The 72,089-nt window shown below is 37.9% G+C and overlaps 2 protein-coding genes across 3 annotated transcripts; both read left to right on the plus strand.

The window, feature by feature from the left end:
• Positions 1-14,414: 14,414 nt before the first annotated feature.
• Epyc (epiphycan) lies at positions 14,415-48,127 on the plus strand. 2 transcript variants are annotated; one of them, XM_035451528.1, is made up of 7 exons: positions 14,415-14,534; positions 16,756-16,932; positions 32,420-32,594; positions 38,994-39,152; positions 39,270-39,472; positions 40,616-40,711; positions 47,414-48,126. In XM_035451528.1, the coding sequence occupies exons 2-7, from the start codon at positions 16,768-16,770 to the stop codon at positions 47,582-47,584; spliced, it is 969 nt and encodes a 322-aa protein (XP_035307419.1). In that variant the 5' UTR covers positions 14,415-14,534; positions 16,756-16,767; the 3' UTR covers positions 47,585-48,126. The 2 variants fall into 2 exon arrangements, with proteins under 2 accessions (XP_035307419.1, XP_027249914.1); XM_027394113.2 differs by lacking the exon at positions 14,415-14,534 and having other exon boundaries at positions 47,414-48,127.
• A 16,740-nt stretch (positions 48,128-64,867) lies between these two features.
• Ccer1 (coiled-coil glutamate rich protein 1) lies at positions 64,868-66,061 on the plus strand. The gene has a single exon (XM_027394114.1). It carries the CDS (start codon positions 64,868-64,870, stop codon positions 66,059-66,061), a length of 1,194 nt encoding a protein of 397 aa, XP_027249915.1.
• The last annotated feature ends 6,028 nt before the right edge of the window (positions 66,062-72,089 follow it).

A 72,089-nucleotide genomic window follows, 5' to 3' on the forward strand; every position in this document is an offset into this window, starting at 1 on the left:
TTAGTAATCATGGCAGTAATACATGCCTTAAAGACAGCATATCTGGAAATTAAAATAAAGTTACTTACAAATTTTGAAGAAAACACAGTAATGAATTTTAAACTTGTGATGTATGCCACCCTTTGCTGCCAAGAGCAGGACAACATTAAGATCTGAGGCAAAGGAGTGAACTTTGGAAAATGTTTTGAGCTCTGAATCAAAAGCCTATTCATATATAACATCCATGAAAGCCAAGGTGCAAAGTATACCATTTGGTAAATAAGCCCATGAATTAACTTATTTTATTTCAGGTCAACGGAGTTAAACAAGTTAGACAAGCATAGAGCAGTTTCAGCCAGAAGAAGACTCGGTATGAATCATCATTAACCTCACAGTGTAGAATCCAGGAGCCAAGTATTAAGACTGCTCGAATAGCAGGCTTGTGCAGTCCTTAATGTGTGCAAGTCAGAGATTTGTACTGAAAGCCCCATAAATGTACTGTGTTTAGTTTTCTTACTCTAGTAAAAGCATCCATTGATTTCAAATGTTTTCCAAAGTAAGATATATTTACTAGAGAAGACAAAACTTCTTGAGTTTATGTATAATTTACATGGTGTGTGGTTACCTTGCTGATGGCTAAAGAGTCCAGCCCATACTAGAAGTCATTCATCCCAGGTGAGAGGGACTTAGGAATAAATATTTCATTTTAAGACATGGTCTATCCTGGATCCAATGTTCAGGCAGACTATGTGTTCTCACTAGTCCCTAGGGCACAGTCCCCAAACATACTGCAATGATATAATATCTTTAAAAATTGGAATAATCAGTGAATAAACACATGTGTTATTCGATGTCATTGGTACCAAAGGACAATGCTGCAAATTTAGAGTCCAGATTAGATTATTTAGAAAACCTAAATTGACAGTGCAGCAATCCACACAATATACTCTACCACACATTTCCTCTGTTGGGGGTGGGGGGGAGGTTGGGAGGGAGGAAGGGAGAGGGAAATGGGAAGAAGAGGGACAGGAAGAGGGAAAGAGAGGGAGAGATTCATTTCCTATGGAAAAAGGCATATCTGAAAAGGTGAAAGTGGTGAGGGATAGGCTAAAGTAGATTGCTTAATTGCTACCCAGGACCATGGTCACATCTGGGTCTGAGGTGCCACCCCTCACCAGGTGCAACACTCAGGAGAGTGGCCTGTGCACCTAGTCTGGGCAACATAGTAAAGTTGGCAGACATTGAGGGTGTGAAATCAGGATAACTGACTCTACCCATTGCTCATCTCTGCAAGGGTTGAACTAGCCAGGGCAATGCTGGAGAGATCACCCTGATGGGGAGACCAGAGGAGAACCTAACTAACCCAATGGCTGACCAGACATAGAACGAGAGTTACGAGTTGGCCAACCCCAACATTCATCCCTTCTATGATTAGCTGGAGCAAGTGAAGGGGCCAATCTTGCAGCAGACCCAACGTCTCAGCATCTCATGACACAGGCAAACAACAGGTTATGCAATAGGAGTCCCAGTGAGGGGCCAGCATTGACAGCATAGCAGAAACCAGAGGCCTCACTGACTCTTGGCAATAGTGGCAAGCAAAGATACATTAATAAAAGGGTTTACTTTGTGACTCACTATGTCACCCACCCCCAGCTTCCATGATGATATTTTCCCTTTTTCCTCTTAAATTTTATTTTATTTTGGGAGAATACAAAGGAAGGGCTAAATGAATGGGATCTAGATGTCTGATTTGAAAGACAAAGAATAAATAAAAAGAAAATTTAACTTAAAAAGAATAAGCAACAAGTATTCTCAATATGTGAGCAATTTCTTAGGCTCTGCAGTAATTTTTTAAAAGAATTGCAGGAATTACAATATAAACGAGACATGTGAAAAGGAACAACTTGAAGTCACATCATAATAACACAAAGAACGTCGATGGTGTCAGATGAGAGTTACTTCATCTATTGTTATCTATCTGACTTCCATTCCTTCTTCCCTTCCTTCCTTCCTCCCTTCCTTTCTATCATCTATCTTTATATCTATTATCTATCTATCTATCTATCTATCTATCTATCTATCTATCTATGTGGTTGTTTTTAGTGCTAAGGACTGAGCCTAGGTTTTACAAATACTGAACAGGCACTCTACTGTTGAGCTACTTATCCAGTCATTTTTTTCATTATCATGTTGAGGAAAGGTCTTCCCAAATTAATAGATGTGGACTTGTGCTCCCTTTGCAGTCGAGGCTGTCCTCAAATTTCTGATCTTTCTGCCTCAGCCTCTCAACTACCTGGAATTACAGGTGTGTGACAAGATATCTAATGTCATATTTTAATTATTAGTTAAGCATGAGAAATTTGAATAACTATTTGGAAATTTTAATGCATAAAAGCTAGACACAAAACTGAACATTGTAAACACTCTGCCCAGCACTCTTGGCATCTTCCATTTGTTTTGCTTAGAAGACAGATGAGAATCATAACTTCAGAGAATGAAATGCAAAACCAGCCCACAAAAATGCTTTCGGAATATGTCTCCCTTAAGGTGTTGAAACTTCTGTTCAAGATGCCTTCCTTTTTCTTTCACATGTCTTTAGTGACCACCATCCTTCATTTCCCTTTCAGGCCACCGAAGATTTTAAGGGAAAGCTTATGTACCAAGGTCTAACTTAGCTCATGAGTTGGTTGGATATTGGACATTTATCAAATACCAACAAATATACCAACAGAAGTGAGTCACTTAAATAACATCTTTATGAAAATACCATCCTGGAAAAGGTAATACATAAACTAATAATTTACACTACACAATCATATTGTTTTAAGTATTATGGGGAAATTGTTATTATTTTAAATGGAATAGTCAGAGGATGAATAACTGAGGACACATTTGAGCAGTGCTTGGAGTAATGTCAGTAGACAGCCAATATGAAATTCTCTCAAACATTTAAAAAACTTTTGAGTGACAGGTATTAATTGGTTTGATTATAACTAGAAACACAAAAGAAAATATGTTTGTGATATCTTTTATCTGTGGTGATTTAAACCAGAAAGGTAAAAGATATGGAACAGATAATACCACCTCCTCAATTTTAAGGCTTAAAGAAGAATCCTGGAAAGAGTAACCTGATGGGAGAAGTACTTCTGTGTATGTTTATCTTATTGATTGTTTAATAAAGTTCTGCTTGACCAATGAAACAGCAAGTTAGGCAGGACTAGGAGTCAAAGAGGATTCTGGGAAATGTAGTAGAGAAGTGACGATCCAGGCAGGAAGTGAGATAGCAAGGAGACTCATATTTAAAGAAGGAGAAAGAGGAAGCATCCCTCTTTTCCCCTCTGCTCCTGCTCCAGTGGCACAATGTGATCCACCGGCAAGGAGGGACACCAATAAGGCGTCTGATAAGATAAGTCTTATAAAATATATAGGTTTATGATAATTAAGACTAAGCTAGCAGATGAGGAATCCTAGTCATTGACCAAGCAGCTTTGAACCTAATACAAGTTTCTGTGTATTCATTTGGAGCTAACTTGGGCGGGCAGCTGGCATAAAGCTCACACGTGGTGGTGGAGCTCAGGCAGCTTTTGGCAGAAAGATTTATGATAACAGTAACCTATTCTTCTCTGTTAGTTAATACAATGTACAACTTCCTATCCTGGGCCACTTTGATGTTTTGTGTTCTACACTTTTATCCAGAAGGAAAACTAAATGGTAGATAAACTCAGTTTCAGCATAAGTCCATACCATATCTTTCTATATATAATAGTACACTGACTTATCCATGAATAAAAGTAAAGCCTACTTCAAGAAACCTGTAGGTCCAGTAGCACAGACACTGAGGTCAACAATTGATAAATGGGACCTCCTGAAACTGATAAGTTTCTGTAAGGCAAAGGAGACAGTCAGCAAGACAAAACAGCAGCCCACAGACTGGGAAAAGATATTCACCAACCCCACATCTGACAGAGGGATGATTTCCAAAATATACAAAGAACTCAAGAAGCTAGTCTCCAAAACATCAAACAACACAATTAAAACGTGGGGTACAGAACTAAATAGACAATTCTCAATAGAGGAATCTAAAATGGCTGAAAGACACATAAGAAAGTGTTCGACATCCTTAGCCATCAGGGAAATGCAAATCAAAACAACTCTGAGACACCATCTTACTCCTGTCAGAATGGCCAAAATAAAAAACACCAATGACAGTTCATGTTGGAGAGGATGTGGAGAAAGGAGGAACACTTCTCCACTGCTGGTGGGAGTGCCAACTTGTACAGCCACTTTGGAAATCAGTATGGCGACTCTTCAAAAAAGATTGAATGAGTCTACCACAAGATCCAGCAATTCCACTCTTAGGCATATACCCAAAAGAAGCACAATCATACAACAAGGACATATGTTCAATGATGTGCATAGCAACACTATTTGTAATAGCCAGAGACTGGAAGCAGCCTAGATGCCCCTCAACCGAAGAATGGACAGAGAAAATGTGGTACATTTACACAATGGAGTACTACTCAACGGGAAAAAACAATGGAATCTTGAAAATTGCAGGAAAATGGATGGATCTAGAAAATACCATTCTAAGCTAGGTAACCCAATGGCAAAAAGACAAACATGGTACGTACTCACTCATAAGAGGATTTTAGACATAGAGTAAGGATTACCATTCTACAATCCATATTGTCAAAGAAGCTAATAAACATGGGGGTCCCTAAGAGAGACATACATGGTCCCCTGGAGAAGGGGAGAGGTTCAAGATCTACTGAGCAAATTGGGAGCATGGGAAGAGGGGGAGGGAGCTAGGAGAAAGAGAAGGGGAGAGGAAGAGGGATGGTGAGGACATGAGGGAGCAGAAAATATGAGTCAGGGGAAGAATACACGATAACAAGAATGGAGATATCATAATAGAGGGAGACATTTTTGGTTTACAGAGAAATCAGGCACTAGGGAAATGATTGGTGATCTACAAAGATGACACCAGCTAACTATCTCAGCAACAGAGGAGAGGCTACCTTAAATGCCCTCCCATGATTATGAGACTGATGACTGACTTATATGCCTTCATCCAGCAGCTGGTGGAAGTAGAGCAGACACCCATAACTAATCACCAATCAGAACTGGAACCCAGATGCAGAGAAGGACCAGTGAAGAGCACAGAAGTCCAGACCACGCTGGTGAAACACACAGAAACAGCTGACCTGAACATCTGGGAATTCTTACTCCCCAGTCTGATAGCTGGAATACCAGCATGGGACTTATCCAGACCCCAGGAACATGGGTTTCTGTGAGGAAGCCTCGGAAATCTACAGTACCTCCTGTAGAAGTTCAGTACTTATCCCTAGCATAGGTGTGGACTTTGGGAGCCCAGTCAATATAGAGGAAACTCCCTGAGCCAAGACACACAGGGGTGGGCCTAGGCCCTACCCCAAAGGAAAGGAAAGACTCTGATGACACCCTATGGAAGGCCTCACCATCCAGGGGGAGCAGAAAAGCTATGTGACAGATAAAGTTTGGGGGGGGGCGGGTAGGGGAGGATGGGTGGGAGAAGGGAAATGGGATTGTCATGTAAAACAATCCTGTTTCTAATTCAAATAAAAGAGTTGGAAAAAGAAAAAAGAAACCTGTAGGCAACAGTTTAGAAAGTGTCTTTGGATGGAATTTTGTGTAGCCACATGGCAAAGGGAATAAAAATAATAGAATAAGTAATTAATTTGTGGACTCTGCCGAGAATAAGTTATTGTCATCAGTGTAAGCGGCCCTGTATCTACTAGAATAACCCAAAGAAATCTTGGCAGGTCTTAAGTGATGATTTAATATTTCAAGAAATCATTTAATTAATTCATTAAAAGAACAACATGGGGCGGGGGAGGTAGGAAGATAGCTCAATTACTGAAGTGCTTGCCACTAAAGCGTAAGGACAAGTTTAGATCCCTACCAATATTGTAAAAAGCTAAGTGTGGTGGCATGAGTCTGTAACCCCAACTCTTGGGAAACAGACAGATTGGCCTGACATTAATTGGCCAATGAGATTAGCTGAGAGGATGAGCTCCAAGCTCAATGAGATGCTCTGTCTCAAAAATTAAGATAGAAAGCAAAAGAGGATGATGACACATGATAAACATGCATTTTCTTACACAGGTATACATCCATATGGACATTACTATATTATAAAGATCCACACACACACACACACACAAAAATGAACACTGAGTGTGGATTGTGGATCAAGACAGTTTAGACAGTGAGGATATAATTGTGATTCTGATGCTGTGTTATTTCTTGTCTTTTTATAATATAGGTATATATTATATAAAATCTGTAATTTTTAAGGACAGAATAGAGCAGGTAGGCACATAGGAATACTCATAATCTCAGAAGTAAGGAAAATGGGTGAAAGAATCTCAGACTTGAGGCCAGCCTGGGACACATGTATATAATCAGATGGGTAAAAGAATCGAGCAGTAACACAGAACAGGATGAGAAAGAACAAGTGTGCAGGAATCAGGAAACCCTCCTATGGTAACATGGAGATGCTTAAGCAATATTAAAAGTTATAGTAGGAGACGCTGAGAAGAGATAAGTGAGCAAATGTGGACCACAAGAAAATGAAAAAGAACAAAATGCCAGGCACTGTGTAGAGAACATACTTATAAATTCTTGCACAGACACAGAAGTCAAAGATTTATCAGAAATGCAGGTGGATCTGAGGGCAGAAAGCTAATCCCTCAATGTTTATCCCTATTAAGTAATGAGATGAAGAGTACAGGACAATGGTTCTCAACCTTCCTAATGCTGGACCCTTTAATACAGTTCTTCATGTTGTGGTGATTCCCAACCACAAAATTATTTTTTAGTTACTTCATAACTGTAATTTTGCTACTATTATGAATCACAAAACATCTGTGTTTTCTGATGGTCTTAGGAGACCTCTTTGAACGGGTTCATTGAACTCTCAAAGGGATTTAAGAAATGCAGGTGTAGGAAATGTTGTGATGAGTGAATCTTATAACATATCCCTCTTTAGTGTTAATAACAAAGTCAACATAAAACCACTGAAGCTTATCTTTGAGGCTTTAAAATCAAAACAGCCATCACTTTTGAAGCTTCTCCTGATAGATGAAGGAGAGTGGAAAAAAGCTGTATTCAAGTGTAGAGAATTATGATAATTGATTATCTTCCATAATTGTTGGAAGAAAATGAAAATAGCAAAAAGATAAAGGAACTTGTAACACACATCTCTCAGAAGGCAAGAGACAAGTATATTCAAAAGAACCCTAGAAAGATGATGGAGTAACTAGGGTTAACAGTTGGAGGATGTAACAATGATAGTGGGTTACTGGTTAGGAAAGTAACCTTGTTATACATGAAAAGACAACTCAGCAACAAGCCACCAAGAAAAATGAAGCATGCATATGGAGAATCATGTCACTGGGAGCGATGACATGGATCTATGTGAAAGGTAGACACAGAAACAAAGTTGAGTACTAAACGCTGACTAGAAGGTCAAGGAGGAGCCAGGTGGTGGTGGCACACACATTTAATCCCAGCACTTGGGAGGCAGAGGCAGGTGGATCTCTGTGAGTTCGACACCAGCCTGGTAACAAGAGCAAGTTCCAGGACAGCTTCCAAAGCCACAGAAAAACCCTGTCTGGAAAAACCAAAAAAAAAAAAAAAAAAAAAAAAAAAAAAAAAAAAAGGTCAAGGAGGGAAGCTGTAAGCAAGGTATAATAAAGTCACAATAGATGTGACTGTTAACAGGACAAAGAGAAGAAATCTCTTGGAATATAAAATGTTGGGAAACATAGCCACACACAAAAACACCTAAAAAGAGAATTAAATACCAATATCCCTCATGAACATCGATGCAAAAATATTTAACAAATACTGGCAAATCAAATCCAAGAACACATCAGAGAAATCATCCACTATGATCAAATAGGCTTCATCCCAGGAATGCAGGGATGGTTCAACATATGAAAATCTGTCAAAGTAATCCACCATATAAACAAACTGAAAAAGTAAAACCAAATGATCAACTCACTAGATGCTGAAAAAGCCTTGGACAAAATCAAACATCCCTTCATAATAAGGTCTTGGAGAGATCAGGAATAACAGGAATATACCTACACATGATAAAAACAATATACAGCAAACCAACAGTCAACATCAAACTAAATGGAGAGAAACTCAAAGTGATTCCTCTAAAATCAGGAACAAGACAAAGCTGTCCAGTATCTCCATATCTCTTCAATATTATACTTGAAGTGCTAGCTAGAGCAATAAGACAACTAAAGGAGATCAAAGGGATACAAATTGGAAAACAAGTCAAACTTTCAATATTTGCAGATGATATGATAGTCTACATAAATGACCTGAAAAAATCTACCAGAGAACTACTACAGCTGATAAACACCTTCAGCATAGTGGCAGGATACAATATTGACAAAAAAAAAAAAAAAAAAAAAAAAAAAAACAGTAGCCCTACTATACAGATGATAAACGGACTGACAAAGAAGTCAGAGAAACATCACCATTTATGATAGCCACAAACAACATAAAATATCTCGGGGTAACACTAACCAAACAGGAGAAAGACCTGTAAAGTAAGAACTTTGAGTCTTTAAAGAAATAAATTAAATAAGATACCAGAAAATGGAAAGATCTCCCATGCTCTTGGATAGGTAGGATCATCATAGTAAAAATTGCAATCTTGCCAAAAGCAATCTACAGATTCAATGGAATTTCCATCAAAGTCCCAACACAATTCTTCACAGACCTAGAAAGAACAGTGCTCAAATTCATATGGAAAAACAAAAGACACAGGATAGCCAAAACAACACTGTACAATAAACAAACTTTCAGAGGCATCATCTTTCCTGACTTTAAGCTCTGTTATAGTCATAGTCCTGAAAAAAGTTGGTATTGTCACAAAAGTAGACAGGTTGACCAATGGAATCAAATTGAAAACTCTGATCTTAACGCACACACCTATGAACATCTGATTTTTGACAAAGAATCCAAAGTTATACAATGGAAAAAAAGAAATCATCTTCAACAAATGGTGCTGGCATAACTGGATTCAGATATTTAGAAAATTGCAGATATATCCATGCATAAAACTTAAGTCCAAATGGATCAGAAGCTTCAACATAAATTCAGCCACACATAACCTCCTAGAAGATAAAGTAGGTGGTACCCTCAAATGAATTGGTACAGGAGCCCACTTTCTGAATATAACACCAGTAGCACAGACACTGAGATCAACAATTAATAAATGAGACCTCCTAAAACTGAGAAGCCTCTGTAAGGCAAAGGACACAGTCAACAAGACAAAAACGGCAGCCCACAGAATTGGAAAAGATCTTCACCAACCCCACATCTGACAGAGCACTGATTTCCAAAATATCCAATGAAGTCAAGAAGCTAGCCACTAAAACACTAAACAATGTAATTAAAAAGTGGAGTGCAGAACTTAATAGAGAATTCTCAACAGAGAAATCTAAAATGGCTGAAAGACACTTGAGAAAGTGCTCAATGTCCTTAGCCATCAAGGAAGTACAACTCAAAACAACTCTGAGATACCATCCTTCTCCTGTCAGAATGGCTAAAATCAAAAACACCAATGACATTATATGCTGGAGAAGATGTGGAAAAAGGGGAACACTCCTCCATTGCGGGTGGGAGTGCAAATTTGTACAACCACTTTGGAAATCAGTATGGCACTCTCTCAGGAAAATGGGAATCAGTTTTCCACAAGATCCAGCAATTCCTCTCTTGGGCATATACCCAACTAATGCACATTCATAAAATAAGGACATATGTTCAACTTTGTTCATAGCAGCATTATTTGTAATAGCCAGAACCTGGAAGCAACCTACATGCTCCTCAACTAAAGAATGGATAGAGAAAACATGGTACATTTACACAATGGAGTACTACTCAGCAGGAAAAAAACAATGGGATCTTGAAATACACAGGCAAATAGATGGAACTAGAAGAAACCGCCCTGAGTGAGGTAACCCAGTCTCAAAAAGACAAACATGGTATGTACTCATTCATGTATGTTTTTTAGACATAGAGCATATGATTACCAGCCTACAATCCAGAGAAGCTAGGTAACTAGGAGGACCTCAAGAGAAGATTGCATACTCCCTGGAAGAAGGGGAGGGAGACAAGAACCCCTAAGCAAATTGGTAGCATGGGGGGAGAGAGGAAGGAGGTGGAAGGAGAGAAGAGGAGAAGGGGAGGGGGAGGAGAGCAAGATGACTGAGACAGGGAAAGAATAGAGGAGGGCAAGAATAGAGGGAGACGGACACTACAGGTTTGGAGAGAGGTCTGACACAGGGGAAGTGTTAGGGGATCCTTAGGGATGACCTAAACTAGAAATCTAGGCAGTGGTGGAGAACCTGCCTTTGATGCCCTTCCCCTATAATGAGACTGATGACTTCCTTGTTTACCATTTCTACAGACTTCATCCAGTAGCTGATTAAAGTAGAATCAGGCATCCACAGCCAAGCACTGAACCATACTCCTGGAATCCAGTTGTGGAAAGGGAAGAGGAATGAGCAAAGGAGCCAAGATGGTGCTGGAGAAACCCCACAGAAACAGTTGAGCTGTCCTAGTGAGAGCACGGAGACCCTAGTCATAAATCTAGGGAACCAGTACTGGACTGAACCAAGTCCTCTGAATGTGGGTGCCAGCTAGGATGCCAAGACAGTCTATGGGACCTCTAACATTGGAGCCAGTGTTTATCCTTAGTACACAAATGGACTTTGGGAGCCCATTCCCTATGGAGGGGTACTATTACAGCCCAGATACAGCAAGGAGGGCCTAGGCCCTCCCCCAAATTATATGACAGACTTTGACGGTACCCCGTGGAGGGTCTCACTATTATCCCTGGGGCGTAAGTGGGGGTTAGTTGGGGGGCTCTTTGTGGGGAACATGGGAGGATTGGAGAGCAAGGGAATTGGGGAATGGATATGTAAATAAAATAAAGTAAAAGTGTCCCGCACGATCATCTTGCCGGCAAGAACAACACAGGACACTCGGATCCTTCTGCAGTAAAGCTTTTATGCATCTTGAGAGAGAGAGCATAAGCTTACAAAAGCGGAGACCCCGAGCCAAGAATCCCGTCCCCTAATAAAGGCTGGCAACCGCCGCCTGGGACGTGTCACCCTATGATTGGCTGCAGCTCATCGGACCAAATGACGCCACGGAAGAGGCAGAGATCAAGGAATGGAAAGTTACCCAGCGCCTGGGCGCATTAACTTTACATTCAATGCCTGCCGGATGCAGGCGCCATCTTGTAATGGAGAATGCAGGGACGGCTCCCTACATAAAAGAAAAAACTCCCTGCATCCTTGAGTTATGTGAGTAAAACAGAAGTGAAAAATGACTGCCACAGAAAATCTTTCTCAGAAGCTATAGTTTTCAAGATAAAGGAAAGGAAAATCTTCCCCAAGAAACTGAAGACAGATGTGCTTATAGATGGAGATAAGGCTTGAATGATCCTAAGAGGGAACTGTGTAAGATTGTGGGTGCAGGCAACATGGGGCATATGGGTTTAGGGTAACAGTGGTAGAACTGGGTTTTGCACCCCACCAGTGTGTAGAAAGCCTCCAAGGTAATGGAGGATTCATGTTAGTAGGTCCTTATGAGAAGATAATTGAAGATTGGAAGCAATGGCTTCATTGATTGACATCAGTGGGTGCCATATACATGTCCTCACTTGTACCACTTTGATGTAGCCTTTCAGAAGCAGTGCCAAGGGAAGGCCACATACATTATCCTCAGAGTTACAGCTGTTCTTGGATCTCTACTTTTACAGAATAGAAAGAAGGCAATCATTAGAAGTCTTTTTATTTTTTTCCAGCACTAATGCTGTTAAAGCAATCAGCCTAGTTTTAATTCTGTAAAGAGTTGTAGCCAAAAACATTTTGTGAAATGTTTTGGAGTTTGAAAGGAGAAAAGGCTCCATAAAACCTCAGTTATGAGCTAATGCAACTGTCATAATAACTGATTCCCCGGGGTTTCTGATAAACAAGCTTAGTGTCCATTAGGAAAATTATCAGGAGACTAAAAGATGTTTACTAAGGATAAAACAGACTGGAACTGGTAATTAATCCTTCCTCTCTGCTTGGTGGAGATTAGGTCCCCAGGAGGTTATTACAAATTTGAGAACTAATGGTTCAAAATAGATTTTGAAACTGCAAAAATCCAGAATAAAACCAAGGGAAATGATTCAAGAAATTATCAATTTTTATAAGAAGAAATGGAAGTGTGATTAATTTGAAAATATTGAGGAATTACAATTGTTGCTTAAGTTTTGTACTATGACAAGCAACTTGTCTATTTTGTTTTGTTTTGTTTTGTTTTAACAGAGGCTCCTGTATCCCAGCCATGTCTCAAATTCATGTATCAGAGGATGGCCTTAAACTTCTGATTCTCCTTCCTGACTATCCAAGTACTGAGATTCTAGGCATGCATCACTGTGCTCTGGTTGGGACGTCCTAGAGTTGTAACCAAGAGTTTTGCAAAAGCTATGCAAGAACTCTACCAACATCCACTGCTAGTATTGGCTTTTAAATTTTGATAAAAATGAGGTTTCTACTACTTTGGTAGATGTGTTCTGAAATTGAAGGAAGACATCACCCTAACACCAGTTTACCATAGGACATTAGAGAAATATTATTTCTGGAACTAATCCTGAAAATTCAGCCAGGACTCTGAAGGAATCCCTATGTCTATTTAATGCTTCATTCCTTGGCAATATGTTCAGAGAACTTAAATAATAAGAGAAGAAAAAGAAATGTTAGTTATTACATAGATTCTTACCAACCTACTTATTCTAAAGAACCCAATGGCCCTTAAAAAAAGGAGCAAAGAAAATAAATGCTTTAAAAAAAAAAAAACTACTGACAGGTAAACAGGTCTAAAACAGAACCTAAGGAGCTGAGAGCTATCATTGCCTTCATCTCCAACCCCCTTAGCCATCAGATAAGTTCAGCATCATCTAAGACAGAGGGTCGTGAAACAGGGAAAATGGAATTGGTTTTCTCTTTCTTGTGCCTAGTGTAATGTTGGTTCATTAACATCTACATTTGAATGTCCCTGTCTGTGAGTAGTGATAATCAGATTATACCACCTAAGATTGCACTGGAAGAACTAAGAGTTTGTGAATTGTCTGACACAGTGCAGGGCTTTGCTGCTAAACAGAGCTGGTACAGGAACCAAGATTTGGCTTTTCACCCACAATCTAAGAGTTTCTTCCACATGAAGGATGAGGAAAAATGCCCTGCTGCAAGGTAGTCTCTATTTTTGGGGTGATCTTCACAGGCTTCCTACCACAGTCCACCATCACTATTTCCATTCTAAATAAAGTTGGTCCCAACAAAAGGTAGATACCACAAACTAAACCAATCAGTTAGAAGCAAGTATGGGTGGTGGGAATGATAGAATAGAGACTTCTCACCAGAGTGAGTGGAGAAAGATGTTTTGAGTGCATAGAAGTTTGGGAAAGTGTTATAAAGAAAAGAGGTAGATCCTGAGAATAGACATTTATATTCCACATGAGTTTCCCAAGAACCAACCTGGCTTTCACAATCCAACTATTTACATTGGCCATATAGGAAAGATTCTTGATGCAAAGGAGTTGTGCTTCTAAAAGTCTTAAAAAATGTATCAGAATAGAAGATGCCATTTGTCTCATTCTCTTAGACGTCTGTAGTTTTGTAAGGAAGGCACGGGAAGGTAACACATATTCTTTTACTCTCCCTGTCTATATTGAAACTCAACTTTACAGACCATTACCTGTAAGAAAAGTTTAAAACAATTTTTTTTTGTTTGTAGGGGATTTTTTCTTAGGTAATTTGAGTTGTTGAGCTCTGTTAGATAAAAGAGGAACCTTTCTAGAACACTCAGATCATATTTATGCATTATTTCTAGAAATAAGGCTGTACAATTTTCATGCAAAAGGTTCATTGTTCGCTGTTATCAAAGTAGTCCAGGCAATCAGAATAATTTTGGATATCTTTTCTTACACAAAGTGAAATGGGTAAGGGTTTTGCAACATTTGAGATTTCAGTTAACAGTAGTGAAAAGTGAAGAATGTAATTCAAGACATGCAAAGTGTGGGGAAATTATTTATTAGACTATTTGCTTAAGAAACCTCATCTACAATAACCTCATGCTTATTCCCTTCCTTTCATAGTTGGTGAATTTCTTATAGATGAGGCATATTAAAACTAACATTTTTCTACTTAAATATTTTTTATGTGACATGTTGGCAATGATAACTCTAATTAACACTATTGCAAGCTTTGTGTACTGTGTAATTGGGATTATGCAACTTAGCTTGTGTGACTATAAAATAATGTGTGGTTTTTAAAGACAGAGAAGCATTCTCCAGGTTAGATTTTTCTAAACAGAAAGTTGAGTGTTATAAATTCCACCTCCCACAGACCAGAATTCATATTCATTGGTCAGGGGCAAATACCAAGGGCTCTGCGTCTTCAGTCACTTTGTGCCACTTCATCAAGTCGGAGCCAAAGGTAAGTTTTTATACTTGTTTTCTTCATTTTACCCCTAGTATAACAACCTTTAAAAAAATAATTCAACTTGCTTTAAGAACTCCTGCTGGACTTTAATCCGGTGGGCTTGGTTTAATTTGAATGATGATTGTATATTGATATTATTCTTGGAAAATCCAAAATTGTGGATTATCTTAGGAATTAATAACACTGGGCAAATAGTTAATCTTAATATTTATAACAGATGTGAATAAAATCGTAGTGGTTTCCAATATATGCTTTAAATCAATAGCTCTGACACTGACCACAGCCTTTGGCAGTAGAGACAGACAGTATTGATTGATATTAACTGAATTTTTTATAAAGAGGTAGAAGGCTAACGATGCTTCAGATGTTTTAAATGTACTGATAATTTTATGGTGCTTTCCTTTTAGAATGTCTTTTTGTGATAGATATTTTATAGTTTAAAACAAGCTTGTATTTTTGGAATATTTTAATATGATATAAAGTGAATAACAACCTGAAAAAGTTTAACTAATAACTACATTAAATACAATTATAACTTCTAGGAGGAAGATAAATATTAGTAGCAAAATATACATAGATAGCCTCATCAATTTTATTTCATACAAGCTGCTTGTCCTGGTCACTTTACTGGGAAAACCAAATGATAGTGACCTTTCATATGCAGACATTTGTAATGACAGAGAAAATAAGAAATGAGAAGCAGAATTAGCAAGTGCATGTTTTCTTTGAATGATGGAATTTGCTACAAATATACAAGGAAACTTACTTTTCAATTATATCTCTTCTAATACTTATCACTTGACTGTGGGAGCATGGTTCATGGAGGATTTGTGAACCATGCTGTCCTACTAAGTAAGACCCTTGGCTATTTCTAGCAATTCTAAATCCACAACTTGGAAGGGTATTTCCAAAGGTAACTAAAATAGAGTCAAGTTAATTCTGTGTGAAAAAGATTGAATTAGCATAGGAAAGGATAGGAAGGAACTCTGTCCTGTTCTTATTCTCAGAGGAATCCCTGATCTCTGTTTTCATCAGCTTCACAAAAGGCTTGTTTCAAGTAACTGAAGCTGCATTTAAGTAAAAAAGTTAGGAATTCCGTTCTCTGTTTGTTCAGAGACACTAATACTACAGATACTGTCCTTAAACTTAAAAAGAATGTCCAAAACATAAAATCTTTTTATATTACACATTAAGCAAGAGACTATATTATTCTGCACAGTGAACAATTGATTACTAATTTATATTCTTGATACTGCCATTGTGAACACTTAAAATTAAGAATGAGATTTTTGTTCTTAAGCTAAACTATAGTCAAAGAAGTACACACAGAACTAAAGTCTGTGAGATGATAAGGACAAGACAGTGTTGCAAAGCCTTTCATTATAACCGAAAACAAATTATGCTTCCTAACAATTACAGAGCAAAAGATTGCACCGTTCCTATGTGTATTCAAACCCCATCCTAATCATGCAAATATTGCCTTTCTGGTGTATATTCTTGTTGCTTTTTGAGACTAAGTCTCAGTTATTAATAATTAAAATACTAAGGAATAAAAGTTAATTTTATATTCTGCTAAAATACTAGAAAATACTGCATTAAATATTAATTTACAAATAATTTGAATTATGTATGCAATCAGGTTCCCAGAGTCAGCAAAGGACAGATAAGAACAATGACTTTCACTAATTTGTTTTGGGGACTTGGATACACAAGAAAGACTTATGAGTGTCAAATGTATCAGTAATGAACTCTGACTTAGTCTTCTCATGTATAAAATAGCAAGATAATCAATTGCTATCTTCATCATCATCATCAATATATCTCTACAACCCAAAGTTAATGAAAGTCCTAGGGTTCATTAAGTGGTATTGGGAGATGTGATGCTCATAATTACCTGATGGCAAAAGGCTTTGTGAATCAATATATCACAAACACTTTACAACCAAATACTTTCCTATCTGTGAATAATATGAAATGCATTTCACTGTAGCTTACACTATAAAATATGAAGTTACATGTGGATGGAACATTTGACTCCACCGGTCCTTTGAAATTTCGAATTTGCATACGCTACGGTTTTAAATTATTGCTGTAAACAAAGCTACCAGCTTGAATTTGTTGATGCTGACATTGATCAATCACTTCTATGTAATGCAAACTATATCTGAGTTATTATCAATTACATGTTTGCAAAATTTTTATATTTCGTGATTAGGAAAGTTGAAAGATGAAAATGCTAGCAAGAATTGTCCTGGTGCTCATCATCTTTGATGCTACATTGACTGCCCCAACTACGGAGCTCTTTAACTATGACTCAGAAGTCTACGATGCCATCTTGGAAGATGTGGGAACCTTTTATAACTATGAACAGATACCTATCAACCAAGTAGAGGTAATGTCTTGTTCCCTCTCTTGAGTCTTTTAAAAGCATTCAATGATGATTGATAAGAGCTTATTTGTTTTGGCAAAAGAATTTGCTTACTTACAAAGCAAAGGTTGGATCTCAATTTCCTATAAACATCTGGCTACACGATGTACAACTTTTTCAATGTGAATGCTGAGACAGTCTTTTTGTTCCTAACAGGAAAAACAAAAATAATAGCAATTTCATTGCGTGTGTGTGTGTGTGTGTGTGTGTGTGTGTGTGTGTGTGTGTGTGTGTCTGTGTGCACGCGCGTGCACGTACATGCATATTCATATATATTTGTACACCATGACACATGTGGAGATGAAAGGAAAATTTGAGAGAGTTGGTTGTCTACTTGCGTTTACCCATTAACACACCTCACTAACCTGAAAAAAGCAGCAACAATATTTTCTATTAAGGTACAACACATACATTTTTAAAGCAAGAAAGAGTTAAAGCACTCATTATGTAATGCTGAGAAAAGCATTTGAGGTTAAAACAGACAAGAAGATAAACGAAAGCATGTAGAGGGAGCACACTGATTCAGAATTGTGCTGTGTACCAGGAGTAAATGTGCATTTGTGAATGGTTGATTTCTCTCCCCAGCAGTAAAGGAGGCATTGGCAAGGTTACAGCCCATTACATAAATCTGATATGACATGTTTCTAATTAAATGCTGGGGTTCTTACACTTTCACATAACTAAAGGATACAGGGTAATTCTCTTGAGTCAGAGCACAAACAGACCTTGAAGCATGATTTATATACAACATTGGCAAAAAGTAGATATAAATAAATAAGGAAGAAAATCAGTTTAGCTTTAAAACATCATTGCAAATTCTGCACCCTCTTTCAAATGTAAATCTTAGAATTACTGTTTTCTATGGCCTTGACTACTAAGTATCTAGATAATACATTTAATTTGTATGAAATACAAGATGACACAATGTTCTATATCATTCTTGCTGCCTAATGAAATGAGAATCAGATTTCATAACAGAAAAATTTTCACACTTCTTTCCTTCTCTCTCAGCCTGACTCTTTCCTCATATTTTATCTCATTTTCTTCTGTTTTTAATAAAGTCTTGGTCTTTTACCTGTTGTCTGCCAAGATAAATACTTTACTTCAGACTTATTTTATTTATTCCACATTGAAAATAAAAAAGAATAAGAATTCAGGGGTTAAACATTTAATGTTTATCTCCAAAGAATTCTGTTTAAGCATGGTTGAGGAGTGGGCTAAGGGTTTTGTTCATTTCCTAAAGAAGAACCCAAGGAACAGTTTAAGAAATACTGATTAATTCTGAGCCTTTTCCAGGCAATATTGTAAAGGAAATAAGACCATCTACATAAAAGGTAAAACCCACCCATCTCTGTCAGAATCCTGCACATTGACCAAACTGTCCCAGATATTCTTGTAAATGAGTGGAATTCCTCCTGCCATCAAGCAATTTGATGATTTTTAACCTTCCCTCTGGGTTTGCATGTTCTAAACCAGTGCTTCTCGACCTGTAGGTCACGGCCCCTTTGGGGAACACATATCAAATGTCCTGCATATGAGATATTTATGATTCATAAAAATAGCAAAATTATAGTTATGAAGTAGCAGCAAATTAATTTCTTAGTTGGGGTCACCACAAGTTACTGTAATGAAGATTCCAGCATCAGGAAGAATTCCTATTCTAAATGAATACACTCCTGTGTTCCCACTATATGGTATATGTCTCAGCTCTTACCTCATGCTAATATCCCTCATTCGTGACAAGATTTTTATTTTAAGGCACAGTTCATGCTCACTTTATTCCTTGAACAAAATTTTTGAAGAGCTAGTACTATTTCCATCAAACAGATATTACTATAAATACAAAGCTTTTAAATAACTTGCCTAGGATTTCATGATAAGGCTATATATAACAATACTATCTCATAACAGAGAATGACTTCCAACAGAGGACTAAGAGATTGCATACTCCTTTTTTTTTGCTTCCTACACTTTTCCAAATTATCCTTTTGACTAGATGTCATTCTTTTTATTTTAAACATAATTCTTTATTGATTCGTTGGAAATTTGATGTCATGCACCCCAATCCCATTCAATTCCTAGTCCCTTCATATCTGCTCCTCCACTTTCAGTATGCCCCTCAAATTAATTAAAAACAAAACAAAACAAACAAGAAACTCACATCTTTCCAACACCTGTTCATCCATCCTAGTGACATTGGAAGCTGCAGTGTCTCACACAGTATACATCTTTTGTCCAATCAGCACCACCTGCACCATGTTCATTGCAATGAGTCATTGGTCTGGTACAAGGCCTCTGGTTTCTGGTATGCCATCATCACTGGGCCATAATCAAAACTCCTCCTGGGATTGAATTTCAAATGTTCTAACATCTTACAAGGGAAAGAAAAACATCCAGCAATGCTGGTGTTAATATAAACTAGAAGTAAGCTTTTAAATAGTTCTGTCTGCAATCTGATTTTTCTACAAAAGATGGCTTAAGGCTATAAAGAATAATTGTACCTGGACAATCTGTAATATATGTCTCATTTCTTTACTACAGCCTACACACATATATGTACACAAATATATTACAGATTTACATGCTATATCATATATTATGCACATACCATATGTATATGACATATGCCCTATATTTAGTGGTTAGGAGAAATCATTTTGTACTTTCTTGGACTATTCATCAAAACTTCGGTTTTCAGGGGCTGGTATTCTTTGTTGTGTGGTTTAACAGTTTCTGACGCATGTTGTTAATTGCTGCTTTTTTTTCATCTTCATGATTCAATTTTTAGGTTATGAATAGTCAATTTCTCCTAGGTTAAAAGGGACCACAAACTTCTCTACAAATATTGGACCACCTGTGAGTATTACATCACCATAGAAAATGATCAATGACAATTATGGTCCTGATATGCTTCCATTCTCCTATTGCAGTCTCCAAGGCTCCCCCTAATTAGACTTCTCCCCACATAAATTTCAACTTATTTCTATGCATTTAACTTTTTCTTATTTTGACCTGTGTTGACCCCATGTCTTCACCAAACAGAAGCATTGTACTAGAGAATTCAATGGAATTTGACACTATGGTTGCTGTGAGGTAGTGTGTCGAGTGTAAAATAGTGACACACAATATTCCTTATGAAGATGTACAGCGAAATTGTCACTCCTGTACCAGTCATAGCAGTGCAAATGCTTAGGGACTTTGCTCCTGTTTAAATCATATGCTATACAAATGAGAGTTCCTGTTAGCGTGTTTTGCCAGCTCACAATTCAGGAAATTTTTTTGCCTCCTCCTTCTTAGTTTCTTGTAAATTCTTCTGCCTTTATTTTTCAGTCACCCTAAGACTGTGTGGAGATTTTTTAAAAATTGCTATATGTTGTCTTAAAACTTCTTTTTTAATGTCTGAAATAAGATAGATTACATATCTGTAAGTAAATAGCAAGAAAACAAGATATGTTGGCAAAACTTCCTTCATAGACTGATTTTCTTGCTTTACCCCTTCAAGGCTGAAGACCATCTTTCTCATCATGAGTTTTTAGATGTTCATCTCATTTTCTTTAATGAACTTTTTTTTGGTTTTTTGAGACAGGGTTTCTCTGTGTAGCTAAGGAGCCTATCCTGGCTCTCGCTCTGAACATCAGGCTGGCCTCAAACTCATAGAGATCTACCTGCCTCTGCTTCCTGAGTGCTGGGATTAAAGGTGTATGCCACCAATGCCCGGCCTTTAATGAATATTTTATCTTTGTTTGGGGTATGTATTTAAAATTAGCAATAAATCCATTATTCATAAAAATAAGTTGCACATTTTTATGAAAAGACAGTCTTTTTCCAAGAAAAGAAATTGTCTGTTGGTAACAATGACACTGTTTTGTGTTTTTGCAAATCCCATCTGTTCATGGCCCAGTGGAGCTCAGATTTTATGTATATGCTCTAGTCTTCAGTAAGTTGTTTGGTTGGATTCTAAAGAAATCCCACCTCATGTTGATATGTGGCTCAATTTGCAGAAGTAATTTGGTAACTATTTAAAAGAGTTACAGATAGTTTCTATTGCTAATCTAGACCCTGGTAGTTTCTCTGACCTTGGAGATTAATTGTACTGTAGAGTCTAAAGCCTCATCCTCATTGATGAATTCTCTTATGCTATTCCTTTCAGATCCATTGCTCTGTCTTCAGTTTAAATGAGTGACTTACTTGTGTGTAGTTTAGCACTGCCATACATTAGGTATTTGAAAAATTGTTGATTTACTGAGTTAGGAAGATCTTTCAAATGTTCATTTATCTCATTATATCCAATCCCAACACAGCTGATATCCTAACTATACATCCCAGAAATGCAGACAGTCAATAAAAAAATAAAAGAAGAGTGTGATTCTGGATGATTTGCTCTTACAAAAACTGTTTCAAAATTGAAATAAAGTTTGACAATGGCATTTAAAGATGGTGAAGCAATAATATTCTTTTAGGGTGATATTACTTCAGTGACTATGTAGGGATGGTTTAAAGCTGTGGAAAATGGCTTTTTCTCCTGTCATTATTATAGTATATCATTAAGTGACATAATCACAGATGTTCATACATGTACAGCTTTTAGAAGAGTTGAAATGATTCTGGGATATTTGTTGAAAACAAATTCCATTTTAGATAGCAAAAATACATTCAGTTGTCAAAAAGTAAAAATTGATCAGGAATATTTCTTTCTTATAATATACTTTAACTATAATTTAATTACATGATTACCTCTTCCTTGTCATTTCTCCAGTAACTCCTGAGTGTCTATTCCCCAAAATCACCTCAAATTATTCTTTTTATTTTATTACTATTGTTACAAATGGATACATAAATGTGCAAATGCAACCTGTTAAGTCCATATTCATTCTGTACATATGATTTCTATGCATATGATTTCAGGGCTGACCACTAAGTATTGGATAATGAATTGGGTGACTCAAACCTGAGAAAGATGAATTGCTCCCTCTCAGCATTTTACTCTTTGTATAGGGAATTAGTTTATATTAAAATATTCCTTTTTTTCCAGGGAAAAAAAATGCTTAAATTAGTAAGATTGTTAACACCTAGCCTGTTATGTGCCATGAGGAAGGAGAGAGATGACACTTACAGGTTCCAAATATTTTAATAATTCACCATATAAGCAGGTCATTGATTGATCAGAGCTGCAGGACAAGGACTTGAGAGCCTTGTTTCTCCTGACAGCCCTGAACAGAGGCAGAAGTGGGGTTTATAAGCACAAAAATTACAAACAATTTTTTGCCAACTTACAGTTACAATTTTCAACAATCAGTATTTATGGGATAGGGCTTCCTTGAATGTTTCTTCATTGTCAACTGACATACAATGCAAGTCTTTCAGTCCCACCAGTCAGATTCATTTGTTCCTTTTGTGGTTAGGATCAACCATAATTTTTTAGAGAACTAAAGATGAATAACAACTATTTCTATGGTTTGGGAAGGAGGTTGATCAGCCATTGGAAATTTCTCAGCACCCATAGGGATTGGGAACCTGAACTTCATTTCACTCTACAGGTAAAATGGAGTCTGAAGTCAAAATGGCAGTGCTTAGGCCAAGGTGCCTCTGCCTGCTCCCTTCAGTACCACTGTTATTTATTTCTTTGAATAACAAAATATAAGCTATGATTTGATCTTCATATTTTAATATTACTGCCTCATTTGAACCAATTTTACAGTGCATGTTAAGGTTTCCAACATGAGAATTGCATATGAAATGTATTTCTATTAAAAGAAAGATCCTAACTCATCAACCTTAGTTAAGCATTCTTTTCTAGGGTTGATGAAAACTAAAGTGTACCTCCCTCTTCACTGAAAGCCTCTAGTTGAAGGCGGAGGGGAGAGTTTTACTTACTTCTAAATAATGTGATTCTCACTTTCAGCTCTTTTAAAACTGTAAAACTGGAACACCAAGAAATACACAATCATCGTGTCTCACTGGGAAGACATATTTATTGATAATCTTGTCAATCACTCACTTGTGTTTGTCTTACATTTTTATGAGGCCATACTAATAAATTGATTCAGACTACACTTGAAAATAAAATATCACTGTATCCATTTAATAATAGCAACTGAGAACTCGAAATTTTGCTCAAGTTTATTTGCCCAATAAATTGCAGAGTGAAATTTAAGCAAGATTCTTTTAATGCCAAAGAAAGAAGCCTTTGGCACTAACAGCCTCTGTTATTTTTCTGCTTGATCTCTAATCTTGAATTCTTTTAACTACATCCAAATAGTTTTATTTTCTATGAAATTAAGTCATTAGAAAAATAGCAGCTTTCAAATGACTATAATTGGCAAGATTTGCAATATGAGTCTTAGCTGTCAATGTTGTTAAAGGCTCAACAGAGGAAAAATAGATCCTGCTAACCTGAAAGCAGCACATAGAAATGTGAGGAGGGTACCAGCTGCCAAAAACACTTCTCCCTGATGCAGTTTCAAGGAACAGAGAGGAAAGCATGGTTTTTACTGTCAGGTGTTTGGAATCACTACTTTTAAATAATTAATACAGATTACTTCAATACATCTGAGCACCAGGCTCAGGTTTAAAGTAGGAGTCCACATTGCCAAATATGTCTATGTGCCAGTGTGTCAAATTCATTAGAATGCATCATTAGCAATAGAGGCTGAATAGCTCAGAGCCTTTTAACATCCTGGAATCCACTTGTTGACATCATAGTTATCGAGTAGTGCCAAAATTTATTTGCTCAGTTATGAGATATATTTGGAGAGACAACTAAATTCAGAGATCCATTTTAATCAATATAATCTTTATTTTCTGTTTGAATAAATATCTAAATGGCATGCATTTCCAAACACTTTTTATAAGAATGAGCAGAAGGGGAATTTATAAGGTAAAAATGACCTACTGAAGACCAAGGATTACTGGTTAGGAATTGGGTGGCACAGTGGTATTATAAAGTAAAAAAATACAGTTAAGTGGGTTTGCTTCTGAATCTCCTTTTCCCTGGGTTTGCAGACTAAGCATGGATACTTTTGAGGTGGCAGGGGAATGTTATGCATTATAAACCCATTTTTGTATCAGAATGCAGTTTGTCACCATGTACAATAAATGAATTGCCTTGAAATGGGCTACATGGTTACACTCTTGTCATACAATTGTATGACCTTAGGCAAGTCTTTAAATCCCTCTCAATCTCAGATTCCTTGTATATTTCGAAGATTGGGTAAGATAAGCATGTTAACTGCTTAATGGAAAGCCTGGGGCACAGAGAAAATCTAATAATTGCAGGTAGTTTTATAATGGGCTCATTCAAATAAAATCTACTGCAGCTTATATTCTGGTAATGTAGATTCCTTCACGGAAAGGAAGGTCTTTGAGCAGTAATGAGTGCTAACTTCCACTGTGCTTGGATAGATATTTGCAGGGGAACTAATCAGACTACTTTTCTCTGTTTTTCGAGACTTCCAATCTAGTAGACTTATAAATACAGAGGAAAGAAAACTATACATACATACATACATACATACATATATATCAATGTAAATTTATATTATTCTACTCACAAAATGCACATGCTAATAGAATGTCCATTAATTTATGATCATCAAGAATCTGTTAGCTAATGTAATGTGAAAATATTTTACCTGTGTATTATTCTACCATCTTTTCTGATCAGTGTTTAATGTCACTTGCATAAATAAATGTCATGAAAGATAGCTCACAGTGAAGAGTGTATATTGATCTTTTAGAGCTGAAAGTTCAATTCCCAGCACCCACTTCAGGAAGCTTATAACCGCCTGTAGCTCCAGTTCCAGAGGGATAGGATGCCTCTGGTTTACATGAGCACCAGCATTCATATGAAAATATCCACAAGACACACAGAGAAACATGGATATGAAGGATTTCTCTATGCCAAAGTATCAGAAACTGCAGTCAAGTTCCTAGAAACCTTCACTCATCATCATTTTGATTTACTTTGGAGAATCTCATATCCCAACCAAAGCAATTTCCCTCCTCTCACTGCTTAGGAGCACACTGTCTGGCAACCTCAAGCACCAGAAGTTGACTGAAGTTCATGTTACTTTATGCATAATCATTGAATTGCCATTCCCATTTTTCCATACAAACCCTGTATTTGTGATACTTCATGTGGCATTGAGTGTGTGCTCTGTCAGCTAAAAAACTATTGGGTGAAATCAAGGAGTTTGCTAATAGGACTCTCAAGGATAGACAACACATGCCTAGTTTCTTCGCCTCTTGCATCCTTCCATGAAATTTCAACAGTGTCTTCTAGAGAATTTGTCTACGACTCAAACTTCTTTCAGTTTTAGTTGAGGAATCCACCTCAGCATATTCTTCAGTGGAAGATGCTATAGATATTTATAAAACTTTTGTTGAGTAGTGAAAAACAACCTCTCTCCCTCAGATTTTCAGCTGTCCAGAATGAAACTAGACTTCCTGTCGGCTACACCCCATGTTCTAAGTGAGAAAACACTTCCCTAGCTCAGGCATCTTAACTCAGGGATTCTCTGACTTGGTCAAATATATGTGGTGTGTGTGTGTCTCTCTCTCTCTCTTTCTCTCTCTCTCCCTCTCTCTCTCTCTCTCTCTCTCTCTCTCTCTCTCTCTCTCTCTCTCTCTCTCTCTCTCTCTCTCTCGCTGTGTGTGTGTGTGTGTGTGTGTGTGTGTGTGTGTGTGTGTGTGTGTAAACATGGGTGCACACACATGAAGTTCAGAGGAATCTAGGGTATCAGCCCTCACCTCCTACTTTGGTAAAGACAAGATCTCCTTTTTTTTTTCTTTTACTTCAGATAGGGGCTTACCTGTCTTCTGACCATCTCCCAAATTACAGATGTTCCCAATGTACAGTTTTCATGTGGGATCTTGGAATTCAAATTCATGTCCCATGTATGTATTCTAAGTGCTTTACTAACTGACCCCCTGGTAAGAACTAATTTACTTCTATAGCTTTAAAATCTCTAATTGTTGAAGATACACTCACAACACTAAAATCAGTGTGCTGATCAGTGCGATTCAGGTTCCATTTTGAGGCATTTTTTACTGTTTTATTCAGGGAAACTTATGTTGTATTCTTAAGTTATTTTCCTTTTTTATTTAGAAACAAGAATTTACATATCAATCTCCCCATTCCCTCTCCCTTCCATCCTCCCAATACCCCTACAACTCCCACCAACCCACCTCTCCCCATTCCCAAGGACAGTGAGTCCTTCCATGGGGAACATTCAAAGTCTGTTACATCATTTGAGGGGAGGGCCGAGGCCCTCCTCCGTGTATCTGGGCTGAAATAGTATCCCTCCTTAGGGAATGGGAACCCAAAGTCCATTTGGGCACTAAGGATAAATGCTGGTTCCGCTGTTAGAGGTCCCATAACCTGCCCAGGCTTCCTAACTGGCACCTACATTCAGAGGGTTTGATTCAGTCCAATGCTGGTTCCCCAGTTTTATGACTGGGGTCCCCGTGCCCTCTATAGATCAGGTCAGCTGGTTCTGTAGGTTTCTCCAGCATGGTCTTGATTGCATCGCGCATCCCTCCTACCTCTCAACTGTATTCCAGGAGTTCAGTGTTTAGCCGTGGGTACCTGCTTCTGCTGGACGAAGGCAGTTCAGGTGGCCTGGTTTGGTCCTACGTTGGTTCCTCAGCTGTCAAACTGGGAACAATGAGTTCCCACTTTCTCAGGTCAGCTGTTTCTGTGGGTTTTCCCAGTATGGTCTTGACCCTTTTTTTGGTAAATTCTCCCTCTCTGAAGCTGGATTCCGGGAGTTGGGCTCAGTTCTTAGCTGTGGATCTCTGCTTCTGCTTCCATCAGCTACTGGATGAAGGCTCTAGGATGGGATTTAATGTAGTTAACATTCTCATTATAGGGGAAGGGCATTTAAGGTAACCTCTCCACTATTGTTTAGAATCCTAATTGGGGTCACCCTTGTGGATCTCTGCACAATTCCATAGTGCCAGATTTCTCTTTAAACCTATAATGGCTCCCTGTTTGATATGTCTCTTTTCTTGCTCTCCTCTATTCCTCTCTCGACCCAATCTTCCTGATCCTTCATAATCTCTTCCCCCCTCCTTTTTCTCCTTCCTCCCTCCCCTCCCACCCTTTGTTCAGGAGCTCTTGTTCCTTTACCCTTCACAATGGGACCATGTTTGTCATTTTTATGGTCTTCCTTATTTCCTAGCTTCTCTGGAGGTATAGATTGTAGTCTGGTAATCCTTTGTTCTATGTCTAATAATCCATATATTAGTGAGTACATAGCATGTTTGTCTTTCTGTGACTGGGTTACCTTACTTTGGATGGTTTCTTCTAGTTACATCCATTTGCCAGCGAATTTCAAGATTTCATTGTTTTGTTTTTTCCTTTGAGTGGTACTCCATTGTGTAAATGTACCATATTTTCTTTATCCATTCTTTTGCTGAGGGTCATCTAGGTTCCTTCTAGGTTCTGGCTATTACAAATAATGCTGCTATGAACATAGTTAAACAGATATTCTTGTTGTATGAATGTGCATCTTTTGGGTATACACCTAAGAGTACAATTGCTGCATCTTGCAGTAGACTGATTCCCATTTTCCTGAGGAAATGCTGCACTGATTTCTAAAGTGGCTGTATGAGTTTGCACTCCCACCAGCAGTGGAGGAGTCTTCCCCTTTCTCCACATCCTCTTGAGCATAAACTGTCATTGGTGTTTTTGATTTTGGCCATTCTGACATGAGTAAGATGGTATCTCAGAGTTGTTTTGATTTGTATTTCCCTGATGGGTAAGGATGTTGAGCACTTTTTTGTGTGTCTTTCAGCCATTATAGATTCCTCTATTGAGAATTGTCTATTTAAAATAGTTTGTGCCCCTTTTTAAATTAGATTAGTTGGTGTTTTGGCGACTAGCTTCTTGAGTTCTTTGTGTATTTTGAAAATCAGCCTTCTGTCAGATATGGGATTGGTGAATATCTTTTCCCATTTTGTGGGCTGCCGTTTTGTCTTGTTGACTGTGTCCTTTGCCTTACAAAATTTTCTCAGTTTTAAGATGTCATATTTATTAATTGTTGATTTCAGAGTCTGTGCTACTAGTATTATGCTCAGGAAGCAGTCTTCTGTACCAATTCATTCAAGGATACCACCTACCTTCTCTTCTAAGAGGTTCAGTGTGGCTGGATTTATGTTGAGTCCATTGATCCATTTGGACTTAAGCTTTGTGCATGGCAATAGATATGGATCTATCTGCAGTCTTCTACATGTCAGCATATAGTTATGCCAGCACCATTTGTTAAAAATGCTTTCTTTTTTCCATTGTATAATTTTAGCTTCTTTGTTAAAAACCAAGTGTTCATAGGTGTGTGGGTTAATATCACGGTTTTGAATTCGATTCCAATGTTTTACCTCTCTATTTTTGTGCCAATACCAAGCCGTTTTCAGAACTATAGCTCTATAATAGAGCTTGAAGTCAGGGGTGGTGATGCCTTTATTGTACAGGTTTGTTTTGGCTATGCTGGGTCTTTTGTTTCTCCATATAAAGTTGGGTATTGTTCTTTCATGGTCTGTGAAGAATTGTGCTGGGATTTTAATGGGGATTGCATTGAATCTGTAGGTTGCTTTTGGCAAGATTGCCATTTTTATTATGTTGATCCTACCTATCCAAGAACATGGGAGATCCTTCCATTTTCTGGTATCTTCTTTAATTTCTTGCTTTAAAGACTCAAAATTCTTACAATACTGGTCTTTCAATTTTTGGTTAGCATTACACCAAAGTATTTTATGTTCTTTTTGGCAATTGCAAAGGGTGATGTTTCTCTGATTTCTTTCTCAGAGCATTTGTCATCTGTATATAGTATGGCTACTGATGTTTTTGAGTCAATCTTGTATCCCGACACATTGCTGAAGGTGTTTATCAGCTGTAGGAGTTCACTGGTAGATTTTTTCAGGTCACATATCATCTGCAAATAGTGAAAGTTTGACTTCTTCCTTTCCAGTTTGTATATAAGAAGATTCTTCTATGTATATAATAAAATACTATGTTTACAAAGAAATGCATATCTTAAATATTTTATGGTGTTATTTGTATCAGTTTTAATATTTCAGTACAAATTGCATTTATTTTTGTTGAGTTACTTTCTTCACTCAGCAGACATTTGGTCTTAGAGTACTGTCTTGTTGTCCTGTACTCTGAGAGGAAACTATGCGCTGGGTGACTAGCTGGAAGCTCAGCTGTGCTGGATACAGATAGTGACCAGCCCTGAGGATCTTATTACTTACATGGAAGTTACCTCTCCTTGCCAATATCTGCTGAGTTCTCCCAAACCCCATGATACTGTCTCTGACCTATGTCATTTCTGTTATCTATTCATTTGTAGAAATAGAATATACTCCTAATCATAGTCCACCATAACAAATAGTACAGTTCATGGTTGGGTAAGCAAGGTACTATGGACACACAAATTATCACAAAGCCAAAATTAAAACAAAAAAAAGTTAAAAGTTTGTCTTGCCCAGGCTGGTGAACAGCTGACCTGAACAAGGGGGAACTCTTGGTTCCCAGACTGATAGCTGGGAAAACAGCCTGGGACTGATCCAGACCCTATGAACCTGGGTATCCATGAGGAGACCTCAGAAATCTATGGGGCCTATGTACTAAATCAGTACATATCTCTAGCATAGGAATAGACTTTGGGAGCCTTCCACATACTGCCTGAGCAGTATCCCACAAGGGGGTGGCCTAGGACCTATCCCAAAGATATGACTGACTCTGAAGACCCCCTTATGGAAGGCCGCATCCTCCCTATGGAGCAGAAATGGTATGGCATAGGTAAGGTGTTAGTTGGGGGGGTCAGGGGAGGAGGGGAGGCAGAGGGAACTGGTATTGACATGTAAAATAATCTTGTTTCTAATTTAAATAAAAAATGGAGAGAAAGAAAAAAAGAATGTTGTCTTGCTATCTGGTATTAGGCTAATTTCTTCAAGTGCTGTGATTACATCTTTGAATGCTTTCAAAGCTCAGAGAGGCATGATGCCTAGATTAAAAAGTCAAGTCACAGGAAGCAAAGCAGAGTTAAATCAAGAAGTAAAGGAAAAGAGAATAGAGAAAAATCTGAAATAATAAATGAACATTTACATCAGAGACTCTGTTGTGCTTTCATTTGGCTGATAGCAATTATAGCTGAAGAATATTTTGTGAGCTTCATGCTTATGTCCACATTTAGGTTTCTGAAGCACAAGTATGAAATCTATCATTCTGACAGACAGGTGTTCACAATTCCCTGGCCACACTTTTTAGAATGAATTGCTTCTAACTTCATATTGGAGTTTGAAGATTGTGAAAAAGAGGGGAAAGGATGGGAACACAAACAACTTCTATTTAATAGCCAGAATAAATGTGTCCACTGTGCAGACGACTCTCCAGGCACAGTATGATGGGCTTATAATTCTGTGATTTTGCGGAAATGAAAATGCATTCCCTTTCCTTGGTTTAAAAGTTGTTCTTTTTATTTGCAAGCAAGCATGAACAAAACAATTTCTGATCAACACCAAAAGCTGTTTGGCCTCATTATATCGAATGACAAATGAGACCTTACAGCTTTGCATCGAATCAGTGGAAAAACAATTATCTGCAAAAGGAGTGGTGGGGGGTGTGCAGACAGTTTCCTACAAAATTAAAGATTCAAGGCCATGTGTCCGGAATTTGTTCCTCCCTTTAGGCAGCTCCTCCATTCCATGAAACATCTGTCTCAATTTCCGTTCTTCCTGGAGCCCACTTTTAGTCTCTGAAAAGCTAGTCTTCTGCAGCTGCCTCACTATGACAACACTGATAGAAACCATGTGTCTCTTTAGATGTACCCCAGCTTCTCAGCTGCAGATTCCTGGCCAGGCTTTACTGAATGTTCCTGGATGGCTCCTACACTATGAAGCACTTTCTCTTAGACTTCATGTTTTGAGTGATTGATAATTGGTGTGGACACATTCACTGATTCTTTGCAGAAAATCCTTAAGTTTATCTGTCGATAGGAATTAAATGCATTTTGGTCAAAATTTTCTTTGAAGAACATACTCCATCAATCATATTGGTTGCTTATTATGTTGAAGCCTAGAATACAATGGCAAAGGCATAATTCAGTGTTTACTACTTCATAGGTCAGGGCAGGACATTAACCAATGAGTAGAAATCTGGGCTAGAAAGGGGCTAGTATAAAACTGTTCCTTAAAAAAATATTACTTTTATTAGTAATGTAATGTATTCAGATCTATCAAAAGTGACATTAAAAATAAGGGAATCTTTAAAAAAAATCAGGTAGTTATATAACACCACCAATAAATAAGCAGTCTAATTATATTCTTCTTTTAAAAATGAAAGCAGTCTTTACAACATTCTGGTAATAAGTAACTGAGAAGTAATTTGTGTGGTTTTGCTCTTTTGATGACTGGAAATCAGTGTAGATGTGTGCATACTGATGTGCTCAGTAAAGAATGTAAGATTTCTGCTGATATCATGATAATAACAGACAAGAAGAAATGGGTCCAGGATGTTGCTGCTCTAAATTTCTTAAGCAAATTCCCATCTGAAACTTACAATGTCATCAAGAAAAACATATTTATCAAAAAGTAGAAAGGAGTAAACACTAGCATATACTAAAGGTACTGAAAAACGAGGGTGTTTCTATATATTCTTAGAAGCAACAACTAGTAACAGAAAAGCTGTAAGGTGAAAAGAAGTGACATTTGAAAAGAAGTATTTTGAAAAAAATATTTTTAACTGTTTTACCATTTTGCCCCAATGCCAAATCTCTCAAAAATACCATTTTTAACATTATCAAATACTGTTGCTCTATTTAGTATCCATGTGGAAATACAAGTGAGAAATGACATCCCATATTTAAATTATATAGTTTTCTCATGCCACTGTAGATTTTTCCTCAGTAGGAAGGATAATTTTCACTAAGAGGACATTAAGGGCACTGCACAATAATTGCAAGGAAGAAAAGATTTGAATTCCAGAAATGAAAAACCTAAAGGAAGAAGATACTAGTCAGTGTCTCAACAGCTATTTGAAGGAGAAGAGTAAGCTGGGCTCAGGAGTGAAGGGGACTTTTTACTTTTGTTTTGCACAGTTCCTGATTAATGTGAATCATTCCTAACAACAATGTTTTGTCACAGAGTTGTGTATCAATAGGAAACAGTAAGTGAGATACTTTTAAACCTACCAAATGAAAAAAAAATTGAAGCTGAAAGAAAATAGCAAGAAAAAATATGGCACTGAAACCATTTCTCAAGATTTGAAAAGCAAACTTAATTGAAAACAACAGTATTTGGGGAAAACATGCTACTTCAAACTGGTGGGTGAGGCACATTGTGTTGAACACAAGAACATGAGTGACATCTTGTGGCACAAAGAGACACATTTTTAAATTTGTACCATGGATGTACAGGATGATTGAAGTTGCTGTGAAATTCTGCTTGTTTTCAGACTGAAAAAGTGACTGAGAGACTTTCTGGGAACAGAGAACTCCTCACCCCAGGCCCACAGCTAGAAGACACCCAGGATGAAGACAAAGATGAAGAATCCACTCCCCGGCTGATAGATGGCTCTTCCCCACAGGAGCCAGAATTCCCAGGGCTTCTGGGTCCACACACCAACGAAGGTTAGTTAAGTTGATACTGAGTTATAACACTTTGCTACCTCTCAAAAATGTCAAGCTTCACCCCACTCCACAAGGAGTCTGTCTTGCCCATCCATGTCTGAAGAAGTTGTGGGCCCTAAGAGAAACTTATTGATGTATTGCGAAATAGTCATGTTTTCTATCAGCCTTCTAAAGATTTGTGTTTATATCCATAGATTATTGCTGTTCTCCTCCGTGGCCAGAGAAGCTTCTTATTACAGCGGGTAGTGGTAATACAGGCTCCTTAATGTTCAAAGTGCTAAATATAAGTAACTGTGAGTGTTTAGCCACAGATGGGACATCTACATGAATGCCTGCCACAACTAAGGGGTCACCTTAGAAGATGCAGCTCAAAAATAGGTTCCTAAGGATGGGAGATGCTCTAAAATGCTACCATCTGGATGCAATATAGGTGTTGTACATAAAAACTCACAGCAGTAGTTACCTACACAACATCAAGACAGTTATACTTCCAGTATGGATGAGGGCAGCCCTCCAAAGACCCTACCTCTACTAACTAGGGAGCAATTAGGTTCCTGGTGCCAAAATGAACAACATATGCAACACTAACTGAGATGAGATGGGGACACTGAGAGGAGTTAGAGAGAGTAAAGGGTTTACATGATCAAGATACATGGTTTAAATACATGAAACCTTCAAAAAAGAAAAAAATATATAAAATTAAAATGACTCGCCAATTTTCAACTCCACTCCAAAAGAAAAGTGAATAATCAAACATAAAATTCTAGAATGCTGCAATACATTTTGAAACAGGGAATTATGGTGCATTTTGTTGTCAGATATTCAATAGCTTTTATAATGCATATTTGGCCTCTTGGAAGTGATCAAATAACCAAAGGCACAGGATAGAAATATTTCCCTGGCATCATTACTTGAAATCTTTCTGTGGCATACATTTCCAAAACACAGCACTGGATGAATTAATGAAAACTCTTCCTCTGAGATCAAGCCAGCACAGTTCAAAGTCATAAGACATACTGATGTTGACTAGACCAATGATAACATGTGCTAATTGGGTATCTGCTGTGTGTGGACCATTGCAACAGCACACAGTATCCTTCCTTTACTATTACATCACCCTAGGGTGTTAATAATACTTTTTTTCTTGTCACTAAGAGATTAGAAAGTGTACTGATTTCAGGCTGCAAGTCAACTTGCTAGGATTGTAGACTGTAATTTTAGGAAAATGTTGGTTCTCTCTCTCTCTCAGTGCTAGAAAGTAGATCTCTAGAACTTACATATCCAGAATAGCCACTATTTTATATATCAGTTTCCCTTCTACATTTCCTTATGCCCTAGCAAACACTGTTCAACTCCATGCCTACATTTATTCAATTATTAAAATTGAGTTGTACAGTAAAGTTGAATACTTTCTATCCAGTCATTCACAGTGATTAATGGTATCGCCCTGCAAAACCACAAACCTATATAGTAGTAATGGTAACCTCTTTTATAAACAAGAAAACTAAAATGCTAGCATAGTATAAATTTGTGCAAAATGACCATGTGAACCAGTAGTTATGGAAAGCAGAAACATAAACAAAATCTCAGGCCACTTTCTTTGAAAAATATATCACATTCTTTCCACATAGCTAAATTTCTATGTAATAGAATGCCACAAACAGAGCCAAGAAGATACATGAACAAGGACGTGGTGAAATTCTACAAAGAAATCACCCACATAGGAAAACTAAATGTGCCCAGAGCAGTAAAAACAGTTTTGAAATTTCAGTCTTTCAAAAGCTGGCCACATGGGGCAACAGTTGTGTCCTGGGCTTTTTTTTTTTTTCCATAAATGTTTATTTAAATTAGAAACAATCTCATTTTACATATCAATCCCAGTTCCCTCTCCCTCCCATCCCCCCATCCTCCCATGCCTCCCACCGACTGACTCCCCCTTCCCACCCCATTCACTCCCCAGGGATGGCGAGGCCTTCCATGGGGAATCATCAAAGTCTGTCACATCATTTGGGGCAGGGCTTGGACCTCATCCATGGATGTAGCCTAAAAGAGTATCCCTCCATGGGAAATGGTCTCCCAAAGTCTATTCGTGCACTAGGGATAAACACTGATCCACTACCAGAGGCCCCATAGACTTCCCAGGCCTCCTAACTGACACCCACATTCAGGGGCCTTGTTAGGTCCTATGCTGGTTCCCAGGCTGTCAGACTGGGGTCTGTGAGCTCTCCCTTGCTCAGGCAAGCTGTTTCTGTGGGTTTTCTCAGGGCCTTTTTAGATATCTTTAGTTTGTAATTGTACCATTTCCCGTTCTATTTCATCCCTCCAAATCTACACATGTCCCCTTACTTTCTCTCAAATCCATGCTCTCAGGGACAGCACAGAAGCATTATACACAATCTCTTACTTATTTAATTTTTAAAGAATTTCATTCATGATCACTATATTTACATCATTGTCACAACTTACTCTCTTCTCTCAACTACTGGTTTTGCCTCTTCCAAATCTCTCTCTGTTTGATGATATTTTTCTTTAATTGTAATTGGCTATCACAAACATGCACACACATACACACACACACATACTCTCTCTGTCTATCTCTGTGTCTCTGTCTCTGTCTCTGTCTCTCTGTCTCTCTGTCTCTCTCTCTCTCTCTCTCACACACACACACACACACACACACACACGCACACACACACCACTATACATGTTTCTATAGATATAGATATAGATATAGATATAGATATAGATATAGATATAGATATAGATATAGATATAGATATAGATATATTCTCCTGAGGCCATTTAATGTTGTTCCTGTACATAATTGTGTGGGACTGTCCACTTACAAGTGGATAACCTCCCTGGGATCCCCAAACCAGAATGAAATTGATTTCTCCCTCTCTCAGCAGCCATTGACTGCATATAATTTGTATTCTAGGGGCGAGATCTTGTGAAATGTCCTATATTCATGTTGGCTAGTCTACTAGTGTTGTCATTATGCAGGACTTGTGTAGACAACCATGTTTTTGAGATTTCATGGCTATGTCTCCCCTGCCTTCTCCAAAAGACTCTCTCTAGTAGCAGGCATCCTGGTCCTCTGACTCTTATAATCATTCTTTACCCTCTTTCATAATTTTTCCTAAGATATGTAAGTAGGGATTGCATTGTAGATGTATCAGTTGTAGTTGGGTATCTTAGAGTCCATACATTTTAACCAGTTATGACTCTCCATAATAGTCACCATTTGTTGCAAACAGAAACTTCTTTGATAATGATTGAAAATGACTCTTATCTTTGGATATAAAATAAGTATTTAGAATACATTTAGAAAGTTAGAAATTATATTGGCTTATGAAAATAGCTTTAGTATGTTCTCGAGTCTATGACCTCTTGAGTAATGGAAATTTGTCTAGGTTTACAGTACCAGGTCTGTGGACAGGCCCAGTCCCTCTCTTACTCATTCCATCCCCATATTCCTGTTTCCATAGCTTGGGCACAATCCTCTTAAAAGCTATAGTCAAGTTGGTTTCAATAATCTTTTGAGAGAATAGCAACAAATTGATGTTGTTCTTATTTCCATAACTAAGAGTAAATTTAGTAATTTAAGCTAAAACTTAAATTACATTTAATTTCCAGAAAAGAGGCATACATGTATGAATGCTTAACAGCTTGGAAAATTTTTAAATTCAGAACTTATTTTTTATCAAATTAATCCAATCCAAATGGCTACAATCTATGAGAAGTAAAACAAAAATAAATCACAATCCATGTAAATATGTACAAATCATTCTGCATAATTGATGCTAAAATACAAGGCCAACATTGTAAAATTCAAATACCCCCAGGGTGGTGGTGGCACACGCCTTCAACCTAACACTAGGAGGCAGAGGCAGTTGGATCTCCATGAGTTTGAGGACAGCCTGGCCTACACAGAGAGGTCCAGGACAGCCTGGACTGTTACACAGAGAAACCCTGTCATAAAAAAAAACCTCATTTAAACCTTATTAGTTGGAATAATGAAATCTTAATGACTAGAGGCACAGCAAAGATTAACTACTTAACTAGAGTGACCAAATAGTCCTCTCAGTCTGGGTATGATTATTCCAGAGTTCCAGGTAAACTGAGATGAACTGGTGATGAGCAAGTTTGGTTTGTTTTTTTAATTTTTTAAGTTGCTTTGTTCACCTCATAGCCTTTCATCTATCCTGAAGCTCCTTCCCATCTTCCATCCATATCATACTGCCATCCACATGTATCTTTTACCCCTGAAGCTCATCAGGCAATCTCTTACTTTTCAGAAAAAAAAGTACTTTCCAGCCCTAGCATATTCACCTTCTGCCTATATTGAAAATGCCCCCTTCCTCCATTTAGTCCTAGTATATCTGATAGAATGTACATCTTCACACCTGTAGGGTGTTGATCCTTTTTTCCTGTGCAACAAGGTCCACTTTCTACTATTCCCCATTTAACATCCAACCTCTGGAGAACATTCTTGCAATCCCCCACACTGTGATCACCTACTGAGATGGCTAATTTTAGTTATCGACTGGAAAGAAATGGGAATCACCTGTAAAGACAGTCTCAATGAGGGTTATCTAGATCAGGTTCTCCTTGGGCCCTTGTGTGTGTGTGTGTGTGTGTGTGTGTGTGTGTGTGTGTGTGTGTGTGTGTGTGTGTGTAGAGATTGTCTTGATTGCCTCGAATGAAGACAAAACATACAGCATGAGAGTGGCTGACACCGTTGCCCAGGTTGGGGCCCAGGCTTGGATAGAAGTAGAGAAGGCTACTTGAGCACCAAGCATGTGTGTTTTTATTTCTCTCTACCCTTGGCTCTGGATGTGATGTGACAAGATGCTCCAAGCACCTGTTGCTGTGACTTCCCTGCAGTCATGGGTTGTAACCTACAACTGGAAACTGACATAAATCCATGGTCCTTTATTTTTTTTTCTTCTTGATCAGTTTATCACAGCAGCAGAAATGAATAAAAAACACATTGCTTTACAAAAGCACAAATATATCTCAGTTATCACTGTCTTGTCCATCATTGTTTTCAGTGAATATCTCTAGAATTTTTTTTTTTTTGGTTTTCTTTCCTCCAATTTTAATTGGAAGAAAGATTATAATTTGGCATCCATTGCCATTATTACAGAGAGTTTAAAAAGTCGGAATATCCCTGCAATACCAAATTGAAGAACCTTTTCAAGCTTTACCTACCTAACAAACTAAGCTTAAATTTCCTGTCCTTTCAAACTCTCCCTCCATTTGTTGTTCGTCAATATGGCCCTATGCTCCATTTTTCATTCTTTCTGATCATTGTTTCTCTGTGTCCTTTAAAGCTTATCATTCTCTAGGTAAATACTAAGGATATAGGGGAAATGTTTTCTCTTTCTCTTTATTTTTCTCTCCCTCTCTCTGGTCCTCTGCCTGTCTTTGTCTTTGCCAGAACCATTACCATAGCCAAGCAACCACAATGCGCCATGTATAACACATCTCTTTTATCTGCAACTCATACCCTCTCATCCAACTTAGTCCTCCTTCAGTCTGACCACCCTGTCAGACAGAGTGAATTGTTGACAAATAAGATTGTACTGTAAATCTGTCCATATATAAGAGAGGGAAAGCTTCCTGAAGTACAATATGAAAGGGCTCTTACATGGATTATGGTGGCTTCCTCTGAGTTTAGCCTAAAGGACTGTCTTTGAGTCTTAGAGAAAGGTCTTTGGCAAATGTTCCTTTCTTTCCTCCTTCATATTCTTTTTTATTTTTCTCACCTACATTTCAATGCCATTTCTTTATGTATGTCCAAGGTTGACATTTACTATGTCAGAGATTCCCTTTCATGATTCTCCAATTAAGCCAAATGATTCTGTTTATATTCATATCACAAGTGCAAATATAGAGTTGTGTGGTTAGCATTCATCTTATGTAATAGATCACACAAGCCAAGCTGTGTATCTGTTTTCATCATTGTTTCAGTAGCCACCATTATATCATTTATATAAAATATATATGCATTGAATGAATATCAATTTGTATGATCTTATCTTAAAACACATTTTAATGGAATGTTTAAATTTTGAGTCATATTTGCATTGAATGCAATGATTATAAAAGATATAATCTCAATATTCATGTTTTGAAAACAGAATTCCTACTAGTTATTAAAATAACAGCCACAATATTTCCATTAAAATAGGTTTCACAATCATTGTTCTTGATGCAGGGTTGAAGCAGTGTTGTAGATTTGACTTTAATGTGCCACTTGCTAAAAATGCTTTGAGAAAATGTGAAACATATCATGAATCTCTGAGTGATATTTTAATCTGTTACTAAATAACCAGTACTGCATTATTCTTAGAATTCTTATACTGACACTAATTATTTACCTATACATTTCAGACTTCCCAACCTGCCTTCTGTGTACTTGTATAAGTACCACTGTATACTGTGATGACCAGGAACTTGATGCTATTCCTCCACTCCCCAAGAAGACTGCATATTTCTATTCGCGCTTTAACAGAATTAAAAAGATCAACAAAAATGACTTTGCAAACCTAAGTATGGATATTTTATTACGGATCTATTACAAATTACATTATTATTTATATTTGTGATTTGTGTTTGTTCATGTTTTATTTCAAAATGTTTATCTACTGACATCACTTTTTCTTCTAGGTGATTTAAAAAGGATTGATCTGACATCAAACTTAATATCAGAGATTGATGAAGATGCATTCCGAAAGCTGCCTCATCTCCAAGAGCTTGTCCTACGTGACAATAAAATTAAGCAGCTTCCAGAATTGCCAACCACTTTGACATTTATTGATATCAGCAACAATAGACTGGGAAGGAAAGGGATTAAGCAAGAAGCGTTTAAAGTAAGTTTTGGGTGTCACATAGTAGCCCTCTCTTCCCCTTCCTCACCTCTCATGGACTAGCATTTTCATGCCTCCAAACGGATTTCCTGGAACAGTGCTTCTAACTTCTAAAATAGACTTCTCTGTATTATCCCTGGAAACTTTGAAAATAAGATATATTCTGGTTCATTCTGAGAGTGGTCAAGCATGAAGAATGGAAAGTGGATCTTGAATTAGAAGTGAGTGTTTCTTGGCCTGATGGAAAAAGCTCCTGGAAGAGGCTCAAGCCAGAAAATTTAGGTTTCCTTAGAACTCGACCCAGCGACAGATAAAATGTTCAATGACTGGGCAGGGATCAGGTAGTGTTCTGTGGGCACAAGGCCATAAAGAGTCTACATGGAGTTATCCTTTGGGAACTTGTTTTGTAAGTGAATAAAACAATTTTGAATTTGGAGGTACTTCTTAGAACAATGTCACAATCCAAGAACAAAAACTAGCTTGCTTTCTTACACACTCCCCATCCCATTCAAAATTCTCCTCTAGATACAGGTTGAATGATAAGCTTTTACTTGGTCTTTGAAGGAAAATATATTACACCAGGGAGATGGCGATGGGTGGTGTGAACTTGTTCTAAAGCTTCTCTGTTAATTATTCTGTCAATGGTGGCTAAAGGGGTTATGGAATCTCATGCTAGACTGGCAAGTGTTGAAACTAGAGAGCATTTGTGGAGATAAGACACTATTTTACTATGCTGTTCTTAACATATACCAGTTATTCTTTAAATGTTGTCTTGCCTTGCTACCATTTTCCTTACTGATCAACCAGTCTTGGACTAAGAAGAAATTTTCATTTCTCCAAATGTATAAAATGAAGGAAATACTCACTATGTATCAAAAACAAATCTTAAGGATCTAATTCCAAAAAGTATTACATGGAAAAGAGCTGCCTGTGTAAATTGAGAGAGTGCACTGAACATTTGTGTTTTCTAGGAGACTGGAAACTAATTTTGAGTTTCATAAAGAAATATGTTTGCAGTCAATTTTTCCAAAATTGATTTTAATTTACTAGTGATTTAAACAACAGGGTCCTTGCAGGGACATGCTAGTTTATAAATTACTGCATGCAGGAGAAACTTCAGTAAGTCTTCCATATGAACCTTTACAGGACATGTATGATCTTCACCATCTCTATATCACGGATAACAGCTTGGACCACATTCCTCTGCCACTTCCAGAAAGTCTACAGGCCCTTCACCTCCAGGTAGGTTTATAATGATGAGGTGAACCTGAAAACTCCAGTGAGAACAATCACAAACAGAAGGGAACCATCACTAATAAATTTATCTGTCATGACATATTGACATGTGGATCATTTTTTCTGCTTCTATTTCTCCACACATTCATCCCATCAGCTAATTAAGTATTTGCACCTCATGGAGCTATCTATTCTACTAAATTGCTGGTAATTCAGTCTTTATTTTTATTATTTGGATAACAGAGATTTTTCTTTAAATCAGAAGCTTCACCTAGTGAAAAAATACACAAGGATAAACAAAGGCAAGACAAAAATCTAGCTTGATATATAGTCTTCAGAAAAACCTGTCAATTTTATTTTCTTCTAAATATCAGATTCTATGTTGAATTCACTATAGTCCAAAGGCATTCATATGTCCTGAAAAATGGCAATTCTTCAATACTTCAGTTTTAAAAACTGCATTTTTATAGTCTTTTTTTTAAAAGACAACACACACTCTTGAAAGTTTATGTTGTTTCTACTCCCGTTGAATGACATTTTATTTTTAGAGGAATAAATGGAAAAACATTTTCAAAAATGCTATGATCTAATAGTTACTAAATATATTTCATTGTCATACATATGATAACAATGTGCTCAGTAAAACATTTTTTTAGTTGTTGAAACAATTAGAGATAATTTGCTTCTTACTCACATGAAAATAACTTGCTTTATAACTATAATAAGCTTACTCAGTATTTTCTAATATTTGGTGGGATAAACAAATAGGAAAACATTCATTATTTGCTGAAGTACAATCTATTATGAGAAGGTATTTTACTTTGCACATAGTAATCTCTGGGTCCAATGATTTTTCTCTGTGCATTATGTTAATATTTACCTCTGTATGCTTCTTATTTCTTGTTATGCTTAGCATTTCCATACTTTTGTTGTATTTCTGTAAATACCTTATATCTTGATACTGCCTCTTGCATTTTTCTGACTATATGCTTTTCTTAATATATTAAGAGCTCTTACAAACAATCCCAAATAATGGAAAAGAAGAACATGTCATGACTCATTATCCTAAAGTTAATTTTATCCAAATAACAAAATTAGACTTAGACAAAGCTATCAACAGATGAGAAAACTGTAGATCAATTCATGTTATGCACATAATGTAGAATGCATGCAACAAACCAAATCTACTAACAGATGAGAAAACTGTAGATCAATTCATGTTATGCACATAATGTAGAATGCATGCAACAAACCAAATCTACTAACATGTATAAGTGTGACATACCATTAGAAAGTAGTATTTATTTCAAGACTAAAATAATAGTTTAATCATTATCATTGAAATGACATAAATATGCTATAACAGAATAAAACTACATGATTATTTAAATAGATACAAAAATGTAGTCAACAAAGCTCAATATCTCTTTAATAATAAATATCTGAAGAAACAAAAGCTAAAAAATCCTCAACCCAATAAAGAATATGTATTCCAAACCCCAGAAAGTTAGTATTTACTGAAGAAACACATAATACTTCCTTGATAAGCTCAGAAAGAAGATAGGGACTGTTTAGTTGTAGTATCTTATTAATATTATGTTCTGATGAGGAAAACAGAAAAATTAAATTTAACTGATAATGAACATAGAGATAACAAAAAAGTAGGTTTTCTTATTTCACTTTCAAATGACAAGATCTTGTATACATAAAATCTCAAGGAATTCATTAAAAGCTACCACAACTCAAAAGTAAGTTCAGCAATATGACAAGTTGTAAGATAATTGTGTCAATGTTAGTTATACTTCTTATATATTAGCCATAATTGTCTTGAAAAACTATATTAAGAAATTATTTTAACTATTTATCATCTATGTATTACTATCATCTATCACTGTCATCTATTATCCATCAATCTAATATCATCTATTTATCTATGTATCGTGCATCAATCTATCCTCTATTTATCATCTATCTGTCCTTTTATTCATCTGTCTATACATTGGCCATTGTATGTATGTGTGTATGTATGCATCCATCTATCTATCTGTCTATCTATCTATCTATCTATCTATCTATCTATCTATCTATCTATCTATCTATCTATCTAATCTATCTGGTCTTTGGCACAGAGACTTACTATGTAGCCTTTGTTATTATCCTGGAATTGCTTATATGTAATACACTGACCTTGAATGTGTCAAAGTCTCATGCCTTTGTCTCCACAGAGCACAAATTTTAGTTGAGCACTATCACACACAACAAAACTATTCTCTTTAAAAAAGTCACATATCTTAAATACATAGAATACATTTAGCAAATTGATGATAACCATTGTGCAATGGCCCCTGCAATACTGGGTTGAACAAGTAGAAAGTTCTAGATAAAGTATGAATACCCTAGTAACACAGATCAGAAAACAGTGTTATAAGGATTCACATGCTTCCCAGACTCATTTACAAGTTTTTTTCCTCCATTTTATTTAAATTAGAAACAAGATTGTTTTATATGTCAATCCCAGTTCCCACTCCCTCGCCTCCTTTTCTGCCCCCCACTAACACCCTACCTATCCCATACCCTTTCTGCTCCCTAGGGAGTGTGAGGCCTTCCCTGGGGGGTTCTTCAGAGTCTTCCTTATTCTATGGGATAGGGCCTAGACCCTCCCTCATGTGTCTAGGCTATGTGAAATGGGCTCCCAAAGTGCATTCCTATGCTAGGGATAAGTACTGATTTACTACAAGAGGCCCCACTACAAGAGGCCCCATAGATTTCTGAGGCCTCCTCACTGACACCCACATTCATGGGACTGAATCAGTTCCATGCTGGTTTCCCAGTGATCAGTCTGGGGGCCAAGAGCTCCCCCTTGTTCAGGTCAGCTGTTTCATTGGGTTTCACCAGCCTGGTCTGGACCACTTTGCTCATCACTCCTCTTTCTCTGCAACTGGATTCCAGTTCAGTTCAGTGTTTAACTGTGCCTATCTGTTTCTACTTCCATCAGCTGCTGAATGAAGGCTCTAGGATGGCATATAAGTTACTCATAAATTTCATTATCAGGGTAGGGCATTTAAGGTAGCCTCTCCACTGTCGCTTAGATGGTTAGTTCGTGTCATCCTTGTAGATCTCTGGACATTTCCCTAGTGCCTGATTTTGCTTTAAACTTATACTGGCTCCCTCTTTGATGATATCTCTTATTTTGCTCTCCTCAATTCTTCCCCCTATACAACCTTCCTGATCCCTCATGTCCTGCTCACCCCTCCTCTTCTTCCCTTCACATTCTCCAAGCTCCCTCGCCCCTCCCCCCATGCTCCCAATTTGCTCAGGGGATCTTGACCCTTTCTCCCTCTCCAGGGGACCACATATGTCTCTCTTGGAGTCCTCCTTGTTTCCTAGCTTCTCTAGTGGTATGGATTGTAGGCTTATAATCCTTTGCTCTATGTCTAAAATCCATATATGAGTGAGTGCCTACCATGTTTGCCTTTTTGTGACTGGGTTATATCACTCAAGATGGTTTCTTCTAGTGCCATCCATTTGCCTGCAAATTTCAAGATTCTGTTTTTTTTTTTTTTTTTTTCTGCTGAGTAGTACTCCACTGTGTAAATGAACCACATTTTCTCTATCCATTCTTCAGTTGAGGGGAATCTAGGTTGCTTTCAGGTTCTGGCTATTACAAATAATGCTGCTATGAACATAGTTGAACAGATGTCCTTGTTGTATTAATGTGCTTCTTTTGGGTATTGCTGGATCTTGGGGTAAACTGATTCCCATTTTCCTGAGGAATTACCATACTGATTTCCAAAGTAGCTGTAGCAAATTATATAAGGAGCCCTTGGCATGGCCTAAGAGTACAGCACTGTAACAGACTATAAGATGAACATATCTCTGTATTAATCCATATTATTATAAAACCCATAATCTGTAATATTATATTACATAATATCTTAAGATCAACTGTATCATTGCAAACTGACAATAATCACCTCTACATTGAGCTAATACTCATACCTAAAACTATTTGTCAGCTTTCAAGGAAATGTGTGTTCTGTTGTTTCGGGTGTAGAAATATTGTAGCTACTTGAAAAATGCACCAAGAGTTCCTCCAATTACAAAATCTTTGAATTACAAGTCAAAGATTTTATATCTGCTTATATGGTTAAGAGACAGCAATCATATATCTCCATATAAAACTTGCACACAAATACTCATGAAACCAATTTTCACAAAAGCCCATAAAACATTGCTTTAATTGAACATGCATGGGCAATTATCTCTGAAGAAAGGTATGAAGTCCTTTGTTTATATGTGTTCAAAAGTAGTATAACTGGATCTTAAGGTAGATTTATTCCAGCTTCCCTAGGAGCATAGTGACCTACAGGTTTGCAATCCCACCCAGGAAGGCTGCTGAGTTTTGCATTCTACTGCTTTTTTGATAGTGTTTATTGGCTACAGAAGTCTGCTGTTAGAGACTTTCAAGTCTTTTATCTATAAAATCATACCACCTACAAATATGGATGTTTTGAATTTTCCTTTCTTATTTTTATGCCCCTAATCTCTTCAGTGTCTTATCCCTCTAGGTAAGACTTCAAGAACCATATTGAATATATTAAATAGGTAGATAGAATGGACAACCTTGTTTCAGATTTTAGTGAAAATGCTTTGAATGTCTGTTCATTTATGATGATGTTGGCTGTGGGCTTGCCTGTTTATGTTGAGGTATGTCCATTCCCCACTTCCCACCCCCCATCCCTGTCTTCCCTGACTTTTCATCATGACGGGATGTTGGATTTTGCCAAAGGCTTTTTTTTTGCATCTAATGAGTTGACCATGTGGTTTTTGTCTTTTATTCTGCTGATGTGATGGATTACCGTTATTGATTTATGTATCTGTTATCCCTGAATCTCCAGGATAAAGCCAACTTGATCATGGTGGATGATCTTTTTGATATATTCTTAAATTCAGTTTGCAAGTATTTTATTTAGACTTTTGTAAAGTATATTGGTTTCTATAATTTCCTTCCTTCCTTTTCTCCCTCCTTTCCTCCCTGCTTACCTGCTTTCTGTCTACACCCCCTATTGATAAATCTCACGGTATATCCCTGTCTTCCCTGGAACTAGCTATGTAGACCAAGCTGACTTCAAACGCATAGATAGCCACCTGCCTCTGCCTCGTGAGTGCTGGGATTAGAGGCATGCATCATCATGCCTAGTTGCACTTTCCTTTACAGAGATGCCACTTGCATAGATGTATCATGTGCTTTATTATCCCCAAACATAGGTCTCCATACCAACCAATAAGCTTCACACTGTGTATCTTATCTTGTAAACTCCAGAGACACCTGCAATTATGTCAAATGCTAAAATGATTTATTTTACACATGCTGCCATATTATCAGGTAACTCTTTCTAAGGGTCACCTTTAGAGGTGTCTGTTCTTTGTCCTTCTGGTACACTTCAAATTTCAAAAGAAGTCTGTTCTGTGCACATTCCCTGATGGAAATCTAGCACTATGGCCTTCCTTTTGGACTGGTGTGGTGACCGTCAGGTGGTCTCTCTGCACTCATGGGTTCCACTCTCCTGTGTAACAACTTGTGTGATATCTTGAAAGCTGAACTGAATGCGGCATCTCTGTGAGGAAAAGAAGTTAATTCGAATATGAATGTCTCAGTGTCTGTATGTGTTTCCTGTGTTTCTTCTTTGGATCTTTTTACCCCTATTTGTTTTGGCTTATTCTTGTTTTTTATTATTATTTTTAGACAGCTATTTGTTTTCTAACAAGAGAGAGAAAGGAAGAGCGTGGATTTGAGTAGGCAGGGAAGTGGTGAGGTTCTTGCATAAGTTGGGGGAGGGGAAACTGTAATCAGCATATATTGTCTGAAGCAAAATCCATTTTCAATGAAAGCAAACAAACAATAAAAAACATTGCTTTATTGGGTAACAATCCACTCTTGCATGAACAGATGAGTAGATTAATGAATATAAATACATTTAGTGCAAAACTCTCAGTTACTAGAAAATAAGAAACACTATCATATACTATAACCTACATGGTTTTTTAAGACACCACACTAAGTAAACAAATCTCTTAAGCTAACTTGAAATCTCTGCTTCCTCTTTCTTCCAGTATTCATTATTTTTGGAAATGTTCATTGTTTTCAGAAGACAACACTTTATAATTCCACATATGTAAAATGCTCAGAATATCGAAATTATAAAAACAGAAAGCATGTCAATAGCTGTCTATCACGAGGGGGAGAAAGAAGAAAAGTATATCTCCCTAACATCTGCTTCCTTAGTCTCTTACTACACTTCAGCCAGGTTGAGTTGAATGTTAATTGTGCAGAAGGAGCTCCACGCAGATGCTTGGGACTTTGTGTTTGCTTTCTCTCTTCCCTGAATGTTCTCTTGGCTCTTCCAGGCCCATGTCTTCTTGCTACACCACATTTTCTTCAAAGTTTTCATCAGTTTTAGAATCACTCTTTCTCAGTAATCTTCCTCACCTATTTATATTTCCCATGTACTCCTTACAGGTTAGAATATATTTAGTTAATTAATTCATTCCTATGCCACAAACAATGCTTGGTGTATAATAACCATATACCAAATAGTCTTGACTGATGGAAAAAAATAGAATTAAAAGAGGTGACTCAAAATGTACTAGTTTCATTCAATACTTTGAAGTGTGTTAAGTCTTATCATTTTCCTTTGTCTTTTTTAGAACAACAACATTCTGGAAATGCATGAGGATACTTTCTGTAATGTTAAAAATTTAACTTATGTTCGTAAGGCATTAGAAGATATTCGACTGGATGGAAACCCCATTAACCTCAGCAAAACTCCTCAAGCATACATGTGTCTACCTCGTTTGCCCATTGGAAGTTTCGTCTAATGTTAGAATATTAGGCAAATGTCAGAATTGTGATGCTTTTTTTAGCCAAGTGACTCATAGCTGTCTTCAGAAACAAACTCAGTATATTTCAGATGAGTTAAAAAGGTGGTATAACTATATAAAACAATAAGCTAAGGGTGTTAAGATAAAATAAGAGTTTAATAATTTAACTAAACATGAATTAGTTATAAATTTATAAATATGTAGACAGTAAATGAAATGACAACAATATTTCAGCTACTCTTACAAATCACATACAATTTGAAATTTTAGTTTATATCAAATTCAATATGTAAGAAAGAAAACATTTGAAATGAATACTTTAGATATGTTGATAAGATGTATACATTTTAGTTAAACTTTCTATTCCTTGTTTTTACTGATATATGTTTCCCACCTAATTCATTTAAGAGCACAAAGGAAATAATAAATGTGTTTGAAAACTGCATGATTGTGCGAGACAGTATTTCTTATAATCATAGTGTGCAGTTTACTAATGTCATCTATCATCTTTAAGACCTATCAACTCATTTTATACCCTTTATTACCTGAGTAGCTACCTGTATTTATCTACCTTTGAAAATAATATATGAAAAGTGCAACATGTTGGTGCTGTGATAACAACACTAATGATGAGCAAAAAGAAAACTTTATAAGGAGAATGGGTTTGTTGAAATCTTTGAAAATGAATAGTAATGTAAGTACATGGTTAAAAACTGAAATAATAGAAAATTTTTGCTTTCAGTTACAAAACTCCAAGTTCCAGTCACTGATCTTATATAACTCCATAAACATTTTCTCCCAGAAAAAATTAAAAAAATACTCCTTATATAGAAATATATGTCTGCAAATGTGATGTGTGTTTGTATATGCCTAGTATCATTACATAAACATTCATTTTTTTCAGTGCAAAATATACTAAGTATTCTGAAACTTGCTTATATAATTTCAACATAGTCCCTAAAGATATTTCCACATGAATATAGCCCCTGGCATTCTGAGATATTGTCTTCTATTCCATGGACATTCAAATGTTACATTTATATCAAGACTGTAAAAAACACCCCCCATGCTTGAGCTTAAATACCTATATACTTGAGAGTATCTCTATGGATGAAGTCATAGAATTAGGATTCTGGGTAAAATACTATTTAAGTACTTAATAAGTGTTATGAAATTTCCATAAAAGATACTAAACAAATTTTGTTCAGCCTTGAGCAGGATGGAGGTTTGGCATTGTTGCTGCACCTAGGGTTGAGTGCCGCTATCACTTATTCTCATTTTGACCGGTTATATATCTCTGTATTAACCTCTGTCTGCTGCAAGAGAAGGTTCTCTGATAAAACCTGAGAGCTACACCAATCTATAGGTATAAAAAGAAGTATTTAGGAGGCAACTTGATACTGTGTGCACTTAACAAAACAACAGTAGGTTCTCCTCTAGACTCCTCAAATACATTACAATAATTACATTTCCCCATGCTCGATATCCTTTATACACCCAATATCCATAGACAATAAAACTATTACTCAAATTGTGGAGCAGTTTTTCTAATGAGTCTCATCCTTTGGACTTTAAGTATTGTTCGACCAGATTTCAAAGTATTGTCCTAGTTAGTGTCAGATCTCAACTTGACACAACCTAGAGTCATATGAGGGAATCAGATCAGATTGACCTATGGCTGTGTCTGTGAGAGGTTTTCTTGAGATGTATAATTGATGTGGGAAAACCCCGCCTATTTTAGGCAGCATAATTCCTAGGCAGGTGGGTTCGAATGATATATATATATATATATATATATATATATATATATATATATCAGCTGAGCCAGTGAGTCAAGGAGTAAGAAGCCTTCCTCCATGCTTGCTGCCTCCAGTTTCCTTCCTTGAGTTCCTCTACTGAGCACACATTTTCTCAGTGTTATTATTCCTCTCTACTTTCTTAGTTCCCTGAAACTCCTGAGGTATTGCAGGATTAATACCATTTTCAAAAGGTGATAGTGAATGATACTCTACGCATGACACTATTATAAATGCATTGTCTTGAAAGGAAGAGAAACACTCTCTTTGTACTTATCATAAAATTAAGTTTCTTTTTGTAGTTTAAAATGACTTAGTGTTTCATAGATAGGAAGACCCATACCTCACAGATTTGTAAATTATCTGTATATTTTCACCAATTCCCAAGGTAAAGGAATAAGTAATTTCCCCCAAGCTCTCTCACTCCTTCACATATGATCACCTCTCTTTTCATTAACTATATACATTTGAGTAAACATATAGTTACAACCTATTGAGTCCACTTAGTGTTACTTGCATTTATGTTTTTTGGGCTGACCACTTGGTACTAGATAATCCAATGAGGGGGATTTTCATTGGAGAAAGACTGATTCTCCCTCTCTCAAGTTAATTTTCTACATCTCTTTTTCTGAGGTTGGGACCCCACGAGATTTCCCCAATCTATGCAGCGGATTCAACTGGTGTTAGAATTATTCTGGTCTTGTGTATGTAGCTATCCTCTAGAGATTTCCTTTGTAGAACTTCCCTGTCTTTTGTGGGAGACTCAATCTTGCAGCATACTTCCTAGGCCTATGGCTCTTAAAATCTTTCCACTCCATCTTCAGTGTTCCTTGACCTTTAAGTGTAAGGGTTGTATTGCACATGTATCACTTTGGGATGGGTACCCCAGAGTAAATTGTTTGTTTCATTTTGATTGGCTGTGGCTTTCTGTAAAGGCCTCCATTTGCTCAAATCAACAAAAACAAAACAAAACAAAACCTACCAACCTTCTTTGATTCTGAGTTACAAGTATACTCACTTCTTAGCTGTGGGCATAAGAATAAGTATTTAAATTGCAATTAGAAATTATACTGATTTAGATAAGTCAATAGAAAGATTTTCTCTAAGACCCATGCCCTCACTGGCCATAGTTAGTTGATTAGTTTCTAGTATCAGACATTATTTCCCTTCTGTTAAGTGCATCTTATGTCTAATTAGATAGATGTTGGGTATTGACAAGTTATAAATGTCACTATTGCATTTTTAGGGATATATTGCCATGTTTGCCTTTATTGTGGGTTACAAGAGCCACAGTTGGGTAGGACCATTGCTTTCCTTTCTTTGCAGCTTATATAGCACCTTCCAGTACTAAGAAATTAATTCTCAGGGATGAGTTTGTGAGTCAGCTCTAGCAAAAATTCTCTGAATTATGTCTGAATTATGTGGTGTCTGCAGCAACTGGGACCTATGTTGAACTCTTGGGAAGCAACCAATGGTAAAAGCAATAGTCTCTAATGTTTTGTGGGTCTCTTGGTCTCCCCTGACCAACAACTGGATGGAAGTTTCTTATGCTTGGTATTGGGATTTTTTTAGTCTGTGGCTCTTTGGAGAGCATTATAACCTCAAGAGATTTAACTCTCTCTCTCTCTCTCTCTCTCTCTCTCTCTCTCTCTCTCTCTCTGACTGTGTGTGTGTGTGTGTGTGTGTGTGTGTGTGATATTTTAGGTACATATAAAATATGATTCTCTATGTCTGTTTCAAACATCTTTAGTGTTATTTATCTCTCCTGTCTCCTTCTTCTGTATTCTTTTCCTTCCCCCTTCCCAATTAAAGCCACCCCATGCCCATTTTTCTAGTCCCCCTACATAATTATATGTATCCAAACAATTAAAATGTATTTTTATTAGATCATTGAGTTTCATACATGGTTTTGATCACTTCTGCCCACTCTCCCTCCCTGAAAATCATTAACTTATTAACCTTCATATTCAAATAACTTTGTGTGTGTTTTTTAATCCTTCAAGACCAGTATCTGCTGCTCAAATATTATTGGGTATGTGGTCTGCACTGAAGAGTGATAAACTTGCCCAAGGGTTACAGGCTTTAAAAAAATTGGTATTACTTGTTTGTATGAACTTCTTTTTTAATTAAAACTTTTTTCATTTTATGTACCAACCACAGTTTCCCCTCTCCCCCCACCTCCCTCAACCTACTCCCCAATCCACTCCTCAGAAAAGGTAAGGCCTCTTGTGGAGAGTCCACAAAGCCTGGCACAGTCAGTTGATACAGGACCAAGACCATCACCCCTGAGAGGGACATAATGATTGCCCTGGGAAAGGGAAACAGATGAAATCCCATGGGTAAACTGAGGGTGGAGGGGTGGCAAGGTGGGGGAGGGGGAAAGGAACATGAGGTTACACTCTTAAAGAATACACTCTGCCTTTGCTTCTCCACACAGCTAACAACTGCCAAAAGCTCTATGGCTTGGGGGTATATCGTTTGCCTGACTCTTCTCATTCTGGGATTTGGTCTGGCATGGGTTAATACAGTTTCTGGTTTTTTTTTGTTTGTTTGTTTGGTTTTGGTTTTGTTTTTGGTTTTTGGAGACAGGATTTCTTTGTGTAGATTTGCAGCCTATTCTGGAACTCACTCTGCAGAACAGGCTGGGCTCGAACTCACAGAGATCTGCCTGCCTCTGCCTCCCCAGTGCTGGGATTAAAGGATTTTGCCACCACCGCCCAGCATTAACACAGGTTTTGAACAAGCTGTTGTAAACACTGTGAGTTCATATGTGTAATAACCCTGCTATGTACGAAGATAATATTTTCTAGTAGTCTTTCCTTCTTTCCTTCTTTTCCTTCTTTCCTTCCTTCCTTCCTTCCTTCCTTCCTTCCTTCCTTCTCTTACATTCTTCCAGCCCCCCTTCTTCAGTCATTCCTGAGCCTTAAGATACAGGTTGGTTTTGCTTTGTTCAGATTGTGACTATTCCTTGATTTTCCCTCTTGAAGTAACAAAGTATTTAAATAATTTTTGATTTTGAAAGGAGACCACAGTTGAAAGACATTTTTTAAAAGACTTTGAGTTTTTAAAAAGTCTGAATATTTTAAAGAGACGGAAATTTTAAGTGTTTGAAATTTTAAAGGCCATTGGACATTTAAAATTTAGAATGTTTATAATGTAATGTTGATATTAACATATGATCTTGGAAATGAACAATAAAAGAAAGATTTGTGGCTTAACAGTAATGTATCCCTGAGTCTAGTTGACAGAGGGGTCAACTGTCCTGGCTAGTTCCATGTCAACTTGACACAAGCTAGAGCTATCTGAGAGAAGGGAACCTGAATTAAGAAAATGCCTCCTTAAGATTGGGCTGTAGCATTTCGCCACCGACTGACCTGGAACTAGGTGAGTGAGTTTCTGCCTGCTCCCGACCCCAGGCCAGAACACCCCGACCACCCCCATCCCCCCACCCCCGCCTGTGCCTGCGGGCTTGGGCCAGACACCCCCAGGCAGGGAGGAGCTCCCAGCGCCACAAATCTGCTAGCAGCCCATTCTTCCATTCCGCCTAACGACCGAGGAACTAGGAACTAGTGAGGAGACTACCAGGAGCGTCGAGATCATCTAGAGTTGTGGACATTGAATTCCTAGCCCCCACACACCACTAGGCCACAAGAGGAGATAGAGAGAACCCACCTGCACCCACTAAAAGAAGATATGGGGAGAAGACAGAATAAGATTTCACTCAACAACAGAAAGACCAATAGACACCACCAGAATCTAGGGACTCCACTCCAGCAAGAGCTGAAAAGCCCAACACAGAGCATGAAGATGAGATGGACCTCAAAAATTATCTCAGCAAGTTGATAGAGACCTTTAAAGAGGAAACAAGAAAATCCCTTAAAGAAATAGAAGAGAAAGCAAACAAAAAATTAAATGAATTGGAGGAAAAGACAAACCAAAAAATTCAAGAAACAAATAAATCTCTTAAAGAATCTAAAGAAAGCCAAGAAAAAACATCCAAGCAAGTGAAGGAAGCTCTTGAAATAGTTCAAAGCATGAAAGCTGAACCCACTGCACACACTCAAAGAAACACACAGAATGCCACCATGTTCGCACACTCGCGACACCGCGCTCTCGGATCACACTCGCATCAGGAACTAAAGATGTAAGTATATCCAACAGGATTCAAGAAATGGAAAAGAGAATCTCAGCTACTGAAGACTCGCTAGAGGATATACATTCATCAACCAAAGAGAACCTCAAGTCCAACAAAACCTTAACACAAAATATCCAGGAAATATGGGACACCGTAAAAAGGCCAAACCTAAGAATAGTAGGTATAGAAGAAGGTGAAGAAACACTGCTCAAAGGTACAGAAAACATATTCAACAAAATCATAGAAGAAAACTTCCCCAACCTACAGAAGGATATGCCTATGAAAATACAAGAAGCTTACAGGACACCAAACTGACTGGACCACAAAAAGAATAATAATAATAATCACATAATAATCAAAACACCAAATCTACAGAGTAAAGAGAAAATATTAAGAGCAGCAAAGGAAAAAGGCCAAGTAACATATAAAGGCAAACCAATCAGAATCACACCTGACTTCTCAATGGAAACTCTGAAAGCCAGAAGGTCTTGGATAGATACCCTACAAGCACTAAGGGAGCATGGATGTCAACCCAGACTACTGTACCCAGCAAAACTTTCAATCACTATAGATGGAGAAAACAAGATATTCCACGACAAAAACAGATTTAAACAATACATATCAACAAATCCAGCACTACAGAAGGCTCTGGAAGGAAAATTCCAAACCAACGAACATAACTACACTCACAAAAACACTGGTAGTTAAGATTTCACCAAACACAAAAAGAAACAGGAGGGCAAAATCCACACGCAATGATACCACCAACAATAAATCCAAAACAAAGAAGAACCAATGAACAATGGACATTAATATCCCTAAATGTCAATGGTCTTAACTTACCCATAAAAAGATATAGGCTAACAGAATGGATACAAAGACAGAATCCATCCTTCTGCTGTTTACAAGAAACACACCTCAACTTCAAAGACAGGCGATACCTCAGAGTAAAAGGATGGGAAAAAATTTTCCAATCAAATGGGCTCAAGAAACAAGCTGGGGTAGCAATCCTAATATCTAACAAATTAGACTAAACTGAAAGAAATTAAAAGAGATAAAGAAGGGCATTTCATACTCATCACAGGAAAAGTCCATCAAGATGAAGTCTCAATCCTGAACATCTATGCCCCTAATACGAAAGCACCCACTTTTGTAAAAGAAACATTACTAAAGCTCAAACCACACATAAAACCACACACACTTATAGTAGGAGACTTCAACACCCCCCTTACACCATTGGACAGAACTACTAGACAGAAACTTAACAAAGAAACAAAGGATCTGAAAGAAGTTATGACACAACTGGGTTTAACAGATATCTATAGAACATTCCATCCAAACACAAAAGAATATACCTTCTTCTCAGCGCCACATGGAACCTTCTCAAAAATTGACCACATAGTTGGCAGCAAAGCAAACCTCCACAGGTACAAAAGTATTGAAATAACCCCCTGTATCTTATCAGACCACCATGCATTAAAGCTAGAATTCAACAGCAATACGAATTGCAGAAAACCTACATTTGTGTGGAAAATGAATAACTCCCAATTGCACCATTCCTGGGTTGAGGAAGAAATAAAAAAAGAAATTAAAGACTTCCTAGAATTTAATGAGAATGTAGACACAACATACCCAAACTTATGGGACACCCTGAAAGCAGTGCTAAGAGGGAAGTTCATAGCACTAAGTGCTCACATGAAGAAACTGGAGGAAAGTCACATTAGAGAATTGACAGAACAACTAAAAGCTTTAGAGCAAGAAGAAGCAAACACACCAAGGAGGAGTAGACGCCAGGAAATAATCAACCTGAGAGCCGAAATCAACAAAGTAGAAACTAGGAAAACAGTACAAAGAATCAATGAAACAAAGAGTTGGTTCTTTGAGAAGATCAATAAGATAGACAAACCTCTAGCCAAACTAACCAAAAGGCAGAGAGAGAGCATGCTAATTAACAAAATCAGAAATGAAAAGGGAGATATAACAATGGACACTGAGGAAATCCAGAGAATCTTTAGGTCATACTTTGAAAACCTGTATTCCACAAAATTGGAAAATCTAAAGGAAATGGACAACTTTCTGGATAAATATCACTTACCAAAATTAAATCAAGATCAGATAAACAGTTTAAATCGAACTATAACCCCTAATGAGATAGAAGCAGTAATCAAAAGCCTCCCAACCAAAAAAAGCCCAGGGCCAGATGGCTTCACTGCAGAATTCTACCAGAAATTCAAACAAGAGCTAATTCCAGTACTCCTCAAACTGTTCCACACAATAGAAGCAGATGGGATATTACCAAACTCTTTCTACGAGGCTACAATCACTTTGATACCCAAGCCACACAAAGATAGGACTAAGAAAGAGAACTACAGACCGATATCCCTCATGAACATCGATGCTAAAATACTCAATAAAATATTGGCCAACCGAATCCAAGAACATATCAGAAAAATCATCCACCATGATCAAGTAGGCTTCATCCCAGGGATGCAAGGATGGTTCAACATACGAAAATCCATCAATGTAATCCACTATATAAACAAACTGAAAAAGAAAAACCACATGATCATCTCACTAGATGCTGAAAAAGCCTTTGACAAAATCCAACATCCCTTCATGATAAAGATCTTGGAGAGAACAGGAATAACAGGAACATATCTAAACATGATCAACGCAATATACACCAAACCAAGAGAGGAAACTCAAAGCATTTCCTCTAAAATCAGGAACAAGACAAGGCTGTCCACTCTCTCCATATCTCTTCAATATCGTACTTGAAGTTCTGGCTAAAGCAATAAGACAAGAAAAGGGGATCAAAGGGATACAAATTGGAAAGGATGAAGTAAAACTTTCACTATTTGCAGACGACATGATAGTCTACATTAGTGACCCGAAAAACTCTACCAGGGAACTCCTACGGCTGATAAACACCTTCAGCAAGGTAGCAGGATACAAAATTAACTCAAAAAAATCAGTAGCCCTACTATATACAGATGATAAATCCAATGAGAAAGAAATCAGGGAAACATCACCTTTCACAATATCCACAAGCAACATAAAATATCTTGGGGTAACACTAACCAAAAAAGTAAAAGATCTGTACAATAAGAACTTTGAGACTTTAAAGAAAGAAATTAAAGAAGATACCAGAAAATGGAAAGATCTCCCATGCTCTTGGATAGGTAGAATTAACATAGTAAAAATGGCAATCCTGCCAAAAGCAATCTACAGATTCAATGCAATCCCCATCAAAATCCCAACACAGTTTTTCACAGACATTGAAAGAACAATACTCAACTTTATATGGAAAAATAAAAAGCCCAGGATAGCCAAAACAACTCTTTACAATAAAGGATCTTCTGGAGGCATCACCATCCCCGACTTCAAGCTCTACTATAGAGCCATAGTTCTGAAAACAGCTTGGTATTGGCACAAAAATAGACTGATAGACCAATGGAATCGAATTGAAAACCCTGATATCGACCCACGCACCTATGGATACCTTATTTTTGACAAAGGTGCTAAATCTATACAATGGAAAAAAGATAGCATCTTCAACAAATGGTGCTGGTACAATTGGATTCGGACATGCAGAAAATTACAGATAGATCCATACCTGTCACCATGCACAAAACTTAAGTGCAAATGGATCAAAGATCTCAGCATAAATCCAGCCACACTGAATCTTCTAGAAGAGAAAGTGGGAACTATCCTTGAACAAATTGGCACAGGAGACCACTTCCTGAACATTACGCCAGTAGCACAGACACTGAGGTCTGCAATTAATAAATGGGACCTCCTGAAACTGAGAAGCTTCTGCAAGGCAAAGGAAACAGTCAGTAGGATAAAACGACCACCCACAGAATGGGAAAAGATCTTCACCGATCCCACATCTGACAGAGGACTGATTTCCAAAATATATAAGGAGCTCAAGAAGCTAGCCACCAAAACACCAAACAATGAAATTAAAAAGTGGGGTGCAGAACTAAATAGGGAATTCTCAACAGAGGAATCTGAAATGGCTGAAAGACACTTAACAAAGTGCTCAAAATCATTGGCCATCAGAGAAATGCAACTCAAAACAACTCTGAGATACCATCTCACGCCTGTCAGAATGGCTAAAATAAAAAATACCAATGACAATCTATGCTGGAGAGGATGTGGAGAAAAAGGAACACTCCTCCATTGCTGGTGGGAGTGCGAACTTGTAAGACCACTCTGGAAATCAGTATGGCGGTTGCTCAGAAAAATGGGAATCAGTCTACCTCAAGATCCAGCCATTCCTCTCTTGGGTATATACCCAAATAGGGCATGTACTTACAACAAGGACATATGTTCAACCATGTTCATAGCAGCATTGTTTGTAATAGCCAGAACCTGGAAGCAACCTAGATGCCCCTCAACTGAAGAATGGATTGAGAAAATGTGGCACATCTATACAATGGAGTACTACTCAGCAGAAAAAAGCAACGGAATCATGAAATTCGCAGGCAAATGGATGGAACTAGAGGAAACCATTCTGAGTGAGGTAACCCAGTCTCAAAAAGACAAACATGGTATGTACTCACTGATATATGAATTTTAGACATAGAGCAAAAGATTACCAGTATATAATGCTCTTCACCAAAGAAACTAGGAAACATGAAGGACTCTAAGGGATAAATGGTCCCCAGGAATGGAAGTGGCATGAACTCCCGAACTAATTGGGGGCATGAGGGTGGGGGGGAAAGGAGCTGCTACAATAAGAGCAAGAGAAGAGGAGAAGAGGAGAGGAAACGGAGGGGCAGAAACATTGAGTTGGGGGAAGAATAGAGGAAAGAGAGCAAGATGAGAGATACGATATCAGAGGGAGCCACTATAGGCCTGAGAAGGGATCTGGAACCAGGGAGATCTCCAGAGACCTACAAGGATGACACGATCTGACAATCCAGGCAGCAGTGGAGAGGATAACCTAAAAACCCTCCCCCTAAAATGAGATTGTTGACTTCTCTTTATGCCATCCTAGAGCCCTCATCCAGTGGCCGATGGAAACAGAGACAGACATCCACAGATATACAATGAGCCGAAATCGGGAATTTAGTTGAAGAGAGGGAGGAATGAAGAACGAAGGAGTCTGTACCAGGGTGAAGAAACCCGCAGGAATAGTTGACCTGAACAAGGGAGAGCACATCGACCCCAGATGCTGTCCAGGAGGCCTGTACAAGACTGATCCAGACTCCTGAACATGGATGTCAATAAGGAGGCCTCTGCACTCCAGGGAGCCTCTGGTGGTGGATTAGTATTTTTCCCTGGTGCAAGAAGGGACTTTGAGAGCCCATCCCATATGAAGGGTTACACTCTGGCCCTGGACACATGGGGAAGGGCCCAGGACCAGCATAGGAAGACTTGGTGGACTTTGCAGAGCCCCCGTTGAGGGCCCTACCCTGCCTGGGGAGTGGTGGGTGGATGGGGTGGGGGTGGGCTGGGGGTGGGGGAGGAAGTTTGGGGGTGAGGGGAGGGAGAGGGAGAAGGGACTTGAAATAAGCTTGTTCCCTAACTAGATCTAATAATAAAATAAAAATAAAAAAAAGATTGGGCTGTAAACAAGCCTATAAGGCATTATCTTAATTAGTGATTGATGCAGAAGGGCCTAGCCCATTGTGTGTGGTGCCATCCTTGGGCTAGTAGTCCTGGGTTCTTCAAGAAAGCCCAAACTGAGCAAACTGTGATAGCAAGCCAGTGAGTGGCAATCCTTCATAGCCTCTGCCTCAGCTCTTACCTACCAGTGAGTTCCTGTCCTAACTTCCTTCAATGATGGACTAATTCGTGGAAGGTTAAGCCAGATTAACCCTTTCAACTCCAACTTGCCTTTGTGAAAAGGGAGAACTATGTGACAGGGTCCCACTAGAGAACTACAGGTAACTAATGAGTGCCGGGAGGGGGAGAATTAGCCTGTCCCAGGGATGAGCCCTCTTATTGGTTTACCAATACAATATGTGCTTTCAGCCTTGAAACCACACACACACAAACCAAAAATTGATTCATCATGAATATATATATATATATATATATATATATATATATATATATATATGGGGGTGCATGTATTCATTCACTGTGTGCATGTGTGCATAAGAATAATAATCAAAAGGGCTATTGATTTGAGAGTGGGGATGTCATACAGGGTTTTGAGAGGGGGTACAAAGAAAGAACTGGAAGGAGAAAAGGGGAAAGAGGACACAATTATCTTATAATTTAAAAGGTATATATTTTTAAATAAGGCATTTGTGACTCTCTCTGTTTATTCTGAATAAAGACTAATGCTGACTGAGTTTTGAATGAACCACTACTGCCACCAAGTGTTAGGATTTCAGCACACAGATACATGTTTTCAATTGAAAATGTAGCATAAAGCATGACAACCTATGTCACTGTATAGCATCACAAAATTGTCCAAATAAAGTGAGTACTAGTGAAGACATAAAATATATTTTACTGGATTTTCTTATTATGCTTATTAAGCAAAGTATAAGATGACCAGCAATGATTTTATTTCCACAAATGCCATGACTATAATTATGGCAACAGACAGACAGACAGACAGACAGACAGACAGACAGACAGAAAGACAGACAGACAGACACACACACACACACACACACACACACACACACACACCATGCAAGACATGTTTTTCTTTCTTAATATAGAACATTTCAAATTTTTATTTTATAATTTATAGAACCATCTTGCTATTGAGCAGAAAATGTGATAACATAAATTTCAAATGAATTATATTATAATCATATTTATGCTTTATGTCTACAATAAGTGAAATGTTGGTGACTATTTTTTTCAGATTTTTTTATTTGAATTAGAAACAAGATTGTTTTACATGACAATCCCAGTTCCTTTATCCCTCCCTTCCTCCCATACCACCCCTCCCCAACTAAAACCCTACCTATCACATATCCTTTCTGCTCCCCCTGGATGGTGATGCCTTCCAAAAGTGTCATCAGAGTCTATCATATCCTTTGGGATAGGGCCTAGGCCCACCCCAATGTGTCTTGCCTCAGAGAGTATTTCTCTATGTGGAATGGGCTCCCAAAGTCCACACCTATGCTAGGGATAAGTACTGAACTACTACAGGAGGTCCTATAGATCTCTGAGGTTTCCTCAATGAAATCCATGTTCCTGGGGTCTGGATCAGTCCCATTGCTGGTATCCCAGCTATCAGTCTGGGGAGCAAGAGTTACCCAATGTTCAGGTCAGTTGTTTCTGTGGGTTTCACCAGAATGGTCTGGACCCCTTTGCTCTTCACCTGTCCTTCTCTGCATCTGGATTCCAGTTCAGTTCAGTGATAAGCTGCTGGATGAGGGCTATCCGGTGGCATATAAGTCAGTCATCAATCTCATTATCAGGGGAGGGCATTTAAGGTAGCCTCTCCTCTGTTGCTAGGATTGTTAGCTGGTATCATCTTTGTAGATCTCCAGACATTTCCCTAGTGCCTGATTTCTCTGTAAACCTAAAATGTCTCCCTCCATTATGGTATCTCCATTCTTGTTATCTTCTATTCTTCCCCTGACTCAACCTTTCTGCTCCCTCATGTCCTCTGCATCCCTCCTCTTCTTCCATTCTCATTCTCCTAGCTCCCTCCCATCTTCCCGTGCTCTGAATTTGCTCAGGGGATCATGACCCTTTCCCCTTCTCCAGGGAACCATGTATTTCTCTCTTAGGGTCCTCCTTGTTTACTAGCTTCTCTGGTAGTGTGGATTGTAGGCTGGTATTCCTTTACTCTATGTCTAAAATCTACATATGAGTGAGTACATATCATGTTTGTCTTTTTGTGATTGGGTTACCTCACTCAGAATGGTTTCTTCTAGTTCCATCCATTTGCCTGCAAATTTCAAGATTCCATTGTTTTTTCTGCTGAGTAGTACTCCATTGTGTAAATGTATCACATTTTTCTCTATCCATTCTTTGGTTGAGAGGTATCTAGGCTTCTTCTAGTTTCTGGCTATTACAAATAGTGTTGCTTTATGAACATCGTTGAACAGATGTACTTGTTGTATGAATGTGCTTCTTTTGGGTATATGTCTAAGAGTGGAATTGCTGGATCTTGTGGTAGACTGATTCCCATTTTCCTGAGGAACTGTCATACTGATTTCCAAAGTGGCTGTACAAGTAGGCACTCCGACCAGCAGTGGAGAAGTGTTCCCCTTTCTCCACATCCTCTCCAGCATAAACTGTCATTGGTGTTTTTGATTTTGGCCATTCTGATAGGAGTAAGATGGTATCTCAGAGTTGTTTTGTTTTGCTCTTCCCTGATGGCTAAGGATGTTGAACACTTTCTTATGAGTCTTTCAGCCATTTCTAGGAAGAACTAAAGCGATTCTGTTTATTGGTTTAATATTTGAGAAACTCTATATAGTTGCAAGTAACTAACATTGGTTCCCAGGGTCTTGCAAATGGCCTTGAGTTATGACAGTAACTTCCAGTTAACAGATAAATGACAGTATCTTCAGCCACAGTCACAAAGAAGTGAATTTTGCCAATAACAAATGATCTTGTCATTGGGTTTTCTCAAATTGGTTTCTCCAGAGGCAATCTAAAGTTGTCATTTCTTTTCTGCTTATGTCAATCCTTAGTAAAGAGAAGGACTATAGCATTTCTGGGATCCTAACAATTAGAAATTGACATATAAACTCATGTTGCTTTAAGCAACCTCATTTGTCATGATTTGGTTATACAAAGACAGAAAACTAAAACAATATATGGACATCACAAATATATCATTGTTGTAAGTCTGAATCAGATTATTACATTTATAATGTTCATAAATGAAGTACAAATGTCTTTTTCTAATCCCCATTATGCTCCTGACTTTAATGTTTATTGTATCAGTAAATCACCTTGTGCTATAGTCACATTCCTCTTCCAATATATAGAAAAGCTTATATTATTGTCCCAAATTTAGAAAAATCTGAAAACCTAGAGGCTAGAGAGGTGATTCAGTGGGTAAGAGTGTTGATTCTTCTTCCAGAGGACCACAGTTCAGCATCTAGTACTTATGTGGTTTAGCTCAGAGTAGCCTGCAATTCTAGATCCAGATGATTCAACACCTTCTACTGACTTCTGCAGGCACCTGCTCATATGTGTCATATACTCACATATGCTTACAGTAAAGTAGATGTAATAAAATAATGAATTCAGAAAAAGAAAATATTAAAGCATGAATTACAATATGCTGCTTTCTTAAGAAGAGGGCAAACATTACTCACTCAATATGTTTTGGTAGACAATACAACTAGTAAAAATATGCTGATACTATTTGACTAACAGTCACATCAACTGATCAAAAACTGATGAGTGTAAATTATTGGTAAAATGATACATGTCTTTAAATTTAGAAAATGTGGATTTTACTATGGTAATGTATATATCTTACATATATATTTAAATAGTATATATTATTTATATTTATTTATATATTATATTATTTATATATTTCCTTTTTTACATTTAAAAATCATACTGAGTCCCTTAAGAAACAGATCTTGGCTAGCACTGTGCCATTTTGAGTTAATGGTAACAATGTCTGCCAAGCTTATTAGTGTGTAGCTAGAAGAGGATCCTTGGAGGGTAAAAGAGTCATCACTGCATTTTGAGTCAAGTAGGCTGCCTCAAGCAAGCTATTGAACAAGTGGAATTGAAGGATATCTGTGGAATATGCCTTTTACACTGACCGTAGCAGGCTGCAGTATTTTTGCATATGTTGCTCCTCTGGCATTTACTTTACTGCTATTCACAGTGGGCAGTGTTGTATTTTCCACAGTTCTGTTCACCACAGGAACGTGATAGTAATATTTTAATTTTTTCTCCTCTATGATCAAGTTTCCTTGATGTGTTTTTACCAAAAAAATGGGTACAAGGCTGGGGGTGGGAATGTCTATTGTTTCTCAGACATTGAGCCAGGTATTTTGCATATTCTGTATGAGAAGTCAATATGAAAATGATGGTTAAGTTACTGAGTATTTAGGGGTATCTGCTTTTTTTCTGTCTTCCTTCCACCCCTGGGGGATGTGTTCTATATACAACAGAACCAGGCTTCCTAAGAGCTTACAAGGGAAGATGAATCTGATTCATAATCGTTTACCCGAGTCAAACACCATTTCCAACCAGAATAAACCTATTCTCAAAATCAAATTCATGTCATTCTTCGTGCTAATGCTTAATCAGCAGATCTGTAGGTGGATATTAGAATGAATAAGGTATTTTCTATTTGTAACCCATTACTTCTCTTCAGGGGTCTAGTGAAAATTATGTGAACTTATGTGATGTGAACTTATCTCTATGATCAGTTTTGTTTCAAGGCCAGCTGTAAAGTTCTTAAGTCTCCACGACCTTGGGCAAAGTCACTTCATTTCCAGCCTCTGTGAAACCTAGTAACCATCTCTTGAAGAGGAAGGGACATTACATGCTTGGATGCACCCCCAGTAAATGTTTGTGATAATGTTTCATGTACCATGAAACTAACTTCTGAACTTAGAAGACTGAGGACAAATTGGGGGCCGGATTTCCTTGACCGCAGCTGCCCACACAGCTGTAGAGAAGATACACGGTTTCCTGATTTCACTATGCGGAAGAGGAAGGTCCATATTCCAACATCGCTCAACAGACTTAAGATGGAAAATTCAAATACCCCCACCCCCCAAGCGTTGCCAGGGTGTGAGCATTGCCCACCTTTACCTCTGCCTCAAATCCTGCGTCATAAGACCCCTTGCGAATGTTCATGTGATAATTGTTCTGGCAGGAACCCCTTCTCCTCACATAAAGCAGCATGTCCACCCCAATTGGCTGTCGTCCTGGGCAACCAAAGACGCAGTGGGCACGCGGGGTTGGGGGAGGGGGACCAGCCTGTATTTAAAGGCTGCCACTGCCCAGGCCCCATTCAGTCCGGCCAGGACGGCGACGGTGAAGCACCTGGGTTGAGAGGGAGGAGCAAGGTAACAGGCCACCCTGCCTCTCCCGTCCCCAGCCTTAGCCTCAGCTGAGGCGGGTGTGTGTGGGATCCGGGAGTGGCTCTCACAGCTCATCGCCCACCAACACCTTCCTCCCCCACCATCCTTACCCCACCCAAACCACCTGGGCAAGACAACCCAGGTGCGAAAGACAGTGATTCTGAAAGAAGAGCTAGCAAGTGGAGAAGAAAGAGGGGGATCCTTGTGAAGACAGAAGACAAGGTCACAGGCACGAGCACGTGGTCCTCGGGACTCCAACTAAGGAGGCTTTTCTGATTGGGCATCAGATCTGGCCAAAGTGAGGACTCGTAGGACACTACCACTAAGATCTCGTGAAGATCCCTGAGCCATGACCCAGACGGTCAACGAAAGGGAGGATCCCCTCAATCTGGGCGGCGGCGGCTGGGCATCCTCCATCCCTTTGCGCACCTGGTCCTCCTACCATCGAAGGCAGAGGGGCTCTCAGATGTCCAAGCGGCGATACCGCAATGGCCCCAAAGCTGAGTATGAGGCTACCAGGAAACAACCCAAGCAACAGCACAGCCCTGGCCCTTGGTTCCAACCACCCAGACGGCCCTACTGGGCCGTGTACTCCAACTGGGGGCGCTGCGGAGGGCACTGGCACCCACCCCTGATGGCTTTCCAGAGCCCCTTGTGCCCAGCGCAGATGATCCGGGCCTATGGTCTGCTCCCACTCTGCCTTTGCTGCTGCTGCTCCTGCTGGTGCTGGCCCTGCAACCCCGGTTGGGAAAGACCCCAGGGCAGAAAGAAGCGCTGGGGCCGCAGGGGCCGTGGCCTGCGCCGCCAGCCTCGTGGCTCCTTCCCGAGGAACCCACCTATAGACCTGAGCAAGCTGCTGCGGCCGGTCAACCTTTACGGGTGGCGGGCGCCTGGGATGCGAGCGCCAAGGAACACCACCCAGTTCATCATGAACCAGGTCTATGAAGACATGAGGCAGCAAGAGAAGCTGGAGCGCCAGCAGGCGGCGTTGAGAGCACAGCAAGCCCAGGTGGGCGGCACCACCCCGGGAGGCTCCACTGCCAATGAGACGCCTCACAGCGGCGTCGAGGAAGACTCGCAGTTGCCGGAAGATCTGTATGGCTTCATGCAGGATCCCTCTCTAATCTTAAGTCCTGCTCCAGTGCAGCAAATCCAGTCTCCCACCCCGCAGCGGGTAGAGGAGGAGGAGGAAAAAATTGATGATTGTGACGAGGTTTGTGATGAAAAGGAGGAGAGTGAGGAGGAGGAATATAGAGAGACAGAGGATGAAGATGTGGATGAGGAAGAAGTCGAAGAGGCTGACAATGGGGAAGAAGGAGAAGAGAACCAAGAGGAGGAGGAGATGTTGGAAGAGGAGGGGCTGCAGGAGGGAGAGCAGAGAGAGGAAGACAAATTCTTGCCTCTGGGAATGCCTTTGTCAGTCCTAGTAGGGGACGAAGAAGAGAGAGAGAACTTTATAAACTATGACTATTTAAGCCCAGAACAAATAATTCCCAATGTGCCAGAGGCAGATCTGTTTATGGTACCGGACATTAGCCATTAGTCATCAAGAAGGGAACTGAGAAATGAAATAGAACTGATTTGAATTAACAACTTATTAAATACAAATTCCAAAGTGAGTTCCATTAATAAACATCAATGTAAACACCTCCGTTGGCCACTATAAAATATTTAAACATTGGTGTGTTTGTGTATGACTATGGGTGGGGGCAGGAAAGATTTCAGATATATTTTACTGGAAATGATTAAAGACCAAATATTTTATTACTACAGTTTGAATATTTTTATTTGCTGTCTCCATTTTCAGACAATTGAGACTTGGTAGTTCAAAGTTTTTGCAATAACAAGAAAACATTTAAATTTACACAGCTTAATGAGCTTGGAATAAACAGTTTTTTATTGTCACGTGTTTAAGAAGCATGCATGGTAGTCACTGAATACTTACCAGTGCTCATGTCACCGAGGGCACTTTGAACAGTATTTTTCAGCAGCTGTAGATTTTCCACCTTCAGAGTTCATTTTTGAGGGCTGTATTTTGGTAACCCAGTTTGCAGTCTGTTGTGGCATTGCTCATTTATATTCCTTGTTCCACAGTGCTATGGATCTTCCTCAGAAGAACATGAAGTTGCTTCTGTGGAACTGGTTATCTGCCATGGCCTCAGCAATCCATAATCCATGCATGGAGAGGATTCCCCATGGTCAGAAGTCAACTTGCACATCTAGTTAAGATCCAAGGTAACTGCAAACAATGGCACATGGCTTAGAATTTGGAGCCTTGTTCATGCATATATTCCTTGCATACGTTCAGAGGGAATAGAAACATAGTTTTGCAGAATGGATTAAAGAAATGATGGTTGACTTTTGTGGGGGTGGAATACCTAATTTTGTTTCCCAGTTTGTCTTCTTTAAAAAGGAGAGTAAAATTGATGTATAAATATGGGCCTGTGTGAATAGTTTCTGATAATCTGTAAACAATTACCTATGGAGAATACATCATTCCAAATAGCAACTTTGGTTCCAACAGTTTTAAGAAGTAAAAACACATTTCCTCCTGGTTGGGTAAGTTCTGCTGACATCAATTGTCCATAGTCATCCTAGATTAAGAATTTGAACACAACAACTTCAGAGTTCCACCTTGTCAGCTAGATTTCTTAACTTGAAACACTAAGTATTTGCTGGCTGATAGAAATTTTTTATGTTCTCTTTTCTTTCTTGGATATTGATTTTTATTTGCCAAATATAAGCTATTAAGAATTAAAATTATTTAAAATGTCCTCGTTTGTATTTAAATATCACAAATTATGCAGCTGTACTCATGTCCAACAGCATGAAGAAAAAAAACTGTTTCTAAAAATCACACCAAACATTTCCAAATTACATCAGTAAATATCAAACATTTAATTCAAACTAAGGAAGTATTACTTTCTGTATGATTCAGTTTTTAAATGTCCTACCAAATTGGTTTAAATTTACCCTTAATAATGGTCATTCCCTACACATCATAACTCAAAAATGCTTCACTTCAAAAAGCCTGTGAAAAATCACTGTGACAAGTGCATATAGCTTTCTATTCAAGAAATCTATTTAGATTTGGATGTCTTTACAATCTTATACCTGGAATTCTCAATTATTTTCTCATAAGAGATAATTCTTTTACATTTAAAATTCTATTTTTTATTATTTGTGAATTTTAGCCATTCGATGTATTAGGTTGATATCCACCCTACTGAATTTTCTCCCTTGGTTCCCTGACACAATACCTTAACATCTTCCCAACTTTGTGGCTTCTAAAAAACTAAATGCAACACATTTTAAAAAATCACTATTAGGGATTGTCTTAGTCTTTGCTGTATTGGTACCAAGAGACACTATGACCAAGGCAACTCTTATAAGATCATTTTGTATGGGGCTTTCTTACAGTTTCAGATGCTTAGTTCATTATGACAGGGAACAAGGTGGCAGGCATGGCAGGGCAATGCTAGAGAAGTAGTTGAGAGCTGAATCCTGATGTACAGTAGGCAGGGACAAAGATAGAGACAGAGTACGTAGGACTGCCATTGGTTTTTAAAACCTCAAAACCCATCTCCAGTAATACACTTCCTCCAACAAGACCAAGTCTAATCCTTCTAATCCTTTCCAATAGTGCCACTTGCTGGTGACTAAGTATTCAAATGTATGAACCTACAGTGGATAGGAGGCATTCTTACTCATCCACCACAGGCATATAAGCGATTGTTCAGGAGTTTGTGCTATAATCTTGGAATTGTCATTTAATAGTTACTGAACTACTATTATTTTTGTTCACTAAACAATGTGAAAAATGATGACACAATGAGGATCCACCAAAACCCTTCCATCTGAAGGAACACAATGAAAGCTCAAATCCTAAGGAAGCCTTAGAGTGAGGCTAGGATATTTACTGTGTGTTTGGGGTTGGGGAGACTGGAGTCTAAGATGGCCAGCATCTGGGAGGAGCTTTGTGACACTGAGGAACTGAGGACTGACCTAAGTAGAAGAGTCTGGAGGAAGAAACAGCCAATAAGAAGCAAAAGAGGTAGGCAGACATCATCTACTTAATCTCTATGCTTATCTGTATCTTTTGAAAGACACAAGCAAAACTTAATGAAAGGAAAACTAGTTACTGATGACTCCCCACCTAAACTTCGTTTTATAATTATACACTGTGGTGATGATCATGTAAGCTAATATGAAACAATGAAACCATGTCAAGAATTGGAGTGACTGGAACCATAGTATACCCATAATTACACATTTCATATACTAGGTCACCACACACTATCATGCAATGAAATGTGTTAAGTTTGCTTAGCACGAGTGTTGCATTTCCTTCTTACTAACCATTCAGGGACTCCACACAGCTTAGACAGAAAACTTAAGGATAACTCAGAAGGCCTGAGCACCATGTGGCTTGAAAGTAGACCCAGTGTTTATGTTTAGAGGTAAGGTGTACTAGAAGAAAAAAAAATGTCTTAGGGAAGATCATTCTCATCTTTTTCTTCCTCCTCCTCTTCCTCCCACTTCTGTTTCTCAAGACAGGGTTTCTCTTTATGTTGCATTGGATATTCAGCAGACAAGGCTGGACTCAAACTCACATAGATCAACCTGTCTCTGCCTCCTGAGCGCTGGAATTAAAGCATTACAACACCTTGAGAAGCTTATTGAGAAGGCCATTTTAAAAGCAGATCATCTGGGCACAGTGACAGCTACCAGTAGACATTCTATCAAATGTCAGAAAACATTTAGAATGTCTAAGTTTAATAAGTATCATTGCTGTTTGAGATAGATAGAAAGACAAGCAGACAGACTGACAGACATACTTTCCATGAATACTTGTTAAATATTTGATACAAAGTTATATGAAGACATTTGGACACAGCACATAGAATTAATGTATATGGTCCCTAATAAAACTTGTGGAAAAAAATACTTAACTATGTAAAATTGGTATTGATTTGTTTCATTATTTGTCATTTATTATTAAAGGAAATCAAATCAAACTTTTAATTTAGAAAATTTTCATGAGAATTCAAATATAATACTGCAAATACTCTAGTATTTTCTGTTCCTAGCCACAGAATCATAGAATTTATTTTTTCTCCACAGAAGCTAAAAATAAGTCTTTTTTCAGTGGATATGCTGATTTTCTCAGAAGGGTAAACACACTTGGCATTCACAAATCAATTTTGAGCTCTGAATATGATTTCATAAAAATATATGGCTTTTTATATAAAAATGACATTATTTCCAACACATTGAGTTTCATTAAACACAAAGAAACAATGTAACTGGTGTTCTGCCAGCTCCATTAATGATACTATACTTAATCTGGGAAATAAATGATATAAGCATCAATTTATAGGCCTAACTGCCTTCCACAGGTGTTCATTGAGAAGAGAGTAGATGAGACAAAGACATGGTTTTCTTAAATGTAATTTGGAATTTTTCATTATAACACACTTATGCTAGAGCAAATGTTTGTATCAGTCAAGTTTATACTAATGGGCAATACATATTTGTATGTAACATTTCTGACTCACTTATCTGTGTGTGCTAAACAAAAATCAGCTGTTTCAGTACTGTTTTGTATGTATGTATGTATGTATGTACTTTGATAACTGGCGCTAAGATTTATCCATTATGCTGTATAAAAACATAAGATTACAGTGCATTAGTTTCCAAAACTAAGATGGTATTTGAAGGAAGCATTTTGGCTAATAAGTATTAAATGGTTTATGTAAGAACACATTAACAATATATATGAATAATATATATGCTTATATAAGAAGGCTTAAATTAATATATACCAAAGAAAATAGTCTTACTTTAGTATTTTTTAATAATTTCAACAAACATTCACTTGAAAATACTCATGAGGGGCTGGAGAAATGGCTCAGTGGTAAAGAATACTGATAGTTCTTCCAAAGGAGAAGACCTGAGTTTAATTCCCAGTACTCACATGTTTCAGGCAATCTGACACCTTCACACATAAAATGAATTTAAATAAACTATTTAAAATACTCATGGATTTATAGGTAATGTTGTAAGTTTGCAATGTGAGAGCATTAGTTGTGAGTTAATCATTGACAATTCTGTTTATGGTACACATTTAAGAATTCATTATAAATAAAGATTCAGTGAAAATGCTGAATATCAATATCCAGCATCAGACTATAAAAACATAAAATTCATATTCCAAAACACATTTGAGTACACACAATATCTTTGGCATATATTATCAATTTTAATCATATAACCACCCTCACAACTAATGTTTTACTTACTAGTTACATATAAAAGAAAATTTAAATGAGAAAATAGCTTCCATTTCCCAGTTGTATACTTACAGATCAGAATTGTAGGTATGCTTTCTTACTTGAATATACAATTTAGAACTCTTTCAGAAATATGTTTAGTAAACTATAGGCCATATATTTATATCTCTCTCACAGATGGATGGATGGATGGATGGATGGATGGATGGATTGATTGATTGATTGATTGATTGATTGATAGAGACCCTACATCAAGAAATTGAATGATAAATGGGAGAAGGAAGGAAAGGAGAAAGGTATGAAGGAGGTAAATAAAAACAATTTAGAAACAACCTAAGTTTGATTTGAATTCTAAGTAGCAGAACAAATGGTCTCTTTGGTATGAGGCCAACAAAAAATAGGCACCTTAGAGATGTACCAACATTCCTACCTTCTGTTCAAATACATAAAAGTTTATGTGATGTGCAAAGTTGATTCTCTCCAGGCTTCCAGACAGAGGTTAATGTTGCTAGAGTTTGTTCTCCTCATGCACTCAAACTGAATTAAAGGTAATATTTTTTTTGAATCATCAAGACACAGGAAAAAAGAGTTAAGATATATTTCTCTAATTGAATACATTAGGCATAGAGATAATTAAAATTATTATTTTTTGTTTTTTTTTTTTGAGACAGGGTTTCTCTGTGTAGCTTTGGAGCCTATCCTGCCACTCGCTCTGGAGACCAGGCTGGCCTCGAACTCAGAGACCCGCCTGCTGCTGCCTCCCTAGTGCTGGGATTAAAGGCGTGCGCCACCAATGCCTGGCTTTAAAATTATTTTATTACTTGGAGAATGGAAAAAAGGATTTGAGACCAATGTATTGCTGAAACGAACTTCACTTAAATATTTTTCTGGGAACTCATCTTTTTACTACAAAATATGTTCAGTATTTAGCATGTAGACATTCATTATTTTTGAATCACCATATATAGTTATATGCATGAACAGAGGCACTCAGCAGACTTCCCCCAACATGAAGACTGAACATTGAGAAGGTTGTCCAAATAGACAGTCTGACCTTCAGGTGATAAACAGCTACAGAATGTTACAGAGCAGCAATCTTCCAGAACTCTGATGACTTTGAACTTTTTCTCCTCTAAAGCATTTCAGTAATGAGAAAGGGCCATTTTTTCCATCATAGATGATTACTTCCATGAGTAAATCTGCATAGACTATAAATACATTTTTTGCTTTGCTTTCCAATTATTCACTCATAATGTTTACATGACAAATGATCCTAAA

Source organism: Cricetulus griseus (genome assembly GCF_003668045.3).
Source record: "Cricetulus griseus strain 17A/GY chromosome 1 unlocalized genomic scaffold, alternate assembly CriGri-PICRH-1.0 chr1_0, whole genome shotgun sequence".
Lineage (NCBI taxonomy): Eukaryota > Metazoa > Chordata > Mammalia > Rodentia > Cricetidae > Cricetulus > Cricetulus griseus.

What these genes read in the sequence shown, in the direction of transcription:
- Epyc (XM_035451528.1), top strand. Translation starts at nt 16,768, where the DNA reads ATGAAAATGCTAGCAAGAATTGTCCTGGTGCTCATCATCTTTGATGCT. An exon ending in GGGTCCACACACCAACGAAG is followed by an intron (nt 32,595 to 38,993) that starts GTTAGTTAAGTT and finishes TATACATTTCAG; the next exon opens with ACTTCCCAACCTGCCTTCTG. An exon ending in TACAGGCCCTTCACCTCCAG is followed by an intron (nt 40,712 to 47,413) that starts GTAGGTTTATAA and finishes TGTCTTTTTTAG; the next exon opens with AACAACAACATTCTGGAAAT.
- Ccer1 (XM_027394114.1), top strand. Translation starts at nt 64,868, where the DNA reads ATGACCCAGACGGTCAACGAAAGGGAGGATCCCCTCAATCTGGGCGGC.